This window comes from Pleurodeles waltl, chromosome 2_2, assembly GCF_031143425.1.
Source record: "Pleurodeles waltl isolate 20211129_DDA chromosome 2_2, aPleWal1.hap1.20221129, whole genome shotgun sequence".
NCBI classification, from domain to species: Eukaryota; Metazoa; Chordata; class Amphibia; order Caudata; family Salamandridae; genus Pleurodeles; species Pleurodeles waltl.
In genome coordinates this window covers 1,066,976,249-1,067,048,337 of record NC_090439.1, presented here as the reverse complement: position 1 = coordinate 1,067,048,337, position 72,089 = coordinate 1,066,976,249, and positions in this window count along the sequence as shown.

The following is a 72,089-nucleotide window of genomic DNA, read 5'->3' as shown; positions in this document are numbered from 1 at the left end:
GATTGGGACTGGGTAGAGGAAGTTGGAGGGGGGAGGCTAGACACAGGGACAAGGGCTGCCATCAGTGCTGAGGCCAGAGCCTGAAATACTCTCTGTTGGGCCGCCACGCCAGAGTGAATGCCTCCAGGTATGCATTTGTTTGTTGCAAATGCCTCTCGACATCCTGGATGACATTCAGAATGGTTGACTGCCCAACACTGAGGGCAGCAGGGCTGATTGGGGCAGGGCCTGAGGTGCTTGGGGCAAAGGAGATGCCCACCCTCCTGGGTGAGCGGGCATGGGAAACACGCTGAGGGGCTGCTGGGAGGGTGGTGCTGGTAGGGGGGTGGCGGTTGTACCTGTTGTTGGGGTAGGCACAGAGGTGTCCGCCGCCACCAGGGGTTTCCATCAGAGGAGGAGTCGCTGTCTGTGGTCCCCCCTCCTGTCCCCGTCATGGTGCTCCCCTCTCCCTCCGTCCCACTGGTTCCTTCATCCTCGGTGGGTTCGGCCTCCAGGCCCATGTGGGATGCAGCTCCCTCCGTCGCCGGTGCCTCTGCTCCTCCACCAGATGATGCTAATGCACACAAGGACAGGGTGACAAAACAAAAAGGGGGGAGAGACACTTGGTCAATGCCAGCAACACCACTACCGTTTGCGTACACAACACACAGGGAGCATCCCTATGCACTAGGCCATGCACCACCAGTTACTAAGATAGTCACCAGTCCATGGGGTACAATGCCTAACACCAGCATCTGCACACCATATACCCACAGGACCCTGCCCTGTGGTAGATGGCCATTTACACCATTGGGGTAGGAGTTGTCCAGAGCCTGCCCAACAAAAGACCTACCCTGCCATGACTGGCCTGGCCTAGGGGCACCCACAGCCCATATCCCCCACCCAGGTACCTCCTAACACGCGCAAAGTCAGCTTTCAGAATCTGTACTCACCCCCTTGTGGCTGCTGTGATGCCCTCAAGCGACCATCCAACTCTGGATAGGCCACATCAGGGGGATCATGGTACGATGGTCACCCCTTCGCGTTGGGAGGCCAGCCCCAGCTGGGCCTCCGCCATCTTCTTTGACCCGCGGCGCAGGTCCTCCCATCTCTTGCGGCAATGGGTGCTCCGCCTGTGAAAGACCCCCAGGGTCCGCACCTCCTTGGCAGTGGCACGCCAAATACCCTTCCTCTGTTGGGTGCTGACCTGGAGGGAAAAGACAGCACAAAAGGATATTACTCACCCGTCCGGACCATCAGACTCATTGCCCACCAGTTCCCACCCATGCCCTGATGCACATACACTGACCACGTTACATGCTGCACTCTGACCAGAATGCCTCTGCACCCCCCCCATGTGGCTTACATCCACAGCACTCCAAACATTCATGGCCCACGCATCATGCTCACAGTGTTCTCACCTGCTTGTCGGGAGGACCCCATCCACCAGTTTCTCCAACTCCTACGCAGTGAAGGCAGGGGCCCTTTCCCCAGACACATGAGCCATAGTCGCTTATAGACACAGGTCACAGCAGCACTTGCAGTGTTGGTCCTCTCCTGTTGAAGGTCAGGTAGCAAGTGAGTGAATAGATAGAAAATGGTGGTCACGTCCGCAGCGGTGCATACCATCACCGACGGCGTGCATCGCCATTGTCTCCTGGAACCCATAGGGCCCAATGTTAACCAATGTGAAGTTGCGTGGCGGTCATCCACCGCCTACCGCGACGGGGCACAACGCCAGCGCAATTACCTCATTTCCACCTGTCCCTCCTCACAGGTCAGGCAGCCTCCATTTCAGGGGGGCACAAGGCATGGTACCTAACTGTGTCACATCAGACAATGGCACATCAACTGACTCTCGAGTTCACATACTGCTTCTGTAAAGTAAATAATTCAAATTTAGTGCAATAGATGTTAAAATATGACCGTCTGCTCACCGTTCTCTTCCATAGGCTTCAACCGCTGAGGCAGCATATGAGATGGCGGCATCCTCCGGTGTACAGACCCCTGGTGGACCTTGCGACAATGGAGGACAGACACATTATCATCACATACAGACTTGATCGTGCCACAATCCAAGAACTGTGTGCCCAATTAGAGCCAGACCTGATGTCAGCTATCCGCCAGCCCATGGGAATCCCCCCTCTAGTGCAGGTCCTGTCACTGCTCCATTTCCCGGTAAGTGGTTCCTTCCAAACAACAGTGGCCATGGCATCAGGGATGTCTCAGCCAATGTTCTCAAACGTGTTGAAAAGAGTATTGTCTGCACTGCTGAAACACATGTGCAGCTACATTGTGTTCCCCCAGGTGGAGGTTTTGGCCACAGTGAAGGCTGACTTTTATGCCCTGGGACATATCCCCAACATCATTGGTGCCATTGATGGTACACATGTAGCATTCCCCCCCACCCCGGAGAAATGAACAGGTTTACAGGAATAGAAAAAACTATCACTCGATGAATGTGCAGATGGTGTGTTTGGCGGACCAGTACATCTCCCATGTCAATGCCAAATATCCTGGCTCTGTGCATGATGCCTTTATATTGAGGAATAGCAGCATCCCATATGTGATGGGCCAACTCCAGAGGCACCGGGTGTGGCTAATAGGTTAGCCCAAGGTCCACACCCAGTATATGTTGTAGAATGGGTATGGGTTGTCCCTAAGGGTTAGTGTGTGTCTAACAGGTATCCCTCGAATATTTGCAGGTGACTCTGGTTACCCCAACCTGTCATGACTACTGACCGCAGTGAGAAATCCCAGGACAAGGGCAGAGGAATGTTACAGTGAGGCACATGGGCGTACAAAGAGGATTATAGGCAGGACCTTCGGCCTCCTGAAGGCCAGGTTCTGTTGCCTCCATCTGACAGATGGATCACTGTAATACTCACCAAAGAAGGTGTGACAGATCATTGTGGCATGCTGTATGTTGCACAACCTGGCCTTGAGACGCCAGGTGCCTTTTCTGCAGGAGGATTTGCCTGGAGATGGTCTTGTGGCAGTGGTGGATCCTGTGGACAGTGACAAAGAGGAGGCAGAGGAAGAAGATGTGGACAACAGAACAAACATAATACAGCAGTATTTCCAGTGACCCACAGGTAAGAGACTGTACCTCCACTTAACATTTTAGTAATCTGTTGGACATTGTACAAGGCAGCCTCTTACCCTATGTCTATGGCCACTCATTGTTCCCTTTGGATTCTCTATTTTCAGATCACTGTGCCCCATTCTGGCTCCTGCTATATGTCCTGCTGTCCACTGAAGGTCATCCTGTAGTATATTTCCCTATACATATACGTTGCAATGCTTTGATAATGTTGTACTAATACATTTGTGAATCATTAGACTGACTTCAGATTGTTATTTGTTTCAAGGGTGTTTATTTAGGGGTATGTGCAAGGGGCTGGGGTGATGGTGGAGGAAAGTCCATGGTAGAGTCCAGTCTGTTGGCATCAGAGGGGCATTGTCCAAGGGGACATAGGAAGGGGAGCAATGGCAGTTCAAGGTGGACAGGGTAACAGAGTGGTTCTTGCCATGTCATCCAGCACCCCTGCAATGGTGACCAGGATAGTGTGGATTTTTGTATGGTCATCCCTGATCCCCAGGAACTGTCCCTTCTGCAGCCGCTGGGTCTCCTGCAACTTGGCCAGTATCTGGCCCATCGTCTCCTGGGAATGGTGGTATGCTCCCAGGATGTTGGAGAGTGCCTTGTGGAGAGTGGGTTCCCTGGGCCTGTCCTCTCCCTGTCGCACAGCAGTCCTCCCAGCTTCCCGGTTGTCCTGTGCCTCTGTCCCCTGAACCGTGTGCCCACTGCCACTGACCCCGGGTCACTGATTGTTCTCTGTTTGTGGGGTTGCGTGGGATCCCTGTAGTGGTGGACACTCTGCTGATTGACATTTCCTGGGGACAGTGGCATGGGCCCGCTGGGTGGGTGCTGTGGTGGTGTTTCCTGAGGGGGAGGCGCTGTGGTGGTTTCGGACTGTGGCAGGGGAACCAACTGTCCAGAGGCACCTGATGGGCCAGGTTGGTCATCCTGATCCTGGCGTACAGAGCTGCTGTCGTCACTGTGGGCCTCTTCGGGGGGGACTGGATGTAGCTGGCACCTCCTCTCCGGTGATGTTGAATAGGGGTCCTGTTGAGATGCAAATGCATTGTTAATGTATCTGGGTGGGCCGTATTGTAAATGGGTATGTTTCCATCTCTTATTGTGATTTCCCTGTCGGCTTACCTTTGGTGAGTGGTGATTTGTGGCCTGTGTGAGTCTCTCTACTTGGCATGCTGTAGTGATGGGTGTCCATGCAGGTCTGTGATGGGTGTTCATGCATTGTTGTTGCATGCAGGGCTTGGTATAGTATGGCTGGCTTGTGATGGTGGGGTATATGTGAGGTGGTGGAGTGATGGGGGTGAGGGTAGGGGTAGGAGTTTGTGTTGGCATGCAGGTAAGGTGGAGGGATGAAGTAGTTAAGATTAGACTTACCAGAGTCCAGTCCTCCTGCTACTCCTGCGAGGCCCTCAGGGAGCATGATCGCCAAGACTTGCTCCTCCCATGTTGTTAGTTGTGGGGGAGGAGGTGGGGGTCCACCGCCAGTCCTCTGTACAGCAATCTGGTGTTTTGATACCACAGAATGCACCTTCCCCCGTAGGTCGTTTCACCTCTTCCTGATGTCATCCCTTGTTCTTGGGTGCTGTCCCATGGCGATGACCCTGCCCACGATTCTCTGCCATAGCTCCATCATCCTTGAATGGACATCTGCTACACCTGTGATCCGAATAGCTGTGGCTCTACCCGGATGATTTCCTCCACCATGACCCTTAGCTCCTCCTCAGAAAACCCGGGGTGTCTTTGGGGTGCCATGGATATGGTGTGAGTGATATGTGTTAGGATGTGTGGGGTGATGTGTTGTGGTGTATGCTGTGATGTGCGTGAATGGTGTATGGGAAAAGGTGGTTTGTGCCTCTGATTGAGTGGGTGCTCCATGCTTGTCTCTCTGTGCTTGGTCTCTTTTTTTTCACTGTAAGAGGTTGTGGGTATTGTGGGTGTGTGTTTTATATTGGTGTGTGGGTGTGGTGTGTGTATGTGTGTCAGGTGTGTGTATTTTAAATTGTCCAATGTGGTGCAGTTTCGTAAGTGTGTGTGTATTTTGTGCGCAGTGGTGTGTACCGCCAATGGTTTACCGTGGTTGAAAGACCGCCACGTTGATTCGTGGGTCGTGATACTGTGAGCGTATTCCTGTTGGCGTAACAGTGTGGGTTTTGCTATCACCAGTTTATCACTGGCCTTTGGTCTGTCAGACTTGTGTGAGTGTCTGTAAAGTGGTGGATTTCTATGTGTGGGTCATAATACCCGTGGCGGCTTACCGCCGCGCTCATGGTATGTTGGCGGCCGTCAGCACGGCGGTAGGCGACATTTACCGCCACGGTTGTAATGAGGGCCTTAGTGTAGTCAGGCATTCCCAAAGCTGGAACTTTGCACAAACTCTCTCTATTCAGAGAATGCTTTCATACAAGCCTGGTCTAACACTAGGGGATCAGTGGCTTCTTTGTGAGTTAGCTTCTACAGTGGCTTTGAAATGATCGAAAAACTGGGTACAACTGGTGACAGAAGCCTACCATCACCCAAAACATCCTGATATCTCTCTGTGTGGCTGGGGGATTCATCTGCAATATGGCTGTGACCCTGTCTCTTGATATTTTCCTTATCCCCTTCTCGATCTGGTGACCCAAATATTTCACCTCTTTCTGACGGTATTTAAATTTAAGTGGAGACACTTTATGACAGTTCTTTCCTAAATGGTTCAACAAGACAATCGTGTCATATTTGCATTCTTCCTTCGTTTTGGACGCAATCAACAAATCATCAATGTACTGTACCGATGTCAATTGAAAGGCATTTCCATTAACTCCAGGTTCTTTTTCAAGATCTGGTTTAATATGGAAGGTAATTCTGAAAACCCTTGAGGAATTCTACACCAACAGTAAACTCAATCTAAATTTTGAAACAAAAGAGAAATTGACTATCCTCATGAAGAAGCACAGAAAAGAAGACTTGTGACAAGTTTATGACTGTGAACAATTCAGCATCACATGCAATCTGAAACAATGTCATGGCTGGATTGGGCCACATTTGATCACATTGTTGTTTATTTTCCTCAAATCCTGGACAATCCGAACCTTCCCACAGGGCTTTTTCAATCCCATTGTCAGGGAATTACATGGACAACACTGCTTTCAAGACCCCTTGGTTTACAAATTATGCAATTATGCGAGCAACTTTCTCAGTGATATCCTGTGGCATGTGGTACTGGGGAATCTGGGGAAAAATTGCTTTCAGCTTTATTGGAACTTTAACTGGCTCAACTCACTTTATCAGGCGTATCTCTTTCCCTGTCAAATCCCACATTCTCTCATTAACTGTTCCCTGTAAGTCAGGAGGAAGATACTCTATTGTGAATACTGGAAAGAAACTAATCAGGGGGTACTCCTAATTTATTATTTCACACTCTGGCCCATAATTCTACTTTTTTTAGCGCTGCATTTGCGTCATTTTCTGACGCAAAAGCGCCATAAACTTTCAAAATATAATAGTATTTTGTAATGGGCCTCTGTCTCTGGATCTGGATCTTCTTCATCATCACTGTTCGTCTGTATCTCGATTCCATCACTGGAGCAAGTAATTGAGCATCTTGTTTTACACAGCAAGTCTCTACCCAGTTGGGCTGCTGGACTTGAGTCACAGACTACGAATTTGTGTAATCCTTTAAATTTGCCAATTTTAACCTGAACCGGTTCTGTGATTGGATTGGTCAAATACTGATTCGCTACTTCTACAATCTGGACTGTTTTTCCTGAAGGTGGCAGGTTTGGGACTTCTGCAGTTCTCAATGTAGAGCGAGTAGCTCCTGTGTCAACCAAGAAGGAACCCATTATGACCCATTACGCTTTCCTTCACATACGAACCTTTCTGCTTCAAGGAAGCTGCAAGCACACATTCTTCCTCATCCGAACTGCCGCTCACCCAATCATCGTTTATTCCATTCTCACTGTGTAACGGGAATTGGTGCATTGTGTTATTACTCTGGTTAAACTTCTGACCTGTGACCTATTGAGGAAGCATCACGTGCTGCTGCTCTTTTGGGGCTTGAGGTATTTGGATTTGCTGTCTAGGTACCATTTAGAACTGCTGCTGCACTGGCTGCAGCTGGTTATCTGAACACTTGGCATTTGTATCTGCTGAATGAGTTGAAAGTATTGTATTTGATTCATATTGTTATGAAAATTTGGATTATGAACTCTCATTCTCTGTCCTTTCATATTTTGGAACGAATTGATGTCACTTGTTTGCTGAACAACACCTTCCTGTACCATCACTGGACATTCCAGCTTCCCTTGTCCGACTGCTCCGCAAGCGTGACATGGTAACAAATTCTTCATTCCCTATGCATCATTCTGAACCACTACAGTACCCAAATCGGGATTACGGTTTCCATTTCCAATTTCTCTGCAACCTGTACTTCTCATCTGATTTTGAAATACCACATTTCCCTGCTGTTCTGCTGCTGCTGTTGTGGAAAATATCCCTGCATCCCTGTTTGTGCTGCTTTAATCTGCATCACCATCACCTTTTCTTTCAGCTTCCTCTGCTTCAACTCGATCTCGTCACTACAGTACTTTGCATACTCAACTTCCTCATCAATCAGTTTTGCTTGTCAGCAAATCAAATGACTCTTAATCATCTGGCTAATTTCAGGTCTTAATCCTTCCACAAATCTAAATACAAAATTAATCATGTCTTTCGGCTCAATTGTTTCTGTACCACTGTAATGCTTAAACAACTGCAACAATTTCTCATAATACGCATGTATTGACTCTTTGCTTCCTGAGCTGTGCTGTCTATTCTCTGCCAGTCAATGTTTTGGGGTGAAATTCTTGTTTAAAAAAATGAAATCACTTTGCAGTAATATTTCATTACCTCAGGAGATTGTGCGCCTGTAGTAGGATCTCTCTCTGTCACAGTGTCCTTTCCTCGGGATCTGCACGCTGCTGAACAAAAGGCCCACCTCCCGGCGTCACCAACTCAGAAAGCTATTATAGCACAGAGTTATGATGAAGCCAGGTGGGGGAAGGGAATTAGGGCAGGGAACTGCAGGAAGAGAGATCTGAAAAGAAAAGGTTAGAACAAATATGCATATACTCATTCATAGCAGTATAAATGATCAATAGACTCTTGACTAAAGGCGTCTCCGTGATATCAGATTGAAACCCCTTTTGAATTGAGGGTGAAGCCCCTTCTTTGAGTCATGGAACAAAAAAACTACAACCTCAGAACCAAGAGATGGCAAGAGCTTTGGACTATGGTCATACTCTGAATATCAATCCTGTAACAACTATGCATTCATAACATAAACGTTTGATCACAGCCTAGAAATTCTCAAAGACTTAAATATGCTTTTCACATATTATGCTTTCCAAAAAACCATGAAACTATAATTTGCTTATCTCCAAAAATGCTTTCACATTTAAAACTATTAAGCTGTAAGTTTTTTTCATTGAACTTAAAGCGCTTTATTCATTGGGCATAAGTGCCTTGTCGGTTGTTCATGAAGCGCTTTGATTATTGTTCATGAAGCGCTTTGTTCCTTATACCAGAAAGCACTTTCACTTGTTTTATTTGAAGCGCTAAGCTCGTTAAGCTATGGGGCGCTTTACTCATGTGGCTTGAATCACTTTGATTGTTGTGCCATGGGCGTTTTTACGCATGTGGGCTGAAGCGCTTTGATTGCTGTGCCAAGGGTGATTTCCTCATGTGAACTGAAGCGCTTTGATTGCTGTGCCAAGAGCGTTTTGCTCATGCGGACTGAAGCGCTTTGATTGCTGTGCCAAGGGCGCTTTACTCATGTGGACTGAAGAGCTTTGATTGCTGTGCCAAGGGCGCTCTACTCATGCAGACTGAAGCGCTTTGATTACTGCCCAGGGTGCTTTCCTCATGTGGACTGAAGTGCTTTGCTCTTTGTGCTAAGGGACGCTTTACTTCTGTGCTCTGAAGCGCCAAGACTGCCTTACTCTGAAAACTGAAAACGCTTTGCTCGTTGTGCTAAGGGACGCTTTATCTGCTCTTCTGCTCTTCTTCAGAGGCACCCCCACAAGGTCTGACTGCATCGAAGTCTTCAAAATAGTGAGCAACGTGCTTGGGTGTGGCTTGGCTTTATAGGCCTGCCACACCCCAAGATGGCTGCGGCCTCTAAGAACATGGGAATTGTAGTCCCTTCTTAGAATAGCACTGATAAGTGCATCTTGTCCACCAATGCCCTAACCCTGCAGCTACATGAGCTTTCCCACAGGGCAGATGACGCTGATGGCCACTTTTGGAACAAGAGGGGATAACAAGTGGTGCGCATAAAGCGCCACCAAACTGCGCAGTGGCGTTTTAAGCGGGACCTGGACCGCGCACAGCCTTATTCCTGACACTCTCTAGCTCTTTTGTCGGCCAATCTATACTCCTCTTGCACTCCATCCACAAATCAGCTGGAACTACTTTTTCTAATAGAGGGTTCAAGTCCTCCCACAGGAATTTTGCAAGTTTCACAAACCTGTCTGTCTGCTGGTTCCATTTTACTGGCTTCTCTCTAAACCTGGGATAGTCATTTGTGAAGGACAGAATGTCACTTTTGCTCCAAGGGACATGAACAAAATTCCCTCCTGGAATCTCTCTCATTGGTAAAATTTTCACCAGATCCTTACCCTGCTGTACATTTGCAGTAAGATCCGCAGAATCCCTTTTCCTTTTATCTCTCTTCTTTACCCATCTGCCTTCCCACTTGTCTAATGCTCCCCATGTCTGGACACTTTGGAGTAACTCCCTAAGGCAGGCCTTCATTTCAGCAGATCTCATGTGTTCAAAATCTTTTGTGTCAAAATCTAACCTGTAACTCCTCTTCAAATGTTTTGCTTTCTTTGTCTCTATGATATATTTTTCTGCCAGATCTGCTCATTTTTTATGCACAATGCTCACTTACCTCGTGATTATCGGGCACAGATATCTCAGTTCGTCTTCGGTGTAAGATTTGAGTCTGTTCACTTCCCTAGTTCCTTCAATGAGCTCACCCGCTTCCATCCCTAGTCTTGTTTAGTTCAAGTATTCCTCTCCCATAGGAGCACTCTGCGGGATGTTCAACTTGTCTAGCCATTCAGTCAGTTGTTGGGCAGTCAAACCTTGCAACTAAATGTTGTTAGGCTGAGCATTAGGCAACGGTTGCACAACTACATTTGGAGACTGCGGTGTCAGTAATTTCAGGCTATGACTGATGTTTGACCCTATTACAGTATCAGGAGGAACTCCGAATGGACTAAGGTCAAGCAATGATCTTGTTCCGCCAAAGGTCTGTCCCACAGGAGAGACTATTTGAGTATTCTCATTGAGTCCTCCCCTCATTGAATTCTGACTCATGACTCCCTATCCATTTGTACTGTTATTCTCCTGTGCAAACAAAGGTACAATTGGGCCAATGGTGACAGGTACAGATACGCCATCTGGGCTTGGTCTAACATTCAGGGTTTGTGGGTGCACAATTCCCATATTCTGGCTCATCAGTACAGACATATCTGTCTGTGTCCCTGTTATGGGAGTGTAGTTTGGCGGTACTTGTGGCTGCCCTTGAGGCAGTAAGAGTGGAGTTGGTTCTGTCGGAACCAATGTCAGCTTCAGGAAAACCTGTCCTGTTGACACTATTAGGCCAGTGGCAGCTTTCAAAATGGGTACATCAGAGTAAATTCTCGAAACATTCGGCTGTCACATCTGATTTTGTGCTACCGGTGTAGTAGACAGATTAAGACTGCCCTGCATTGGGCTCTGTGTCATGCAAGGGTTAACCTCTACCGGACTTGTCGTTATGTTAACCTGTGTCGGTGCTGAAGGGTTTACACTATTGTTCAGACCATTCTCTTGTGCTGCATATGGTGGGGGATGATTTCTCAATAACTGTAAAATAAACTCATCATCATCTGACTCTTCCTCAAGTGTTATGGATCTCATAGACTCCTTTGATCTCCGCTCCCTACTCGGAAGGGCTTCTATTTGTCTTTCTGGTGGCTTTTCTTCCTTCTCTCTCGCTGTCCTGTGTAATTGCAGGAAACAATTTAATCCCTTGTAAAGACATATTTCTCCAGAATTTGTGATCACTGTCCCATCTGGCCTAAGCTAGTGTCTTTTCTGCCTTTTTCATCCTCCTCTCAAATTTCTGTTGCTCTTGCTGTCTGGCTACTAATTCCCAGATTGCTAATGCCTCGAACTGCGCTGATCTCGGAGGGGGTTTCAAGTTATACAGCACCCTCCTCAAATTCTGTAAGCTCCTCAAATTAAATGTTCCGTATGCAGGAAATGCTAAGCTCCCATCTTTCTCTGTCACTTTGCACCATTGCTTCAGCCAAAGACTTGGCGCAGCACCCTTTTCTTCGATTACAATTTAAGCTGGTGTACCTTCTGGCGGTGCAATATCCCCTATACTCATTGCAATGTATGTATCTCCCCTTAAAGCACTCTTTAAAGCTTTGAAAAATTAAATTTTTTGCGACCTTTAAGTTATCCAAAATCAAATCAGGAAGTGACTTTTAATCCCAGAATCCTCTTCACCAACCTTCTCAACCAATTGCAGTTTACGGTTGTCCTCCAATCCGTGCGCGACCCTTCTCACTAACCAACCTATCCCAATGACGTCACACTCACACTTACGGTGGCTGACAAAGTCTTGCGACTTGTCCTCCTAAACTCAGATTCACAATAGACTTATGCAAAATGAATGCAAGCACTACACAAAATCAAATCCCAATTTGTCTGTTTAATACAGGTAAGACAACACAATCGCTTCAGAAACTTTATGGATTTTTCACTGATGGCGTTTCGCTGTAACAGCTACTCCTTTCTGAGTTCCCTGATTCGCAAGCAAAATTTGACCCGCAAATTTCAATCTCAACTGATCAGTGGGTCTGTCCTGGTGCACGTAGGACTTGCCAGATCTATTAAACAAGACAAATTACAACAAAACCCAAGTGTCACACACTTTTCAATATACTCCGGAGCCTTAGACCATGCAGGGTCTGTATACCAACAACCACGTGGACACTTTTTTAGCACAAAGTGCCACACACATGTGAAGTTCGACGACTTCCCTACTCTCACACTTCGGAGTACGCAAACTCCTTCTACAACTTCATTTTGAGTACACAAACTCTCTAAACCCTCACAGACCTCACAATTCACCTGCAATTTGCAAAAGCTGTGCCAGCGCGAAACCTTCTTCATTTACACGGTCACTAGAATGCCGAGAACATCCTCAAACAATCATTGGCAAGCTCCAAGGTTCTGGGAAAGTCATTCTAAGCACTTAGGGGCACATTTTCTCTCTACTTTGTGTCATCGAATCTGAAAATACAAACTTTCACCAATTTCTCTCACCAAATCTGTGAATTACTGTACTCTTTGTAGGAAACTAAGACTTACCCCATTACCATCTCTGGGAAAACCTGTTATTCCTCGCTTACTATCTCTGGGGCCAGATACTCTTCTAGTGGGCTCTTAAGGAAACTAATCATGTACCGGGCCTTTATGCTGGACTCTTAAGGAGACAAATCATGTACCAGGCCTTTATGATGGGCTCTTAAGGAGACAAACCATCAAACTCTACTACCATCACTGTTAGCGCATCTGACCCTATTTGGTTAATTTATAAGGGAACGTGTTGTAGGTCGATGGACCTTTTGACTGTGCTTCGAGTAGTTCCCACCATGTAACCCTGTACAAATCCAAATCAATAGCAATAGTGATCAATAACATCAATAATCATAGGAGTCAGTAATTTCCACACATCATGACCATTCAGTCATGTATAATCACATTTTTGGGTAAAAGTTAGAATATTTATTTCCCTATATTAACAATGCTAATATTACATAACTCAGTCTCAAAATCAAATGGTAAGCATAAAGAAACAGTACTGGTTGACCAAATCTCCTAAAGAATCGCAATTTAATCAAGGCTTGGACTACTACACATTCTAAGGCTACAGTACAAATCAATAGCAAGAATAACTGCGCAAACGAAATTACATGCATTTAGCTTCAGCAATGAAAAGACATCAACTGTTATTACAGGTAGCGAGTATCAACAGTGAGGGCTTTAACTGATCTTCAGATTAGAATAGCATGTTTGGGCTTCCTTCAAAAGTAATTCAGTCACCACAAATTTGGAAAAACATCTAACTGTGGCTCTATCAAAATTATAAGTTTGTACTTAGGGACAAAAGCAAATAGACATAACAATCAGTAACATCGTCTTATACCTTGTCTCAGTATGGTTCGGCAAGCTGTGACAGTCTTCGTCAATTGCATAGCAGTCTGGTCAGCACAGCATCGGAATTCAGCATTAAAGTTCAGGAAAGAAATGTATCTAGTATAGACATACAGAATGTAGCTTCTAGGCAACAAAGTTAAGGAAAGTTAAGCATGTCTCCTCTTTGGACGGTCAAGAAAATAATGGCGGAGTGGTGTTCTCCTCTCGGTGGAGTCTGGCTAAGTTAGATTTCCTAAAAGTACTTCCCACATTGCCATTGGTCAAGGAATCATACATTTACTTTTAGTCCAATGGAAATAGAACCCCAAATCTAAGAATTTTACTAGTACACAGTTCATATGTCAATGATTGGCTCCTCTTTTCCTGTTCTCGTCGTTGGGCTTTTCAGGTATCAATATTGTATTAGTTTATACTTCAGTCAGTGCATCCATTGTCTGCTCCTGGGAAGGTCGCATTTACACATACTACGTTATACATTGTAACCCTAGTTAGTACAACATATTCTAGCAGACAGTTCTCATGGGAAGGAATATCAATTACTAGCATTTGGTAAGTACATTTGAAAATCACAAATTAATTCTCTAAGCAGCCATTTCATAAATCGCCTAAGAAATGCAGCTTGACATGAGGCCGTGCAACTAGGCCCAAGACCTCGCTAAATTAAAGCTTACGATTAATAAAGCTAATACATAATACATACCCCTTAATATGACATACTTCTACATTAATCCAAACATGAGCTCAACAATTTATATTAATAAGCTATTAATAAGTGCACTTCGTGAATATTGACAGCCACTCAAGTAGGCACAATTCCAAATGTGTGTATTACTTCTCTATGTTAACTCATTTTCTATGTAAATTCAACACTCAGAATACATGAATATTCATTAGTAAATTCAGCGTTAACATAGCCATAAAAGACGCTGGTGCAGTCTGGACTACACTATATCACAACTGTGCATAGTGGAGTGCTGGTAAAAAAAGTTCCAAGACTTTACATACCTAACATTGGCCAGAAAATCAAAGTCAACCATGTCTACAGCAGTGACACTGGTAATTGCACCTACTTTTCAAATGTCCATGGGGTAAAGTCTACCTGGACAAAAGAGAAAGGTCAGAAACAGAGATCAAGATAAGATTTATGAACATAAAAGTGATATCAGGAACAATCTAGAGATGTCCACTGTTACTCACATCTGAAATTCCAGGTGGTGGAACCAACTGAGAAGAGAGTTGACAGAGAAAACAATAGAACATTTTTACTAAGGGAAATATGTAGAGTCAACAAACTGCAAGGGTTACATCCCAAGGGGTTAAATGATAAAATGGAAATGGCGTGTTTCCTCTGAGTTTGTGCTCCTCTTACTCATATGCCATTTTTTAAAATTTAGCTTGAACTTTTCTTTTACATCTATTTTGTCACACCTGTTCTTTCATCTTCTCCTGCTATTCAGCTCGGTAAAGATGTAGTCTGTTTAGAGTATCTCCCTTGATCGCCATCCTTCACATACTCTTTGACATCTGACCTTTTCTTGTGTTTCATAATATTTATCCTTTGGCAACGCAATGTTTTCAGGATCTTACCTGCATAATTAACTCCCTGAGTCTGTTTTCCATTTCTGAGTCAGGGAGTTTTGGAAGGCTCTTTAAGGTATAATGCATAACACTCTTCCGTATTCGACTTCGGATCCTGTTCACACCCTTTCTTTTGCATTTAAGTTTGTTTTTATTTACTTGTTCACTTTTCTGATTTCGGCATTTAGAGGCCCTGATATTACAGCCAAGAAGGCACTTAGGGGCTGATTATGTGTTTGACAGACGGAAACATCCATTTGCCAAATGCCCGATGGGGAGGTCGCTGCGGTGCTGGTGACCTCAACGCCAGCCCCATTAAGACTTTTTCACCTGGCTGACCGGTGGAAACTGAGGTTTCCACCGGTCAGCCCAGTGGGAACGGTGCAGTAGCATTGGTGCTTGTTGATAATAGAGCCGGCGGGCAATGCTGCCGAATGTAAGGGGCACGAGCACCCTCGAAATGCACACTGTCTGCACAGCAGACCAACTGCATGTGTTCTCCGCCAGCCTTTTCATGGCAGTCAGGCTGCCATGAAAAGGCTAGTATAGAACAAGGGTGTAATCAGCAGGGTGGCACTGAGTTCAGCACAGCCGTGGCTGATTACAACCAGGACCACGTTAGCCCATCAGGATCACTCATCCTGGTGGGGACACCAGTAGGTTGGTGGCCCAACCTGCCAACCTTGGAATGTGGCAGATGGACCACCACAGCAAGGCAAGCGGTCTTCGGACCGACAGCCTTGTAATAAGGCCCTTAGGCCCTTATTTATACTTTTTTCCGCCGCATTAGTGTAATTTTTTATGCAAAAGCGGTGCAATTGTATTTTGTATGTTTGCGCTGCTTTTGCGTAATAAAATTACGTTAATGCGGCACAAAAAAAGTATAAATCAGTGCCTTAGTGTTTCCCATTTTGGTTCTCTACCTTCCTCTTATCTAGACTGCTGACCTTTAAATAATCAGCCTTGAGCTGTCTTGTTCCAAATGAGATGCCATCCATTCTCCAAAATGCATACTTCAGACGCCAATGAGCACTCTGTGAACACTGTCTGACTCTTGTTTCACCAGTGGAGACTGTTTGATTCTTTTTTGCACACGCCGTTTGGGATACTTTTGGGAATCTGATTGTACATGCATCCCACACATGCCACTGAACACTTTTAGATTATCACGCATACGCGCACAACCCCCATTGTTTATTTACAGGTGGAGGCTGTCTCATCCCCTCTCACACAGGCATTTCGAGAAACTTTGGCCACTAGATTGTACTGTTTGAGAGTCCTGGTTCATTTTCTTTCACTTAGGCTCTCTAGCACATCTTCCTTGATATTACATGTTTTTCTTGGCATAAATCTGTTGCATTGACTGGGATCCAAATCTCTAAACCATCGAATTCTTTTTATCTGTTTGCTTTAGCTTTATTTTCATCAATCATTCAACTCGGCCCTTGAAATGTTCGTATAACAGTATGATTCTGGCGTTTCTTCACCGTAATTACTATTTTATTTGTATGTGAATGGAACAAATTACATTTCATTTTTTCAGATAATATTTTTGTTCTCCAATGTAGTATTACAGATTATAAATGATGGAGTTCTGCATGGATTTAATATGACTAATACGTACTGAAACGTTATCATTTTGTTTCTGTGGTTTAGTTTTTAGGGTTTGTTTGCCCCTCTTGTTGAATATTGTCCTCTCATAAAGGGCTTTTCAAAAAGCATTAAGCCTTTACTAACATGTTGGGACAAAATATCCGAAGTGATAGATTAATATAGGAAATATAAGAATGGTTTTTAAGTAGCAATAACGTTCTTGTGTTGAATATGTGAAGATAATAAGATTGTGAAGAAGCTGAATTATTTGATAAGCTTTTGGAGCCTGTTACAGAGACAAATTGGAAATCATTGTGTCAGGAAACGCTCAGTAGCTCACTTTCTCAGTCTTGCCTGATCCAAATTTTTGGCTTGGAGTTTGAGACCACACCAGGGCTGCCCCTCTCTGCAGCTCACCACAAGGAGCCCTCATAGACACAGCCTTGAGGATTGCTGCACTGGAGATACTTATTCTCCAGAAAAGACTATGTGACAAATACTTTGACATGTCCGATTTTGAGTACCCAACCCCAGAAGCCCCTTATGATCCCTTGCAACATTTCCCATTTACTTTTAAAGGAAATTAATCTCTTTCAGGAAAATGTTTTAGTTTTCAACATAATATTTGTTCCTTACATCCAATTTTCTTCATTTCGTGACATTGTTCTTACTAATTAATCAACTTTTTTTTAAACTAATCTCATATGGACTTTTAGCGTTCTTTATTACTTAACTGTATTGCTGTTTGCAGATATCAGCAACCTGGATGGATAAAGGAATAAGGTCAGGCTAATTTGCCTGAATGGGTCCGTAAGTGACAGTGATGGCACATGCTGTGTGTTGGATAGATTGCAGATGCTGCTGAGTTACTTGCTGGTTCATGCTGAGGGGTTTCTTGTGAGTGGGCTCTATCTCCTACTTTTTGGTGACAGAATAATATGAACATAGGGAGAATAAGTGTCCGTATTGTATTCTCTTGTGATTTTGGGTACTCCCTGTGTAAATTTTTCATGCATGTTTCTACCCTAGCCCCTTTCTGCATGTCATTCTTGATGTGATGCATATGGACATCTGTGTTTGTTGTATTATAAGAACAGAAGAAATTTACTTTGTTTTGTCTACCTGTGAATGAACCTCATGTTGACTTGTCTTATCTCTTTGCTTGGGACTTTGTGTGCAAATGTTGGTAGAGTGCCCTGACATGTCTACATCAGTATGTATGTATGCATAAATTACTTTACTTATCTTGTTACTGATGGTAACCAATGGCATACCGTAGGTATGAAAGTAGGTGTGGACGTGAGTATTCTGTTTTCCAAACTCCTATGTGTGCACGGTTGTAGCCTGGGTTCTATGTGTCATGTAGGGTGGTGTGTCTGGTCTGATCTAGATCAGTGCTTTTGTCCATGACCTGTGTTTTCCCTCCATCCCAGTCAGTGTATTCTACACTGGCCTAGAATATCAATCACCTTGCACCCATTTGAACACAGATGGAGTTACTGTGAGAAGTATTTGGTGGAGGATCTAAGTGGGACTTCTGGTTCTGAGGTGTGGCACCTTACCCAACCAATTTTACTGGGGCCAGCTTTGGACCTATGTTTGCCACATTTTATTTCTGTGACCCTTCGTGGGTGAGACAGACATTTAAATTACAAAGCCATGATACCCCTTTAATTAATTCACAAGTAACTGCAGTTTGGCATCTGAAGAGTTTAAATTTGTTTCTGGGATAGTGGCTGTGGAGCTGGGTCTTGCAGTGCTAGTAGTTGACATCTAGCACTATTGACATCATTGCTGATTGTATTGTTCCTTGATATGCTTGTGTCCTATGCTGTGGTGCTGCTTTTGTGTATTGTGCTGCCTTGTGATTATATTCATGCCAGGGCAATGGTCTGTTAAAAAACATAAAATACAACATGTCTGGAATCCCAAAGTCTAACTTGAGATTTATGCAAAATATCAAGCAGCACAGCACAAAATCAAAGGCCAATTGACATTTCAACCATCTATGGGGAGATGATGTCATTCATGAATAGAATATTGAGCTTAATATTTCCAAAAATCCTGCTACTAGTTGCCAGTAGTGGCAACATAGTTACTCTTTGCAGAAATTCACAAATGTACTACTCTAAAGAACATGGCTTATGGAACTGTTAGAGCCATGAAACATAACAAGCGTAATTAAGGCTTCAAATCAATGAAAACAACTTCCATATTTGATTATAATATACATATATATATACATATATATATATATGTATATATATATATATATATAGCAGCCCGGTTGAAGGCATCATGCCGAAAAGCGTCAGCCGTGCTTACTTTTATGTTTGTTGTGTCTAAACATAATAAAATTTCTTCTTTTAAAGGAAAGCCGAATTGATGCAGCTGAATGATATTCTGGTGGTGCCGCTGGTCACTGGTTGCAAGGAAACCGAGTGGTGCCTACCCAACGTGGTCAACTTGTTGCCACTGCACCCTCCTCCCTGCCCTCAATTATCCAAGTGTGTGCTCCTGACCTCAGCCTCCCCGCAGTTTTCTAGTGATCAAGTTGATTGCTAACATTCTATATTTATTACAAAAGAGTGGCAAGCCTGATGTCATTTTAATGTAACCAAAATAGTCATACCTAAAGCATTTCCTTTAGAAATTATAAAAATGAGGGGGTGTTATTCCCATAGAAATTATGGTTAGTGCTGTAAAAAACTAAAATTAGTACTTATTTAGTGAGTTCTCAAATAGCGACAAAACACTTTTAAATGATTTGCTATCTTTATGTTTTTTCATCCAGATGATCACTTGATTATTTGTTACACTTAGGAGAGAGGATGTGGTGTTACAGCCAGAGCTGCAGACTTTGCAACTGAGGAACCAGGTTTGAGTTTCGGCATCAGCTTGACATACTATGATTTTGGGCAAATCACTTAGGCCCTCATTTTGACTTTGACTTTTTCCAAGATCGCCAAAGCTGTGGGCGAGAGAAGACCACGAGTGCTGCGGTCTTCCGCCCACCAGATCACGAGTACTGAAGGATTTCTGCCACAATTTGGGGAGCGTAGTCGTAGTCGTGCTGGCAGTCGGAGGTGCATGAGGGCCTCCACTGGCCCCACCCCGCCGAAAGGACTCCACCAGCTGTATTACAAGCAGTGATACGGCCAGGCGGTGTCCTGATGGCGGGGTGCTACCGGCAGTGGAAGCACCTGTTCCCTGCTGGATGACCTCCTCGCCGGATAAGGTAAGTTGATTGTCTGACAGGGGAGAGGGGTGGGAGGGTGGGGGTGTTGTGTGTATGTGTGTATGTGTGTTAGTGGGTGTTGTCTGCGTGTGTGCATGTTTGTGTGTATGCATGTGTGTATGGGTGTGTGTATTCGTGTGTGAATGTATGTGTGAATGCGTGGTTGAATGCATGTTTGAATATATGTGTGAATGCATGGTTGAATGCATGTATGAATGTTGAAGTGAGTGTGTGTATGCATGTTGAGGTGAGTGCGTGTATGGATGCTTGTAAGTGAATACGTGTATATCAGGTTTGGTGAATGAGTGTTTGCGTGGCGCATGAATGAGTCTACGCGGGGTGTGTGTGGGTGTCTATGTGCGTTTATGCAGGGGGTGGGGAAACGGGGCACTGTACTAGAAGGGGGTTGGGGTGCTGTACTAGAAGAGGGAGGGGGCACTGTACTAGAAGGTGTGGGTGGGGGTGCTGTTCTGGTAGGGGAGTGGGGATTCTGGTATGGAGGCGGTGGGAGGTATTGGGCTTGCTGGGGGATGGGGGAGTCTTCTGCCGGTGACAGGAAAGAAATGTCCTATCACTGGTAGCTTTTTGGCCAGGGTTTTCATGGCGGTGCTACCGCAGCAGACACCCTGGTGGAAAGCCGGCTCCAAATACTGCCGGTTGTCATCATTGGACTGCTGGGTTGGAGATGCTGAAGGTATAGGCTGGAGGTATAGGCAGGGATGTGACAGGGATGTGGCGGGTTGGCAGAGGCCAACCGCCAGACTCATTATGTGGCGGTTTTCACCGCCGGCCTGCCAGCGGTGAAACCGCCACCGGTGGCCGCCAGGGTCAGAATGAGGGGTTTAATCTCCCCATGCCTAAAGCCAAAATTAACATGTTTTGTGTAATGTAACTGATGTGCATGTAAAGCACATCAATACCTTCGGGTCAAGTATGCGTTATATAAAACTGCAAAAAACAAAATAATTAAGTGTTTTGCACATTTATGTCATTGGGCTTTACTTGGACTATATTTGATATTTTGTGCAACATTTGGGCTCTTTTTTTCTGGTGGCCTTCTTGGAAGACTTCTGTGTTATGAAGCGTCCTAATTTCCTCATTTACTATAGTATCCTCATTAGAAAATGCTTTCAATTTTTCACTTCGATTCCATCAAGATGGTGTTCAGACGTGCCACACTTTTGGCATAGCTTCGGAATGTTAGCACTCTAGTTGCACATTAGAACTCTGCATAGAAGCTGTTGATCAAAAGGAAGTTAACTGGCAGTCTGCTGCTGGTGTTGAAAGTGCATGTTACAGTCTGCATGTCAGATGGCCTCATTTAGAGTTGGGCGGATGGGTTTACTTCCTCACAAATGTAACGGATATCCCGTCCACCATGTTTCAATCCCACTATACCCTATGGGGATCGTGACACGTCAGACCGGAAAGCTGTCACGTTTGTGACAGAGTAACCCATCTGTCAAACTCTAAGTCAGGCCCAGAATGTTTTAATGAAATACAAGAGGAAAATATTTGAGAACTCACTTAACACAGATCCTAATTTTTCTTTCTAAAGCACTAACCATAATTTCTCTGACAAAATGAACTCCTTCATTTTGTCCCTTTCTAAATTAAGGGGGTCATTCTGACCTCGGCGGTAAAAGGCTCTTACCGCCGGTCAGAAGACCGCCATTCTACTGCCGCGGCCGCGGTAAACCGCCACGGTCATTCTGACCCACAACTGCCAAACCGCCAAAAACCCGACATCCACGGAAGGCCGCCTCATCAGCGGTCAGCGATAAACTGGAGATGACCAAACCTCCACCGTCACGCCAACACAAACACGCCTATGCCATTACGACCCACGAATCCACGCGGCGGTCTTTCAACCGCGGTATTCCATTGGCGGTACACACCGCTGCGGTCAAAATACACACACCCATACAAAACACAGCCACATTGGACAATTCAAAATACACACACCTGATACACATACACACAACACTCCCACACACCCATCACCATATAAAACACACACCCACATCACCCACAAACCCCCCCAAATCGAAATTCAGAGACAAGGCGCAATACACAGAGAGAGAGCACAGGGAACGCAAACCACAACACACACAGGAACCCAACATCATCACCCACACCACATCTACGCACACATCACCACACACCACCACTCACATCACCACAAACACCACCCCACACCTCATCCACACCACCCCATGGCACCCCAAAGACACCCTAGGTTCTCGGACCAAGAACTCAGGGTCATGGTGGAGGAAATAATTAGGGTAGAGCCCCAGCTCTTCGGCACACAGGTGCAGCACACCACAATAGCCAGGAAGGCGGAGCTATGGCAAAGGATCGTCGACAGGGTCAACGCTGTGGGACAGCATCCCAGAAATCGGGAAGACATTCGAAAGCGCTGGAACGACCTACGGGAGAAGGTGCGGTCGATGGTGTCAAGACACAACATCGCTGTGCAGAAGACTGGCGGCGGACCCCCACCCACTCCACCCAAATTCACAGCATGGGAGCAAGAGGTCTTGAACATCCTGCATCCTGAGGGCCTCGCTGGAGTAGGCGGAGGAATGGACTCTGGTAAGTCTAATCTCAACTACTTCACCCCCCCCAACCACCAGCATGCCAACCCACACCCCCACCCTCACCCCCAAGCCCCCAGCACACATCCTCCCTGCCAATGTCTCACCAGCACAACCCACCCAACACAACACCAATCCCTGAATGTCAACACAAACCCTGGACACCCATCACCTAAGCATGACCACTGCACATACCCATCCCCCCCCACAAACCACCCTCACAACTCCTCCCACAAGGGAATGCCAGCACTGGGGGACAAGGGCACCCACAAATCGCACGCCATGGCACACACAGAAGCAATAACCATACTCTTTTACCCCTGCAGGGCCCGAACGCCAACACACCGGCCAGGAGGGTCCAGATTTGTCCATCCCACCCCCAGAACAGGCCCCCAGTGATGACAGCAGCTCTGTCGACCTAGAACCTGATGACCAGCCCGGACCATCGGGGACCTCTGGACAGTCCCCCTCTGGGAATACCAGCACAGCTCCCACCCAGTGGGCCCATGGCTCTGTCTCCAGGACGCGTCAATCAGCGGTGTGTCCGCCACTACAGGGCACCCAGGCTGACCCACCACCCCAACAACAACAGGGACCTGGGGGCAGTGGTAGTGGGCACACCGTCCACGGGACAGAGGCCCGGGGAAACAGGGGAACTGGGAGGGCTGCTGTGCGAGGGGGGGGGGACCGGCCCAGGGAACCCACTCTCCAAGAGGCCCTCACCACCATCATGGGAGCATACCACCACTCCCAGGAGACGATGGCGACGGTACTGGCCAGGTTCCAGGAAATCCAGGCACAGCAGGAGGAACGGTACATGGGGTTCAGAGACGAACTCAGGAACATCGGTTCCGCAATGGGGACCATCGTCCTGGCCCTCAACCAGATAGTCACCACATTGCGGGACCATGTGGCACCCCAAAGGGCCCCTGTCACTAGCCCGGACCACGAACAGCCTACCACCTCCGCCGGCGCTAGTGGACAGGAGGCCCCCACACAACGACAGGCCACCAGAACCCCACCTCCTGCTGAAGATTAACCACCCCGCAAGCGGAACCTGAGATCACACAAGAAGACAGAGTAGGATGCCAAGACCCCCGCCAGCATAAGATACCCCCTGATGTCATCCCACTGTCCCACATTGTCACCCTGTCAAACCTTAAACAGCCCCTGCTCCATCCTTCCACAGGCATATGGACAATGCACCAGCGAGACTGAGAACTGGACTCTGCCATGGACATTACTCCACCCCCACCCATCACCGTTTAACTATCATGGACCTATATGCAGCACTTAAAATAAATCACCAATTGCACTTCAAAAATCAGGAGTCTGCTTGTATTCTTAACAAATGTATTACACATAACGGTGCAATAATGTTCAGTTACATTGTGATGACAACATACCAATGTCAATAAGCATTAGTCCATGGGCAAACAAAGCAGAAGTCACGCTGTGGGTCATACAGCTCTCAAAAGGGAAGGGAAAGACAAAAATCAGTTAAAAGGAACTGGGGGGAAACACAGAAAGTAGAGATGCAGGAGGCCAGAAGTAAATGTAAAATGGCATGGGTGATTCTTACCTGTTTGCTACTGAAAATACTGTTGTATAACTGAGTCCCTGTTGTCCGTGTCGTCCCCGTCGTCTTCCTCCTCTTCACTCTCCACAGGCTCCACAGCTGCTACAACACCACCATCTGGTCCATCCTCCTGCAGGAAAGGCACCTGGCGTCGCAATGCAAGATTGTGAAGCATACAGCAGGCCACGATGATATGACACACCTTCTTTGGTGAGTACATTAGGGATCCACCTGTCATATGCAGGCACCTAAACCTGGCCTTCAGGACCCCGAAGGTCCGTTCTATAATCCTCCTAGTTCGCCCATGGGCCTCATTGTACCGTTCCTCTGCCCTGGTCCGGGGATTCCTCACTGGGGTCAATAGCCAAGGCAGGTTAGGGTAACCAGAGTCACCCATTAGCCACACACGGTGTCTCTGTAGCTGTTCCATCAAATAAGGGATGCTGCTATTTCGCATGACATACGCGTCATGCACTGACCCAGGGAACTTGGCATTTAGATGGGAGATGTACTGGTCAGCCAAACAGACCACCTGGACATTCATCGAATGGTAATTTTTTCTATTTCTGTACACCTGCTCATTGTCTTTTGGGGGTACTAAAGCCACATGGGTCCCATCAATGGCACCAATGATGTTGGGGATATGTCCAAGGGCATAGAAATCACCCTTCACAGTGGCCAAATCACCCTCCTCAGGGAAAACAATGTAGCTCCGCATGTATTTCATCAGGGCAGACAACACTCTGGACAAAACCTTTGAAAACATAGGCTGAGACATCCCTGATGACATGGCCACTGTTGTCTGAAAAGACCCACTTGCCAAAAAATGGAGTACTGACAGAACCTGCACCAGAGGGGGAATTCCTGTGGGTTGGCGGATGGGGGACATCAGGTCTGGCTCCAGATGGGCACACAGTTCATGTATAGTGGCTCGGTCAAGTCGGTATCGAAGAATAATATGTCGTTCTTCCATTGTCGACAGGTCCACCAGCAGTCGGTACACGGGAGGATTCATCCTTCTCCTCGCAAGTCCCAGCGGACGGTGCCTAGGAAGGACAACATGGAGTACAGAGTCAAGCAACCCACAGGTACGTTCACACAGCTTGCACAGTACACGAATCGCTATACATTGAAAGGCTTGTATGAGTGGCAATGCAACGCCTAGGCCTGTGTGACGCAGTAGTAATTAAGCCATGTGGTCCCTTGTAATGGCGGCTGCCTGACCTGAGAAGTGTGACAGTGGGATGTGAGGTCAACGCGCTGGCATGGCACACCGTGGCGGTAGGCGGTCGAAGACCGCAGTGCGAAGGCGCATTGGTTAACATTGCACCCTATGGGTCTCAGGAGCCAATGACGATGTGCGCCGGTGGTCGCGGCACGCACCGCGGCGGGGCGTGACCGCCATTTTCTATCTGCTTAATCACTCAAGACCTGATCATCCACAGGAGAGGACCTATACTGCAAGTGCTGCTGTGACCTCGGTCTGGAAGAGACAATGGCTGCTGCGACTGGGGAAAGGGCCCCTGCCTTCACTTCAGAAGAGTTGGAGAAACTTGTGGATGGGGTCCTGCCCCAGTATGCGCTACTCTAAGGTCCTCCAGACCAACAGGTAAGTACACTGGGTGCACGTTGAATGGGCTATGCCTGGGTTGTGTATGGTGGATGTAAGATGGTGGGGTGGGGAGCGAATGAGGAGTGCAAGGCACGACAGATGAGAGCATGTGCCACATGGCAAGGTTGGGGGGGGGGGCAATCACATCTAACATGCAGAAAAATGTTGAAATTTCCTTTCCCACCCTGTACATGTCAAATAGGTCAGCGCCCATCAGAAAGTCGACATTTGGCGTGCCATCGCCAAGGAAGTCCAGGCCCTGGGGGTCCACAACAGACGGGGCACCCACTGCCGAAAGAGGTGGGAGGACATCCGCCGCGGGACCAGGAAGACCGCCGAGTCACTGCTGGGGATGGCCTCCCAACGTAGGAGGGGTGCCAGTCGTACCTTGACCCCCCTGATGTCCCGGATCCTGGCGGTGGCCTAACCCGATTTGGATGGGCGCGTGAGGACATCACAGCAGACACAAGGGGGTGAGTACCAGCACATTCTGCTATCTTTACGCGCAGTGGAGGTGTCTGGGTGGGGGAGGAGGGCTGTAGGTGACATTAGGCCAGGGCGCTTTCTGTAGTGTAGTCCCCTCCTTTAGGCATGGCCCTGTGCCCCCGCCCCCCACCTCTGTAGGGTGCCAAGTACAGCAATCCATGGTCCAGCATCACCCATGTGTGCATTTGTTGTCCATAGACCTGTAGGCCTAGTCACAAGTACTGAGTAGTGTACCCCGATTGCGCGGCGTAGTGCTGGAGGCTCCTGTGTCTGTCCTTTCCGACAACGGTGTTGACAATGCATGCACTCAACCTGTCTTTATTTCTCCCCCCACCCTTTTTCTTTATCTTCTTGTGCATGTGTGCATTAGCATCATCAGGCGGAGGAGAATTGGCATCGGAGCACGAGGGAGCTGCAACTCACAAGGCCCCGGTGGGCCATGCTACAGACACCGAGGTCACCAGTGATACGGAGGGCGAGGGGAGCTCCACAACGGGGACGCGTGGTGACACCAGCGACACTGACACGCCCTCGGAAGGGAGATCCCTAGCGGTGGCGGCAACATCCGTGCCCCCCGCCACAACAGGTACAGCCGCCACCCAGCGCACCAGCTCCGCCCTCCCAGCAGCCCCTCAGCCTTCGCTCCGTGCCCGCTCGCCCAAGAAGGCGGGCATCTCCTTCGCCCCAGGCACCTCAGGCCCTGCCCCAGTTACCCCTGCTGCCCTCAGTGAGGAGGTCATTGACCTCCTCCAGACCATCATTGTTGGGCAGTCTACCCTTTTGAATGCCATCCAGGGGGTAGAGAGGGAGGTGCATCGGAGCAATGCATACCTGGAGGGCATTCATTCGGGTCAGGCTGCCCATCAACGATCGTTCAATGCTCTGGCCTCAGCACTGACGGCAGCCATTGTCCCTGTTTCCAGCCTCCCTCTTCTAACTGCCTCCACCGTCTCCCAGTCTCCTGTTCCTCAGCCTATCCCATCCACACCATCAGACCAGCCTGCACACACCTCAACACCCAAGGGCAGCTCATCCAGACATAAGCACCACAGATCCCACAAGCATTCACCCAAGCAACATCCAGATGCAGACATGGCAACAGTCACTACCACCTCTGTGTCCCCCTCCTCCTCGTCTCCCTCCTCCCTCCCTGTGACGTCTCCACTCACACGTGCAGTCACCACCCCCACTGCCATTTACACGTCCCCTGTGTCCTCTCCCACTGTGTCTGTCACACCCTCTTCCAAAACACAGAAACGCAGGCAGCCACCCACACAACAGCCAACCACCACACGACAGCCTACGTCACAAGCACCTGCAAAGTTAGACAGCAAACCTGACTCTCCTACAACCACATCCTCTCCCTCCACTCCCATACCCACTGCACCTACCCTTCCCATTGCTCCTAAAAAACTTTTCCTCTCCAAAGTTGACCTCTTTGCACCACCTGACCCACCCCCTCCATCTGGTAAGAGTCCGAAGAGCACCTCAGCCACCACCAGCCCTGCATCAAGTCTGACCATTGTGCACAGGTTTTGGAGTCCACCCTTTCCCAGCACAGATACATCGGCCAGCAGCAAGGGGACAGCCAGCCCCCCCCCCCCTGGAAAGAGAACCCGTAAAACCAAGGCCCGCCGTGAGAAGGCTGACACGGCTGCCCCCAAGGAGCAAAGTCGTGGCCCGTCACCTGCCACAACATCAAGGGGAGGCAAAGGCAAGAGAGCCTCATCGAAGGAGGGCAAGGGCAGCAGGGCGGAGAAGTCAGCCAGCAGGGGCGCAGACCAGGAGGGCCCCACAAGCCCCATCCCGGGTGTGACGGAGGACACCCACGGGCCCAGGACTCCGTCACAGGAGGGTCCAGCAACTGCACGGTCAGAGGGCGACTAAGCAGGGAGTCCTGGCCAGGTCTGGCTCCCTTGATAGACAAGAAAGGCCCCGCTGAACAGGGCCCCGCCGTGAAGAAAGGCACCGCTGAACAGGGCCCCGCCGTGAAGACAGGCACCGCTGAACAGGGCCCCGCCGTGAAGAAAGGCTCCGCTGAACAGGGCCCCGCCGTGAAGACAGGCACCGCTGAACAGGGCCCCGCCGTGAAGACAGGCACCGCTGAACAGGGCCCCGCCGAGAAGACAGGCACCGCTGAACAGGGCCCCGCCGTGAAGAAAGGCACCGCTGAACAGGGCCCCGCTGTGAAGAAAGGCACCGCTGAACAGGACCCCGCCGTGAAGAAAGGCACCGCTGAACAGGGCCCCGCCATGAAGAAAGGCACCGCTGAACAGGGCCCCGCCAAGAAGACAGGCACCGCTGAACAGGGCCCCGCCGTGTCAAGCACCGCTCTGCTGGGCCCTTCCTGTCAAGCACCGCTCCGCTGGGCCCTTCCTGTCAAGCACCGCTCCGCTGGGCCCCGCTGTGTCAAGCACCGCTCTGCTGGGCCCCGCCGTGTCAAGCACCGCTCCGCTGGGCCCTTCCTGTCAAGCACCGCTCCGCTGGGCCCCGCCGTGTCAAGCACCGCTCCGCTGGGCCCTTCCTGTCAAGCACCGCTGAACAGGGCCCCGCCGTCTCAAGCACCGCTCCGCTGGGCCCTTCCTGTCAAGCACCGCTCCGCTGGGCCCCGCCGTGTCAAGCACCGCTCCGCTGGGCCCTTCCTGTCAAGCACCGCTCCGCTGGGCCCTTCCTGTCAAGCACCGCTGAACAGGGCCCCGCCGTGTCAAGCACTGCTCCGCTGGGCCCTTCCTGTCAAGCACCACTCCGCTGGGCCCTTCCTGTCAAGCACGCTCCGCTGGGCCCCGCCGTCTCAAGCACCGCTCCGCTGGGCCCTTCCTGTCAAGCACCGCTCCGCTGGGCCCCGCCGTGTCAAGCACCACTCCGCTGGGCCCTTCCTGTCAAGCACAGCTGAACAGGGCCCGCCGTCTCAAGCATCGCTCCGCTGGGCCCTTCCTGTCAAGCTCCGCTGGCCCATTGACAGTGCCGGTTCTGTGTCGAGCTAGTGTTCACGCTGCACTCTGGGCACCCTGCCTCCTCCATGACCAGTGGAGTCTGTAATCCACTTGATGGACTGTGGCTTTGCACTCCCCAGGATGGCACAGTGGGCAAGCCACCCACTGTAGAGACTTGAGAGACTGTAGCTTTGCACTCCCCAGGATGGTACAGTGGGCAACCCACCCACTGTAGAGACTTGAGAGACTGTGGCTTTGCACTCCCCAGGATGGCACAGTGGGCAACCCACCCACTGTAGAGACTTGAGAGACTGTGGCTTTGCACTCCCCAGGATGGCACAGTGGGCATGGTGGCCCCTTCGTGGATCTGGCATCGTAGACTCCTGTGGCTGAGGTGCCCCCCCTTCCCTTCCCCCTGAGGTGCCTGTAGTTTTGTCATCTGATGCCCCAGCAGTGTTCTCTCCAACGGACTCAGGTCTCCTGTGTGGGCTGTGCCCATGTGTTTGGTAGACATTGGCCCACGGACTGTGGATATTTGACACACTGAGCAGGACTTATTGACTATGTACATAGCTTTCACACTGTTCATTATTTTTGCTTTGATATTTCATAACGATAATTTTCCATGACTTCAATGAACCTAATTTATACATAAATTTAAATTAACATTTTTATTATGTCTTTGCATTTTTCAGGGGGGTTTGGGGGTGTCACTCAGTTGTTGCTCTGCATTGGTATGTTGATAGTTGGGGGGGGGCGTATGTGTGTGCCCGTAACCTTTCGTCCTCCCCCCTCCCCTGTGTCGTAGGTGCAGTACTCACCGTTGTCTTCTGCGCTGGAGTTCGTACTCGTGGTAGATGAGCAGGTAGACAAGAGCTGGTAGGATGTTTAATTCGGGTTCCATGCTGTCCTCCGTCCTCGTTGAGTGTATAGAGGTGAGCGTCTTCCCGTTCGTAGTCTGTTTCCGCCGTGTTTTTATCGGCGGGGCTCCCGCCCCGGAAAAGGTGGCGGATTGGTGAGTTGTGATACTGTGGGCGGTACATTGTCTGCCGCCTGCCTGTTGGCGGTGACCGCCGCGCTGTTTGTCTGTCCCGCCGTGGCGGTCGGAGTGTTAAAGTGGCGGGCTGCGTTGGCGGTTCCCGCCAGGGTCAGAATTCCATTTTTTTGACCGCCTGCCTGTTGGCGGGTTGGCCGCCGCTTTATCACCGACCGCCAGGGTTGGAATGACCCCCTAAATGTTTCAGGTTTTACCAGTTTGACTCAATGAAGATGGCTTCAGGTGTGCCACACTTTTGTCTTAAGGAAGACTGTTAGCGCTCTAGTTGTTCTTTAGAGAACACAAGGGAATCAACTGACACTGCTCCTGTTGGAAGTACATGCTTTACTGAGAATCTCAGACTTCAGTCTCATATGTCTGAGAAAGATAGTGTGCATTGATAGAAAATATGCTCTCATTTCAACTTCTGGAGCACCTTCCATCACCTCTATGTGGAAAATCATGAGAAAACAGTTTTCTATAAAACATGATTCATGAAACCCCAATAGAAGGCTTTTTCACAGGGCGAAATCACCTTAGAACACACCACAATTCCTAAAATTAGTATGGTACCATCAACAAATGATTTGTATTGTAACTAAAATCTGTTATCACCCTTTATACATTCTCCTTTTTGTAACCTTCAAAACCTGCCCTTCACTACAGTGCATGTCAATGGGGTGCTATCATGTATATTTATCCCAAGATGGCTGCCAGCACTTTCTGGATGAAGTGCTGACAGCTAACCATCCAGATCTCACCCTGAGATCTGTGCTTGGGCTCCGCCCAGATATCTATATTTGTTTTTCCTTTTATAACTCCAAAACTACTAAACCGATCTATACCAAATAACAAAAAGTACTATTAGCGCACCAAGATCTAGCTTTCTGCCAAATTTGGTGTCATTCCGTTCAGCGGCTCAGGCTGTAGTCATGTCTAAAGACCCTATGGGAAAATGCATGAGTCAAACATGTTTTGGGACCCCCCTTTTTCATGGCCCCGCTTGACGTATCACCCCAATTCTTTCAACAGAGCAGCTGAACAGACTGTCATACTAGTTTTGAACATTTTTTGAAGATTCATCAAAACAAAAAAAGCTTTTCCTATGAAAACTAGACACTAACTATAACTACCTACATACATATATATATATATATTTATATAGATACATGTATATATATATATATATATATATATATATATATATATATATATATATATATATATATATATATACCTTATAGTGTTTCTTCATTGCTGAGCCAGTCACACCAATGTCACAAACAGTCAATATATGACGCTACACAGGACTGGATGCAAACTTTTCCCTTCTTTATTAGTGTAATGACACCAAACTGGACGCCAACAGGTTTTGGCTTGCACCTTCTATTGGGCAACCTGTTACTCCCACCACCAGTGATTTAAAAGTAGTCCCTCGTCCATTGCAGCACGTACTTCACTTGTTTATGACTCAGCATTGCCGTCAATAAAGGTATGTTGAACACAATAAAATTACAATTGCACAAGTTAGAAATATGTGTACTGTTCTCGTTTCTTTTTTACCACTTTATAAACATTTGGGCACCCTTTGAATAAATGTGATCAAATCGAGGTATTAGCTAGAAAAACAACAGCAACACAAATCATAGTTCTCAATTGTCAAAATGTGTGAGTGATGCTTAGTACATCTAAGAGCCTAAGGGACCCAATTTCTATTACTTTTGAATAAAAAACAATACATATTTTTCACAATGTTTACCCAAATAATTCTTAAAACTCTCGATAAGACCTAAGGCACATTCAAAATCAATAATGTGCGCTTCATAAACAATTTTTTAACACAAACTTTATTGCTTTTATAAATCACAGTGCATATATTTTTACGTCGGGAAAATAACATAATGATATTTCAAACCGTTTAGCTCTCTTAGCTGTGCATTTGATTGCTTATATATCCTATGTTTGAGTCATTAATGCAATATTCAACATCCTAAAAGATGAAACAAAGTAGAAATAAACAAGCTCGTTCACCCCCCCCCCCCAAGTTGTCTTCTGTTACCCGGTGCTCACACATGCAAGTGTTTGTTCTTGTGAAAGAGCCTATATACAGTAAATGATTTTATAACCACTAAACGTCTGGACGGTGGGGGGGATTAGGGAGGTAGGGAGGTGGTTTAGAAGGAGCTAGTTAGTGGGGCTATTCCGAGTGCCATCGTTAAATAGGTCTCCCAGTGTTCGTGGCCCGTCCTGTTCCTAAGGGTGCAACATGCAGGTAAATAGGGTGCCTATGGGTGTTGGGAGTCCGCTCAATGGTGCATAATGGTACGTCTGGAAAGTAGGGGTTCGAGGAGTTTGTGTATCATAGTGCCATCTTTCAATATGTAAGGGCTGTGCGCATCAGGAGGTTAGAGTTTGTATTGGTTCCAGTGGGGCCAGGACATAGCCACAGGTGCAGCCGTCCACATTGGAGCCTGTCGTCCGTGTACTCAGTCTCCTCCAAATTGTGGCCAGCTAGCCAATATGAAAGCCATTGTAATTGTCCAGCTATAAAAATCTGTGGCTCCAAGACCTCCCTCATCCAAGGGTCCCTGCAGCGCCTTAAGGCTCATACTCAGGTCAATTAATACAGACTCAATTACCTTAAATGTTTGGGCCGGTACTACAATTGGTAGATTTGTAAAATAATACAGTAAATGTGGCAGCAGTACCATTCTCGCCAGTAATGATCGGCCAGCCATGGACAGTGGAAGTGTGGACCACAAGGCTACCTGCGATCGGGCCACTGCTATCGTTTCAACTAGGTTGCTTGCTAATATGTCTGGTTGCTCTCTATATATGTGGATACTAGGGTATCGAAAGCAGGTTGGGGATACGTTAATGTGAAAGGCTCCAATGCGCACCATCGGATCTGTGACTCAAAAGGACTTCTGAGCTGCTCTGCAAGAAGGACTGCTACTCTATTGCCCTGCTGCCTCAGTGAAGGACTGGACCTGTATCTTGAACCCAGCACCACCAAAGTGACTCCAAGGGCCGACTGGCTGGTCTCCTGATCAAAAGCCTCAGGGACAGAACAGGCTCCAACCACCTTCAACCCAGCACTGGACGACTCAGTCTGCTGTAAGGCGTGTCCTCTAAGTAGTGCCACCCCAAGCCTGGACCCTTGGAAGTTGTCCTGAAGGTGCTTTGCCAACCCAGCTGTGCTCCTTTGGGCACAACTGATGAAGTAAGATGCATCTCATCACAGCTCTACTTCAGAACCACCGCTGCTAATGGGGAAGCTGTGGGTGGAAATACAGACTGCATCTATGGACATGTCCAAGAGAGGTAAAAAAGGGAATTTGGAGGTTTTTAGAGCCAAGTGACTAGCAGCCATGTCAGTAAGACAAGTAGCATGTTTACTATCAATGGCGCAATTCACATAAGGGCCCTTCTGATCTACTAGGGTATACATAACACAGTTAGAACCTCGCAAGCGGTCCTATAATTCAGGATAAGAGTTTTGGGCAACATGATGGAACCCACACTGATCATGGAGACCTAGGCCCTCATTACAACATTGGCGGTAAAAGCCGCTTACCGCCGTGCAGAAGACCGCCAACATGCGGCCGCGGAATTCCGCCACAGCTATTATGACCCACATTTCGGAATCCGCCAAAATTCAGACACCCACACAAGTCCACCACACCAAAGGTCAGTGATAAACTGGCGAAAACAAAACCTCCACCGTCACGCCAACAGAAAAACGCCCACACTATCACAACACACGAATCCACGCGGCGGTCTTTCAACTGCGGTATTCCATTGGTGGTACACACCGCCGCGTTCAAAATACACACACTCTTACAAAACACAGCCACATTGGACAATTCGAAATACACACAACTTATACACATACACACACCACTCCCACGCACCCTATACAATATAAAACACACACCCACATCACCCACAAACCCCTACGACAAAAATTCAGAAAGAAGGCCAGAGAGAGACAGCACCAGCAAGAACAACAGCATCCACAGGCACACAACACCATCACCCACAGAACTTCCGCGCACCTCACACAGCACACCACTACATATCAGCACACTTATCACCACACACTCCACCCCACACATCACCTACACCACCCCATGGCACGGCAAAGACACCCCATGTTCTCTGAGGAGGAGCTCAGGGTCATGGTGGAGGAAATCGTCCGGGTAGAGCCACGGCTTTTCGGATCACAGGTGCAGCATACCTCCATTGCAAGGAAGATGGAGCTATGGCGAAGAATAGTGGACAGGGTTAACGCAGTGGGACAGCACCCAAGAAATCGGGAGGACATCAGGAAGAGGTGGAACGACCTACGGGGGAAGGTGCGTTCAGTGGTCTCAAGACACCACCAGGCGGTTCAGCGGACTGGCGGCGGACCCCCACCTCCTCCCCCACAACTAACAACATGAGAGGAGCAGGTCTTGGCGATTCTGCATCCTGAGGGCCTCGCAGGAATAGGTGGAGGAATGGACTCTGGTAAGACAAATCTTAATTATTACATCCTCCACCCTACCTGCATGCCAGCACATACCCCCAACTCCTCACATAAGTCCCAACATCACAAACCACCCATCCCAACACCAAGCCCTGCATGCAACTACAAAGCATGGACACCCATCACTAAAGCATGCCCACTGCACATACCCATACAACCCCCTAAACCATCATCACACAAGGTCCCACACAGGAATGCAAGCACTGGGGTACACGGTCACCCACCCATTTCACACCATGACACACACAGATGTAATAACCATCCATTTATACCCCTGCAGGACCCCTACCCAATGTCACCAGACAGGAGGGTCCACACATGTCCACACCACCAACAGAAGAGGCCCACAGTGATGACAGCAGCTCTGTCCAACTGGATCTAGATGACCAGCCCAGCTCATCGGGGACCTCGGGACAGTCGGTTCCCCTCACCCAGTCACAGGCCACCACAGACCTTCCCCCCTCTGAAAACACCAGCACAGCACCCACCCAGCGGGCCCATACCTCCGTCCCCAGGACACGTCAATCAGAAGTGTGTCCACCACTACAGGGAACCCAGGATAACCCACCACCCCAACAACAACAGGGACCTGGGGGCAGTGGTAGTGGGCACACGGTCCAGGGGAAGGAGGCCCAGGAACACAGGAGAACTGGGAGGGCTGCTGTGCGACAGGGGGCGGACAGGCCAAGGGAACCCACTCTCCACGAGGCCCTCTCCTCCATCATGGGAGCCTACCACCACTCCCAGGAGACGATGGCAACGGTACTGGCCAAGTTTCAGGAGACCCAGCGCCTGCAGGAGGAACAGTATATGGGTTTCAGGGAGGAACTCAGAACCATCAGCTCCACCCTGGGCACCATCGTAGGGGTGCTGAAGGAAGTACTCAACACTAGGAGAGACACTGTGGCACTACAAGGGGCCCCTGACACTAGCATGAACGATGAACTGCCCACCACCTCCGCCGGCGCTAGTGGACAGGACGCCCCGCCACAGGACCACCACAGCAGCAGCCCACCCCCTGCAGAGGGAGAACCACCCCGCAAACGGTCCCTGAGATCCAGGACACAGACAGAGCACGATGCCAAGATCCCCGCCAAGAAATGAGACCACCCTGATTGTCATCCTACTGTCCCACTTTGTCACCCTGTCCATACTTAAACTGCCCCAGCTCCACTTCCTATGCCCATTTGGGCAATGCATCTGTGAGACTAATAGACTGGACTCTGCCATGGACATTCCTCCGCCATCACCCCTCACCATTTCACTACCCCCTCCAATATTGAGCACTTAAATAAACACACTTAAAGCACAAAACAATCTGGAGTCTGTCTGTGATTTCTAAATAGTGTATTAGCAATTACATTGACAAAATGCTCTTTCAATTGTAATGTCAACATACCTATGTCACACAGCTCTAGTCCATGAGGAATCTAAGCAGATGTCACACAGTGGGACCCACATCTGTGAAATCGTAAGGGAAAGTGACAACCCAGTGACCATACACTGGGTGAAAATGGCAGACAGTAGAGAGGTAGTAGTGTTAAAGGACATGTAGTAGGCAGGTCTGTACTCTTACCTGTGTCTCACTGGAAATATTGCTGGATCACTGAGTCCCTAGTGTTCATGTGTTCTTCCTCTGCTTCCTCGTCTTCACTGTCCACAGGCTCCACAGCTGCAACAACACCGCCATCTGGACCGTCCTCCTGCAGAAAAGGCACCTGTCGTCGCAATGCCAAGTTATGAAGCATACAGCAGGCCACGATGATCTGGCACACCTTCTTTGGTGAGTAGAATAGGGATCCACCTGTCATATGGAGGCACCGGAACCTGGCCTTCAGGAGGCCGAAGGTCCGCTCGATCACCCTCCTAGTTCGCCCATGAACCTCATTGTAGCGTTCCTCTGCCCTTGTCCTGGGGTTCCTCACTGGGGTCAGTAGCCATGACAGGTTGGGGTAACCAGAGTCACCTGCAAATGGTGAGGGACAACTGTTAGACACGCACTAACCTGGAGGGATATCCCCAGACCCAGACAACCATTCCCACTGACTTGCCTCCAGGTGCTCACCTAATAGCCACACACGGTGCCTCTGGAGTTGACCCATCACATAAGGGATGCTGCTATTCCGCAGGATGTAGGCGTCATGCACTGAGCCAGGGAACATGGCATTCACATGGGAGATGTACTGGTCTGCCAAACATACCATCTGTACATTCATAGAGTGATAACTCTTCCGGTTTCTGTACACCTGTTCACTCCTGTGGGGGGGGGGACCGAAGCCACATGGGCCCCATCAATGGCACCTATGATGTTGGGGATATGTCCCAGGGCATAGAAATCCCCTTTCACTGTAGGCAAATCCTCCACCTGAGGGAAAACGATGTAGCTCCGCATGTGTTTCAGAAGGGCAGACAGCACTCTGGACAATACGTTGGAAAACATAGGCTGGGACATCCCTGATGCTATGGCCACTGTTGTTTGAAAAGACCCACTTGCAAGGAAATGGAGCACTGACAGTACATGCACTTGAGGGGGGATTCCTGTGGGATGGCGGATTGCTGACATCAGGTCTGGCTCCAACTGGGTACACAGTTCCTGTATTGTGGCACGGTCAAGCCTGTATGTGATAATCACATGTCGCTCCTCCATTGTCGACAGGTCCACCAACGGTCGGTACACCGGAAAATGCCGCCATCTCCTCACATGTCCCAGCGGACGGTGCCTATGAAGGACAACAGCGAGCACAGAGTCAAACAACTCAGAGGTACGTACCCACAGTTTACCCAGAACACCAATCATACACAAAAGGTGGCCTGTATGTGTGTTGAGTCTAGGCCTAGGTATGTGTGACGCAGTTGGAAATGAAGCCATGTGGGCCCCTGAAATGGCGGCTGCCTGACTTCTAAAGTGGGACAATGGGATGTGAGGTAACTGCGCTGGCGTTGTACACCGTCGCGGTAGGCGGTCGAAGACCGCGGCGCAATGCTGCATTGGTTAACATTGGACCCTATGGGTCCCAGGAGCCAATGACGATGTACGCCGGCGGTGACGGGACGTGACCGCCATTTTCTATCTATTCAATCACTCGATACCTGATCTTCGACAGGAGAGGACCTACACTGCAAGTGCTGCTGTGACCTCGGTCTGGAAGAGACAATGGCTCGAGTGTCTGGGGAAAGGGCCCCTGCCTTCACATCGGAGGAGTTGGAGAAGCTCGTGGATGGGGTCCTCCCCCAGTACACGCTACTCTACGGTCCTCCAGACAAACAGCTAAGTACACAGGGAGCATGTTGTATGGGCTATGCCTGTGTGGAGAGGGCTGGATGGAAGAAGGAAGGGGGAGAGTGCTGTGTGCATGAAAGACGGTGAATGCATGTGCCACATGGCAAGGGTAGGGATGGGGGCCAATCACTTTGACAGTGCAGTTGGTAATAACTTCTATTTTTCCCCTGTACATTTCATGTAGGTCAGCGCCCACCAGAAAAAATATATTTGGTGTGCCATCGCCAAGGACGTCCGGACCCTGGGGGTCTACCACAGACGGAGCACCCACTGCCATAAAAGATGGGAGGACATTCGCCGCTGGAGCAAGAAGACGGCGGAGGCTCAGCTGGGGATGGCCTCCCAACGTGGGAGTGGTGCCCGTCGCACCATGACTCCCCTGATGTTCAGGATCCTGGCGGTGGCCTACCCGGAGTTGGATGGGCGCTTGAGGGCATCACAGCTGCCACAAGGGGGTGAGTACACTCTCATTCTGCTGACTTTGCGCGCAGTGGAGGGGTCTGGGTGGGGGAGGTGGGCTGTGGGTTTCCCTAGGCCAGGGCGAGTTCCGTAGGCAAGGCCCCTCCGTAAGGCAGGCCATGTGGCACCCCACCCCACCTCTGTAGAGTGCCAAGTACACCTAGTCATGCCCCTGTGTCATCTATGTGTGCAGATGTCGTCCATAGCCTTGTAGGCCATTTCCCAGGAATTGAACAGTGGAGCCCAAGAGCGCAGCGTAGTGCAGGGGGCTTCTGTGTCTGTCGTGTCCGCCAACGGTAGCGGTAATGCATGCACTCAACATGTATTTCTTCTGTCCCCCCCCCCCTTTTTGTGCATCCTGCATCCCACATGGCCCTGGAGGGCGACACTACGGATTCTGAATTCACCAGTGGGACGGAGGGCGAGGGGAGCTCCACGGCGGGGACAGGAGCTGACACCAGCGACACGGACTCGTCCTCTGATGGGAGCTCCCTTGTGGTGGCGGCAACATCTGTGCCCCCCGCATCTACAGGTACAGCCACCACCCCCCCTACCAGCACCGCCCTCCCAGCAGCCCCTCAGCCTTTGCCCCGTGCTCGCTCACCGTGCTCCAGGGTGTAGAGAGGCAGTTGCAACAAACCAATGCATTCCTGGAGGGCATTCATTCTGGTCAGGCGGCCCTTCAGCGAGCTTTTCAGACTCTGGCCTCAGCACTGATGGCAGCCATTGTCCCTGTCTCTAGCCTCCCCCCCTCCAACTTCCTCCACCCCGACCCAATCCCCTGTACCTCAGCCTATCCCAAGCACACCTACAGACCAACATGCACACACGTCAACACCCAAGGGAAGCTCAGGCAAACATAAGCACCACACATCCCACAGGCATTCACGCAAGCATCACACACATGCAGACACACCAACATCCACTGCCTCCACTGTGTCCCCCTCCTCCTCGTCTCCTTCCTCCCTCCCAGTCTCATCTACACTCACACCTGCATGCACTACCTCTACAGCCACTACGTCCCTCTCCAGCACACCCACCACCACACCCGCTCATGTGCAGTCACCACCCCCACTACCATTCACACGTCCCCTGTGTCCTCTCCCAGTGTGTCTGTGACGCCCCCTCCCAAGATACACAAACGCAGGCACACACCCACCCAACAGCCATCCACCTCACGACAGCCTCCAGCGCATGCACCTTCACCCAAAGTCACCAAACGTACACCTCCTACAACCACCACCTCTTCCTCCACTCCCATACTCCCTCCAGCTACCTGTCCCAGTGTGTCCAAAAAACTTTTCCTGTCCAACCTTGACCTCTTTCCCACACCTCCCCCACCCCGTCCATCTCATAGGTCCTGAACTAGCACCTCAGCCACAACATCTCCGGGACCAGTGGTGCCTGTAGTCACCGGAATCTGGAGTACACCGGCCACAAGGGCAGCCAGTGTGGCACGGAGCCACAGCACAGACAGTCCCCCACCTGTGAAGCATCAGAAGTTGGCCAGTGCCCGGCGGGAGAGGGGGAAGACTCCAGCCACCAAAGCCGCTCCCAGGGGTACAGGAGTCAGCTGTGGCACCTTCCAAGGTGGGGAAGGGTCACAAGAAACCCGGCAAGTCTGGGAGGAGCAGCACGGCGGAGAAGACCGCCATCATCCCGATGCCCAGGAGGCCACCGCCAGCACCAGCCCAGCTGCCCAGGAGGCCACCGCCAGCACCAGCCTAGCTGCCCAGGAGGCCACCGCCAGCACCAGCCCACCTGGCCAGGAGGCCACCGCCAGCACTAGCCCACCTGCCCAGGAGGCCACCGCCAGCACTAGCCCACCTGCCCAGGAGGCCACCGCCAGCACTAGCCCACCTGGCCAGGAGGCCACCGCCAACACTAGCCCACCTGGCCAGGAGGCCACCACCAGCACTAGCCCCGCTGGGCCATGAAGGATCGCCAGCAAAAGCCCCGCTGGGCCATGAAGGACCGCCAGCAAAAGCCCCGCTGGGCCATGAAGGACCACCAGCAAAAGCCCCGCTGGGTCATGAAGGACCGCCAGCAAAAGCCCCGCTGGGCCATGAAGGACCAACAGCAGCTGAGACCCTGCAATGGAGACCGCCATCTCAAGCACCGCTGAACAGGGCACCGCCGCCTCAAGCACCGCTGAACAGGCACCGCCATCTTAAGCACCGCTGAACAGGGCACCGCTGAACAGGGCACCGCCATCTCAAGCACCGCTGAACAGGGCACCGCCATCTCAAGCACCGCTGAACAGGGCACCGCCATCTCAAGCACCGCTGGCCCATGAGCGGCAAGGGCACTGACGCAACTGAGTCCGTCACGGGGTGAATGATGCACTCTGGGCACCATGCCCCCTCCAGAACCAGTGGAGAGATACATCCACTACCTCAGTCCTTGGCAGGATGAAGCACTCTGGGCACAAAGCCCCCTCCAGAACCAGTGGAGATAGGCATCCACTTCCTCTGTCCTTAGCAGGATGAAGCACTCTGGCACAAAGCCCCCTCCAGAACCAGTGGAGACTGTTATCCACTTGAGAGACTGTGGCTTTGCACTCCCTAGGATTGAACAGTGGGCAAACCACCCACTGTAGAGACTTGAGAGATTGTGGCTTTGCACTCCCCGGATTGAACATTGGGCAACCCACCCACTGTAGAGACTTGAGAGACTGTGGCTTTACACTCCCCAGGATTGAACAGTGGGCAAACCACCCACTGTAGAGACTTGAGAGACTGTGGCTTTGCACTCCCCAGGATTGAACAGTGGGCAAACCACCCACTGTAGAGACTTGAGAGACTGTGGCTTAGCACTCCCCAGGATGGAACAGTGGGCATGTGGCCCCCTCTTGGATTTGGCGTTGTGCACTCAAGCGGCTGAGGTGCCCCCCCTTTCCCTCCCCCTGAGGTGCCTGTTTAGTTGCTGTCTGAAGCCCCTGCAGTATTCTCTCCGTCATGGTCGGGGATCTTGTGTGGGCCTCGCCCATACCGTGTGGTCCCAGTGTTCCACGGACTTTCTTAGAGCACTACCTTGACTACTATGCTTGGTATATAAAATGTACATGGTGTATATATATATTTCTGCCTACTTGCTTTTAATATATTACAATGGTTACACTCATTTTCTATTGTCTTTGCATTCTTCCAGGGGTTTTGGGGGGTGTAACTGTGATGTATTGATATGCATTAGTGTGTGTGTTGTAGTGGGTGAGGGTGGGGGTGGGGGTGTTGCGTGTGTGTGTCCCTGTTTTTTGCCTCCTCCCTCCCCTGTGTCATAGGTGCAGTACTCACCGTGCTCTTCGCCGCCGGCGTTGGTGCTCCTGGTAGAGGAGCAGGAAGACTATTGCAGGGAGAATTTGGAGTTCCGGGTCCATGGCGTCCTTGTTCCTCGTGGAGTGTGTAGAGGTGAGCGTTTTTCCTTCGGGATTCCCGTTTCCGCCGTGTTTTTATCCGAGGTGAATCTGCCCCGGAAAAGGTGGCGGATTGGCCTGTCATAATAGTGTGGGCGGTACATTGTCTCCCGCCTGTCTGTTGTCGGTGACCGCCAAGCTGTTTGTTTGTACCGCCGTGGCGGTCGGAGTGTTAAAGTGGCTGTCTTTGTTGGCGGTTTCCGCCACGGTTGTAATTGCAAATTTTTTACCGCCGGCCTGTTGGCGGTCTTACCTCCGCTTTAACACCGACCGCCAGGGTTGTAATGACCACCATAGTGCTTTAAACTCAATATAGGTTCATTGTCATTTCCAATGCCCCACCTGACCAGAGGTGAAACAAGAACCTCCAACTTCTGGGGCCTTTCCCGGCCTTGTCCTTTCCCTCTCCAAACTCATCCGCACCCCTGTTCTCTTCTTCTGTCATCCTTTTGTGGGGCACCATGTCCCGTTCCTTTTTCTGTTCTCTGCATAGTTTGCAGTTTTAACAACATTAATTTCAAGTCAAAATATCATTTCTTTCTTAGTCTGCCATGCAATGCAGATTGTTGTTAACTGATTCCTAATGTTTGGTAATAACACCTCCATAAAAGCAGCACCTACAGCTTCTCTGTCCTACATGGTCTTTTGCGGCTGAAGCACCAGGAGGTAATGCCAAAACAAAAGCTGTGATGTGATTGACTGGCAGTAAAGTGACCAGGTCAGAGGAAGATTCCACTACTGTTGGTCAGTCAAAAGTATGCAAATGTTTTGTCCTGGGACATAGAGATCAGTGAGAGAAGTCACACTAATACAATAGAAAGCTTGAGACAGACTGCAGAATGACTCTCTCCATCAAAGGGATGCCAACAGTGAGGGCACTTCCTTTTCTACCCTTCTTTCCCTGAGTACCCAGGGGTAGAATTATGGCTCACCTCCCAGGGACCCCCTTGGACTTAATGAGCATTATGAAACTATTCCCCAATATTCAGGAAAATCCCACACTTTCCAAAAGAACAACAAAGTGTATATCTGACCCAACTGGCCAGATGTGAATCAGTTATTGCAATCGTTGCTGTTGAGCAAGGTGAGGGAAAGATTAGTGAAGAAATCGCCATGAAATTATGGAGAATCAAATAAAGCGTAGGAAGCTTTGTTGAATGCGATTGAAGATGTGTGCTTAGTGAAAACTATTTTGACTAAGATCTTGAATTGTACACAGATTAAGGGTGAGGCACCAGCTCATTATTTGAAGAGACTTAAGGATGTCTTTGAATGAGCTAAAGTATAGTGTAGCTATGGATGAAAAAATAAGAAGTGTACAGGTATATAAATGGTCAAAAATTGGGGAAGCAGATAAAATAATTTCTGAGATTTTTAAGTTATCGCTTATAATGGAGAGGGTATTTCTGCATCCTATTGTATCCATATAAGTGAATTCCCTTGAAGATGGGGGTGGTACCCCTAAACACTAGCACAGAGTAAGTAAACATTGTACTAAATGTAGGCTCAAACAACTTTTTTTATTGAAGTAATACAAATACTTCACTCATGTGATATGATAATTAATATTCATAAATTAAATCAACTTCTGATGAGTTTTCTTTGATGAATCCACCCTAATGTAAATCCAGTTGAATATTTTTCAAGTCTTCTGTTTCATATCCTTCCTGATGAATTTCACCAAATATGTATTGAAAAGCAATATAGGTGTCCTAGTGTTAAACCTGTTCCTAACAACAGGCAAGCCCTTATTTGTTTGGATGAAAGTCCTGTCCATGACTTTAGAGAGCTGTGCTTGGCTTGCCCTGTAGTTTATCTCTTATAAGCTCTACAGTCATGCACAACCACTGGAGGCATTGCATGTAATTTCTGTTTTTTTTTACGTCAGAGTTGTGCTTTGATGTCAGTGGAAACATACATCCATTACAGGTGTACCCCATTTCTGATGGAGAGAGCGAGAGGGGCCCTATTGCCCTATCAACACAGTATATGTGGGATTGCCCCATAACTGGGTCACTTTCATCATCATTCCTGGGACATGTGTGAAGGATGTATGTTCAAAGTGTGTGCAGGATGCATCATTCACTGGTGGACTGGTGAATTGCATGCTGATATTTTGTGTTGACTTCACAGCTGACCTGCACACACTTACTATCCCCCTGTGTATCTGATGGTTTTCCTTGTCAATGTAGGTTCCCTTTGCCCTTGGTGACAGTCTCTTATTCCCCAAATCACTATGTTATGCTCACCTTCTTGTCAGCAGGAACAGTTAAAGGCTATCCTGTGAGGCCAATATATATAAAGTCTGGACCAGTTAGAACTGATCTGATTGGAGCCTTTGGCTAAGAAGCTTACACACTCTCACCAGCACCAGGCACAGGATGCTGCCCCAGCATTAGAAGAAAACACAAACCTAAATGTTAAATGCCTTTTGGTTGGTTCTGACATTCTGCCTTCACCACCATGATTATTGGCTTTCTCAGTCAGAAGTGTGTTTTTCTTTCATTATCACTGACACTTAGGAGGTTTGGGCCCCATTGCAGGAACACCAGCCAAGAAGTAGAACCTCTGTTTGGTTGCCATTATCTTTCTATTCTTCTTCCAGACTAGGTCTAAGCCTGGAAAGCCTCCGAAGTCACCTTGCTTCTGTGAGACGTGTAGACATAGGAAGACTGCCTACATGATGAGCAGCTAGACTGCATCTTCAAAAAGGAGCCAACCTGGCCCAACACAAGGCCTATACAAGCCCCAACAGTGATCAGGCACTGCCACTGACCCTTCCCATGCCTGAACCATTCTCTGCCCCTGGATACATGTATTTTTCTGTCTCTGGACCCAGAAGACAAGGAAGCAGTTGGCCCTCATAACTCCTGTATTAGGTCCAGTTGTGCTTGTTGGAGTAGTTAGCCTTTATTCCTGAATTGTTTTAATGATATTTCTCGCCTTTATGATTCCTGATGTATCGCAGGTTAATGCATCAGTGAATCCTATGGTTACAATGTCACTAGAGAACTTGACTTGAACTGATAGTTTCCAAGACGTAGGCCGCTACAAGAAAATGGTTCACATGAGCCATTCTAGTGAGTACTGACTCACTATCTCAAATGGCCCCTACAAAACACGAATTACTAGTTAGGTCCTTAAATTATATTTTGCGTGCTGTGGCTAAATTGTGTGGGCCATGTCCTTAAATTGACACTGGTGACCTGGTCATCAGGATATCAGAACTACTTGGGACATCACGTTACCGGGGGCTGGTCTTAGTTATTGAACGATGTTTAATTTATTTTTTAAAAGTGATGACTGGTCTGCACCTAATTTAGGGATTTCACCTTTAACCCCCCTCCCTTGGAACACAATTGTCAGAATGAAACACAAGATAACCCCAAATTAACCTGTGCTCAACCCTCTGGAGGCTTGACACAAAGCAGTCAGGCTTAACTTAGAGGCCAGTATTTGTGCAGCACTTCAAACAGTAATAAAGTCAAAACATAACACTAGAAAGATCCCACACAATTTAGAAAAACAGAGCAAATGTTAACACATTCTTTTTACACCAAAACGACAAAGATCCACTCAGTAGAACTGGAGATGTGCAATTTTAAAGATGTAGTTAAAAATAGTGGCAACAGCGCAAATCATCTACTGTAGTTATTTGATCGCACTGGAGTGGACAAGTCACAAGTTCAGGCCGACCAAGATGGAATGCAGGACGGTAACAGAGACTAAGTCAGGCCTGCTGAACAAAGTATCTTAAATCCTGGTTGCAGAGCGTTGCGAGATCCCGCGTCAAGGATGCATTGATGATGCATTGTATGGTGGCGTTTCTGATGAGCTGCAGGCTGTGATGGGAGGTCCTGTGTCGAGGAGGTGTCACGCAGCGGCAGTGCAGAGGAACTGCGGGTCTGTGATTCAAGGTCCTGCATCAAGGAGGTGTTGTGCAGCAGCAGTTCTCAGGAGCTGTGGGATCCTGCGTCAGGGATGTGTCGCTCAGCGGCAGGCCAAATGCAAAGCTGCGAGGCGATGTATCACGCTGCATTAGTTGTGCCAAAAAGACCACATATGGGCTGGCAGAACACCTTCACGCCCTCTTTCAGGGTGCCAGCACTGGGGTTGCACCACTTGGGGGGCAAGACTCACAGCAGGCAGAGTTCAGGTGCAGGGTTCAAGGTGGTTGGAGCCTTTTCTATCTGTCAGGTTCAGATTAGGAGGTCTGCCAGCTAGCCCTTGGAGTCACCTGGTGGTCCTGGGTTCATGATGCAGGCTCAGTCCTTCCCACTTAGACAGCAGAGCAGCAGAGTAGCCGTCCTTTTTGCAACAGAGCAGAACGGTGGTCCTTCTGAGTCTTCACACAGGTCCGGAGGTGTACTGAAGATTTGGGCTTGAGAGTTCAATATTTATACCTGGTGCTCACTTTGAAGTAGGAGAAGCTTCTAGAGTGCTTCCCCGCCAGAGGTGTATATAATTTCCTGCTTCGCAGCCCTGGCCCCAGCTTGTCAGGGGGCACAAAAGACTAGCGTCAAACCCTTTGTCAGTGTACTGCAGCAGAGCCTTTGTGGTGTGCAAAAGTGGTAGGAGACAGCTCCACCCCCCTATCAAGTCACAGATTGCCCATCCTGCTAACACCTATTCCCCTTTTGCCTCACTGTCTTAGAGTAATATGTGAAGACCAACTGCTAGCTACACTAAGTCATGTGACTCAGGATACAGGCTATAGGCACCAAATGGTTAGCAGAAGAAAATGCCAACTTTCTAAAAGTGGAATTTTCAGAATTGTGACTTAAAAACAACTTTGCCATTAATGAGTGTTTTAAAGTACAATTCTTTAGGGGCCAAACTCAACATTCTTGCCTGCTCTCAATTGAAAGTTTTCACTTATTAAATGTAATAGGGGAGGGCTAGGCCTTGTAGTAGTGAAAAACTAGTTTAAGAATTTTTCACTAGCAGGACATGTAAAAAATAAATACTTGTCCAATTTTTTAAATACACTGCATCATGCCCTATGGGCTGTTTGGGCCTACTGTTTGGGTGACTTATATGTATTAAAAAGGCCTTGTAAAAGGTTTATTTTTCCAGGCCGAAATGGCAGTTGAAAACTGCACACACAGGCTGCAATGGCAGGCCTGAGATATGTTTAAAGGGCCACTTAAGTAAGTGCACAATGAGTGCTGCAGGCACACTGGTAGCATGCCCCGGTAGCAGGCCGCGGGTACCTGTAGTACCAATTTACTAGGGACTTACATGTAAATTAAACATGCTAATTGGGTGTAACCCAATTTCAACATGTTTAAAAGAGTGAGCACAAGCACTTTAGCGCTAGTTAGCAGCGGTAAAGCAAGCATAGTCCTAATGCCAACAAAAACAAATTTGGCAAAAACAGGAGGCATAAGGCAAAAATGTTGGGGGGAAGACCACCCTAAGCCTGAAAGGTCTAACAGCACCCAACTTTGGTCCAGGATTTGGGTTTACACCGGAGACCCCACATCGACGTTGCATGCCTCCTTTTCTACCCTTTCGTGATAGATTAGTGTCTGCTAAGGTCTACAAACTCAGGCACTTCAGAAGATTCCCGAGTGAACCTAAACCAGGCCTTATTGGATATCCGTAGCCATAAGACCAGCTCAGTCAGAAAGCTAGTGCCTAGTTCTAAGGCGCTTTACAGACAGTTGGGGTCATAACTTAGTACCAGATAGCGCTAGAACCTTGTTATTTTGCATGCATCTTCTTTTTAGCTGAAATGTTTACTTTTCGTTTTCTAGTGTAAAACATTAACGGTATTCGGAGTTAACACGTTTTAACGAAAATGTGCTCCTAACCCCCCTCTATCTCCTAGAGCAATTTTGCTTATTTGTCATCGCTACCATGAGAGAGTCAAGTGCTCAAAAGGAGTAACTTGGTAGTCCAATTAAACAACGGTACCCCCAAAGGATAATGCTCAGTAACCATTCACTGGCCCAAGACACAAATATGGACCCTTGCAGCGTGGCCACTTCCTTTCCCCCCCCATTTCTTCTGTTACTTTGGGCCTCCATTTTCAGCCTTACTTTTCTTCCTCTATCTTCCACGGTCTCTACCCACATCTTCTGGTTTGTTTTCAGTTTAAAAACGGGTTTCCTCTACGTCTCACACCGATCCTCCCTCTTGCCAAGTTCCTTGTTACCTTTTCTTCTCGTCTACTCGGCCCTTCGTCTTCCGGTTGCCTCGTGGAACGCTGTCCCACATGGTGCAAGAAATGCAAACCAACTACTACAGCCTTATTTACTTCTCAATTTTGACTTCCGCCCTTTTCAATTATTTATAATTATTTCATGCCCCTTCCCTTTTATGTGGTGATTGTGCAGATATCTCGTGGGACTGTTGCCACTTCGTTCTTTGCACCTGAACTGTAATTCCAGACTGAGTCTGTTGGTATTCTTTTCTCAGTTCATAACTTTGGTTAAGGGAAACTTTTTCCACACATAAGATTCCTCATAACAGGATTTCTCCAGAAAACCTTCTTCAGAAGGCTGTTCCTTAATGGCGTTTTTTTGTCAGCACAGCACACTCCAGCTATGAGTTATATGATAAATACAGTAGTTTTTCAATTAACTACTGGCTTTCCCAGTCGCCCTTGTTTGGGGTGATTGATTGCAGCTGCTCAGCTAGTCTCTTCATCAATGTGTTATTGTTTCTTGCACTCGAGAGATATCGTTTGCATTGTTCACTTGCCTTGGACATTGCTGCCGTGTGGATGAGTGAGCGGGTTGTGCCAAGGTCTCCCAGGTGTCCACTTAACTGGAGCAGGTATTGATATGTGGTTGTTTGAGGGGCCGTGTCCACGCAGGCGGTTTGCTTGCCGCTGTAGAACAAACGTGTAAATATACGCTTCTATTGGCTGAACCAAGACAAGGACTCTGCTTGCAAATCGGCAGGGACATGATGTGATAAAATGCTGGTGCGATTGGTGAATCCAGCATAACATGACTATGCTAAATATTTCAAAGAATGGCTCGGCTTTTTTAAACTTAGGGCCCAAAATCTCAGGTGCAACATTTAAGAAGTTAAATGCAAATAAAAAAATAGCAAGCACAAACAAAAACGTTTATTTCAACTTGTATTTCAATAACCTGACACAGTGGCGTAACCCAACATGATGGGGCCCCCTGGAGAATGCCATGAGGGGCCCAGGCATCTCACAGTTTGGGGGGGGGGATTACAGAATGCGCCAGCACTGTAGCCCCCCTCAGAAAACCTGCCGGACACCAGCACAGGAGGAAACCAAACTGGTTCACAACATAACTCCAAGAATCCAAGAATCCAAAAGCACCTACAGACAACTGGAATGAAAATTGAGGAACAGCAAAGAAACTGCAGATCGCACAGCCTACAAAGACACAGTCACCAGGCACCACCAGCGCATCAGAGTCTCCAAGAAAGCAGCCATTCAAGAATGTATCAGCACCAATGCACACAACAGCAAAGAGCTATTCACCATAGTCAAGAACTTCACGAACCCTGGATCAGACACCTCAGACATCCCCCCTCAAGACCTCTGCGACAACCACGCCACCTTTTTCTACCAGAAAATCCAGGACATATACGAAGGATTCAAGAACCAAAACCCACCCCCAGTGCCCACTGCCCACCAGCATCATCAAGGACCCCACGCTGCAAACCCTGAACCACTGGACCCCTATCTCCACGGAAGACACCCGGAAACTCATGAACTCCATCCATTCAGGGGCACCCTTGGACCCGTGCCCATACCACATCTTCAACCTGGCCAGCACCACCATCGCACCAGAGATCTGCCAGACTATTAACCGCTCCATCAAAACTGCCACCTTCCCATCCAACTGGAAACACGCAGAGATCAACCGGCTCCTGAACAAACCCTCCACTGACTCAAGGGAGATGAAAAACTACAGACTCACCTTGCTGCTCTCCTTTCCAGCCAAGGTAACAGAAAAGGCCATCAACATGCAACTGACGGAGTTTCTCAAATTAAACTACATTCTGGACCCCTCACAGTCTGGATTCAGGAACAACCAGAGCACGAGACAGCCCTCCTCGCAGTCATCCGCGCCATACTGGACCGCGGAGACATGGCCACCCTCATCCTCCTCGACCTCTCCTTCGTGTTCGACACAGTCTCCCACTCCACCCTCTGCACTAGACCCCACAATGCCCACATCCCTTGCAAAGCACTGGAATGGATACAATCCTTCCTGACCGGAAGAATCCAGAGTGGTAGACTTCCACCATACACTTCAGCGTCCAAAGAAACATGCCGCAGAGTACCCTTGGGATCCTCACTAAGCCCGACCCTCTTCAACATCTACATGGCCGTATCGATAAGATCATCAGATTGCACAGACTAAACATCGTCTCCTATGCTGATGACACCCAGCTGATTCTCTCCCTGACCAACGACCCATCAACAGCCAAGAGAAATTTCCACAACAGCATTAGAGCAGTCACCGCCTGAATGGAAGCCAGTTGCCTCAGGCTCTATTCGGACAAGACAGAAATCCTCATACTCAGCTCCACCTCCTCCACCTGAGACGACTCCTGGTGGCCAGCCACCCTGGAAAACACCACCACCGACCATGCACGCAACATGGGCATCATCCTGGACTCAACGCTTTCCATGACCCATCAATGGCGTCTCTCAACCTGCTTCCACACTTTGTGGCTCCTTTCAAAGATCTTCAAGTGGATCCCCATTGAGAGTAGGATGATGGTCACCCATGCCCTGGTCAGCAGCAAAGTAATGATCATGGGTGACTTTAAGGCATTGGTTGATAAGCTTGAGAATATGCACGTCCTGAGCTTCCAACAGACAGCTATTGATTGGACACACACACATGATTTTATCTCTGTGTGCAACCTCAAAATCTAAACTCTAACTGTGCAGTCACAAATCTTGTCAGACTGCTCCCAGTCTCCATTCTTCTGGTTACCCTACCAATCCACCAACCACAATTCTGAAAATATATATGTTTTACATCTTTGTATATTTTTTTGTACACAATGCAGTAGTATAAAACCTACATTTCAAAGGAAACCATGAACTATTGAAAATATATCATGGTTCCCTGGGAAATATGGATTTTGTTGTTGCGGGAAAAGCCCTCTTTTCTCGTGGTCAACCCCATTAAAAAAAAAACTATTATTATGGTTTTCAGGGACTGCATACTGAGGCACTGCTATCAAGTGACCAGTGCATGTAGAAACTGTCCAATCCCAGATTGGCCTATATAACTTTTCTATATGGCCGTAGTATATAGAGGAGAATTACACCCATTGCATGAAAAGTTAAATCCCACCTGTCCACTGTAGCACTTATTGTGCCATCGACCAAAGTGACAAAAGAAATCATGGCTTAAAGCCTACCATTGTAGCCTGGCTACTTCAGTCTAAAAAAAGCAGTACAACTTGCTAAAATAACCCTTTTTAACAGGTAAAAAACTCCCTTGTAAGTCACTCCTATGTAAGCCTTGTAGTCCACAAGGTAGTGTACATGATAGTTACAAGTGGGACATCTCGAAAATTTATGTTACAGACAGAAATGGAGTAATTTAGTTATTACGTGTTACTCATGTAATTCGGAATTACTAATTAATTCTGCCATTCCGCTGGTGGAGTCAAATCAGCACTGCAATAGTACTTAAAAAGGGCTGAGAGGGAGCAGTTCTTCTATTTTTAAACACCACTGCAATTTAAACTGTAATCTGTAGTGATTTTTAAACTTAGAGAAACTGCTCCCTCTCCAGCACTGTTTAAGTACCACAGCAGGGCACATATCCCTTGGTGCCCTTACACAAGTATGTAAATCACTGAGGGGTATGTACTGGAGTGCACAGCATACTCCTTGGTGCACTTACATAAGTAGGTAAAGGCACTGAGGGGTATGCACTGCACTGTGTGAAGATTACAAAAATAATACTGCTAACTCGGGAAAGGGACCAGCTAGAAAAATATTTAAAAGAGTATGTTTAATAGTAATTAAAAATCCAATTCAATGGTGGTGTCAGATTTTTGATAGGTATTAAGAAAAGTAACTTTTAGAAAGTTACTCTTTACCCACTTGAGCTTTCAGGAGGTGTGAGAAGGTGAATTATTATTTGGGATGGATGGTAACCTATGTAATAATGTCAATATTCTTGTTAAGTTATAAAATGGCGGATGATTTCATGAACACAATGACACCAAAGTGACAAAAACCCATCAACGAGAACTTTTAAAGTTTTGAATAAATATAGACTGAAAAGGCGTTAAGTGCCAACCACGGTCATATGGTTGCGCTTAAGGTGCGATTGAGGGTCAACTGCAATGGAGCATGGATCGGGTACAGAAACCAGCTTTGACCCAGTTGAAAGTTTTTGGGGCAAGGCAGCAGGATGTGGGCGTATAGTGGTCAGATGAGGTCCCAGTATAACCACTGACTTTTACTGAGAAAGCTTAGAGTGGGAGAAATTCAAAATTCATGCCCCAGGAAGGTCCCTTGCTGGCCAGATACCTTTGGCACCTTCTCTGGGTGAAGTTTTCTATGTTGAGACTTAGGGCCTGATTTAGATCTTGAGGGTGTTACCGCCAAGCCACATTGGCAGCAGACCACAAAAGACCGTCAAATCAGCGGTGTTCTGCCCCGTATTTAAATGTTACAGCTCTGCAAGTGGTGGACTGGTGATGGATTGCTAACAGAGGGAGACTGCAGCGGACCCCAATGGATAATCACGCTGTACCTTAGCCTAAGGTGTCCCCCCTGCACTACACAACACACCACATATACACCATCATCCATTACAAGTCCAACACAACCTGTACATGCTGAAAACACACATTGACATACATCCATGACACAACACACACCTCCTGTTGACACTGCGCCCACACAAAACACAACCACAACAACCAACTCAACTACACACTCACCTACACAAATTCACTCACACAAAGGCACAACTTCACACATTACAATAACATCCACGACACAACAACACTCACCTGAATGTTTCACACAGCAACACAACATACACAACAACATCGGTCCCACATGCAAGTGACACACATAAAGACACAATCACATCACCCACTCCAGCTCCCTTCACCTCACCCAGCGAATCCATGCACACACACACACACATAGACGTACTGACACACATCCACAACAGACAGCACAAACCTACCAGTACAGGTCTCCTTGCAATGTGCACATTTGGACACCATTGTCAATTGTGAGTTTACTGTCATTGTAGTGCCAGCATTTATTTTGCAATGAATGATGACACCACAATGACAGACATTTTTTTTTTTGCCAGTGTGTCCCCAGCCATCTGTGACACAATTGTCTCCACATCATATGGACGTCACAATGATTTAAAAAAATCACTGTGACGTATGTGTCTGCAGTGGTCCTGACATCCCATGCAGTGCCCACCCAACATACCCTGGCAATGTGTCATTCCTACCTTCGAGTCTGGGGAACGGGGGGTCGTGTTTTTTCTATGGGCCGGTGGCAGCAGCGACGGCAGGTGTTGTACAGCCATATCCAGTTGAAAATGGAGGTCGAATTGGGAAAAAAGGTGAGTTTTCCCTCCTCCCCCCCAATCCACCAAGTCAGAAGTGTAGGTCAGACCACCACTTTTTGCTTGGCGGTAAGGCAGATCCAAATCTGCATGGTGGGAAGGGAGGCTGGGGTCCCACCGGCATCCACTTTTCCCTATCCCGCCGTTGATGTGGGTAATGTTTCTTAGCGGAGAAGGCAGTTCTAATGGGGGCTTTTGCATATGGGACCGCCAAAATCTAAATACGATGGGTGGACCGTCACGGTGACGGACAGGTTTTCAGTTGAAAACTCAACAGCGGGACCGTTACTGCAAAGATCTAAATCAGGCCACTTTTTTAAAGCTCAGATTCCTCCAGTGGGCCAAGGCTGCAAGCTGTGACTGAATAGTGCTCCACGAAGCTGAATACCCTCTACGACATCCCACTGAAACAGATTTGATTCTGTGTCAAAGCTCCGAGCAGGAGCAACCTGAATCTTTGGGCTAAAAGGTTTCTCACTCTCAGTTTTCTCAGGATGTTGGGCGGAGTACATTTTGACACAGCCAAGGGACCTAAGACCGCAGGGACAGAACTTGGGGGTCAAGACTCACCACAACGGAAGCCACCAAATCTAAGATGGTGAACCTCTTTTTTCCCTTGCACAGAGTCTATGTGCCTACCCCCAGAGGTGTGGCCAGGAAAATGAGCATCCCTTCTTCTGTTGTCATTTCAAATCAGTCCTGGGGGCAGCACCTCTCCCACTAGGATTGTTACCTGCCTGATGGAAGGAACAAAGAATGGCCATGTTGATGTGTCAGCTCACATTTGTCTCTGACATTTGTCTCTGACAGAGCAGGCCTCCTTGAAGGTAATCAAATTCTTGGACACAGCCCAGGTTGGCATATTGCCAGAGGGACAGAAAACCTTCATATATTCAAGGACTTTTTTTCTGCTCTGGGAGGTGTTCTCACACCTCTTCAAGGGGACTATCCTGATACCAGGAACTCAACTAAATGGGCCTCCAGAGGCTTTAGGCAAAAAGGTAACTTTATAAAAGTACTTTTTCCAAAATATTTATCACAAGTTCAACTCCACCAGTGAATTGGTCTTGTAATACATATTGAAAAAGAATGATATTTGTAGGTGTTTCCTAGCTGGAGATATCATTATTAAATTCAATATTGTATCCCAGTCCTTTCATGTAAAACAGCCAAACACAAGGCAGTGAAAATATTTTTGGGCGCTTTTTAACTGTAAGAACTTTCAACTCTTACATGTCCTACTTTTAAATACCATGCAGTCTGCATTATGGGCAGTAAGGCCTACTTAGAGGCGAGTTATTAATATTTAAAAAGAAGGTTTAGGCCTTTCAAAAGGGATTATTTTGACAGGCCAAATCTGCAGTTTTGAAAATGCACAGCCAGGCTACAATGGTAGGCCTGCTGTCATGTTTGCACTGTAAGTGGTGGACTTATAGGTACATTAAATTTGACAATTAGCAGTATAACCAATTTCACCATGTTTTAGGGGTTAGAACACACGCACTGGGACCTGGTTAGCAGAGTCCTAGTACATAAAGCCAGCAGAATCAGTCCAAAAACGCATGGGGGTCATCATGCAAAAAGAGGCATTTTCCTGCAGGAGGCTAATTTGTATTAGTCCTCTAGCTACTCCCGGCAAGTGCTCAGCCTTGCACAAGGTGTGAATTTCTCCCAGAAGCACATGGGCAGAGGTGACTCGTTTGGGCCTAATAGAATATGCAGCGTGGGGCTGTGGCCCACCTGTTGACACCCCAGCGCCAGCTCCTGTGTGACCAGTCTGTCAAGCACATGTAGAGTTTTTGCACCCTTCAGTGGGAGCAGAGAGGATGTTAAGACAATTCTTCTGTATCACCTGTCTGGTTCTTGGAGGACTTTACTTTTGTCCTTCCAGACGTTTATCTCTGGGTTACAGTGCTTGCTTTAAACTAGAGTTTAGTGTTGTTGTTAGAGAACACTAGTATCAACATAGTACACTTTCCAAATATTCCCCTAGCATTTAGATCCCAAGTTTATTGTGACTGAAGAATTTTCCCTTCTTGAAAGTGCCCTGATACATGGGAGTTTGGGCCTGCTTGCAGTAAAACAAACATGAACTAATGTATATGTTGATAGATAAACAACTAGGAACCTTTACTCCATTGGTTAGAGAGGAATTAGGGTGTCCCACATTCACATGCTGGTTAACCCTACAAAGCTTTACTCTCACCCAGACTTCATCAGAATAGTGCTGTCATTTGAAAGGCTTTTGAAAGGATACCAGCGGAATGAATCTGCTGCACTTGGCCTCTTTCGCTAATGAGAGGTTGGATCACCTTCCACTTATAATCCAAGGACAGTAAGATCTAAAATGATCAAAAGGGTGATTCCCAGTGTGGATCCAGGGACATAGAAAAGCTTAAATTGACATTCTTGTGAAGAATCCATCTTTCTTGAGAAGAATCCCACTGACCGGTGGCAACTGGATCTGAACTGGACTTTGCTGTTGCCCTCTTCCTGACATCATGAGAGTCTCTAAATGTACTCATTTGGTTGTTTGGACACTAAAAGAACTTCTTCAAATCTTGTGCTCCAGAGCTTCTAGGTAACCAGCCACCAAAAGTATCTGTCTGGCAGTTCCATCATGTTGGACTGAATTTCAGGTTTGTTACGCGTGGAGAAGATTTTCTTCAGAAAAGCTACAAAGACCCAATTCAATTGGACAAACCTACATGGTGTATTCAACCTGCAGTCCATCTCGGTAAGCCTCAAATTGTGTTAGGTCCCGGTCTACAGCGATGATTGGCTCTGACAGGCGCTTTGCGCTTTTTGTTGCTATTTTTCCTTAAATCGTTAAAAATTGTTATCTCTGGTTCACCTGAACTAAACCTAAACATTCTATTTCCAATCAGTGGCCATTGTTAGCTGCACTATGAAGAAAGCTTCTAACTATCCCAAAATATATCATATTGGACCGTAAGGTTTATGATGTCACCAGAAACCTTGATGGCAAAATATGAACATATTATACGGCTACCTGTTAAACAAAAAAACAAAAAAATTATATATATATATACATATATATATATATTCACTGAGAAAAAGCAAAGTACAGGGACATTATAGTTAGGTTCAGATTTTACACACACAAAACCACAGAAATTCAGCAGTTTTAGTTATAGTTATCTTAAGTAACTATAACTTGTGCCCTAAGATAACTATAACTCGTGCCCCGCACACAGGGGACCCCAACCCCCAGGGCCGCTAATTTAAATTAAGGGGAGAAGGGAATGCAGGCCCCCTCCCAAGGCCACTATTGGCCCCCGGGACCCTATCCTTTGGGGCCAGTGGCATAATTTAGGAGGATGGGACCACGGGCCCCCCTCCCAGGGCTTATTTTGGCACCTGGGGTCCAACAACATATTTGAAGGGGCATGGGCCCCACCCCCTATCTCTGGGCCAATTTGGGGCCCGGGGACCCCATTCCCTGGGGCCCGGCAAACAAAGGTTGGGTGCCCTGGTGCCCACCTGGGGTACTCACCACACTATCATGTAGCTGTAGGGAGAGTACCATGACCCTCGTGGCCTCAGTAAAACTCCCTGCATCCAGCCAGAGTCAGCATTCCTCCCACTCACAGGGAGCAGCTTGTAATGCTGTGGGCAAGGAAACTACTATGTCCTGGTGGTGGGCTCCCCAGGACATAGCCTGAGCGGGCCCTGTGGTGCCCAGGGCTGAAATCGGCCCAGGGAGTGGGACAGGCATCCTCCTCCCCCTTTCAAATGAGGCCGGGCTCCAGGAAATGTGGTCCCCAGGACCGAAATCTGTCCGGGGAGGGGGAGCAAGTGCCTCTCCTTCTTTATAAATATGGCCATGCCCTGGGGGGATGGGGACTCTGGGGCTGAAATAGACCCAGAAAGAGGGGGGACATGTGCCCCGCTCCAACTTTACAACATGACGGGGGCCTCGAGAATGGTTCCCTGGGGCTGAAAATGGCCTGGAGAGGGGGCTGTGTGCCCCCCAAAATGTAAAAATTATTTGTTCCCTCAGGACCTAGACCCTGGGGGTGGGGTTTAAAGAAAGACAAGAGCGGAAGACCGCACTTGTTTTGTTTTTTGAATGTTGCCACAGATTTGTGGATCCTCCATGAATTTGTGATTTTTTTTAAAAAAAAGAAACATTTTTGGTTCAGACAGGGTCCCTCTGGGACTCCACCACCAGGCCTAAGTGGTTGGGGTAAGCCTACCATGTCCCCTTGTGCTGAGAAAAAAGGGGATAGACTACAGCAAAAACTGCTGAATGGAATACACCAAATTTGGCAGGGAGCTAGATCTTGGTCCGCAGATTGTGTTTTTTATGATATGGTGTAAATCCATTCAGTAATTTTTTTAGAAATAAGGTTGAAAAATAATTGTATGTCCGAACAGTTTGGTCTCCAGAGACTTTTGCAGGAGTGTCAATTTGAGCATTTTGATTGGCCCAGGGAGCTTTATTTCCCTTCGGACATCTTGTTCCTGCAGGAGTCAGAATCCTGAGTGATTTAGAGCTCTGATTGGCTGCCAGCTACATGAGAAAAATGTTGCTGGAAGCCATTACATGACTCAGGGGCCTTGTCCTCTTTCCTGAAGAGTTTAAAAAAAATAGAAGGGGTAGGTTAGGGATACCCAGACCCCTTTAAGCCCCATGGGGGAGACCCAGAGGTTGACAAACAAAATTATGAGATCCCACTGAACTCCCTCAGGATTTCAATGGGATAGAAAAAAATGGTAGTTGGGTTGCAATTACTGTGTTTCTGAGTATTTATGTATAGAGGGGCTGAGCCCCCCCTGTGGGGACAAAATTTATTTATATGGAAAGGGGGTAGCGCAGCCCCTTCCCCAAGCCTCCAAGAGCCCCGTGAAGCCCACCCCTGGGACGGCAATTTGTTAACTTGGGGAGGGGGGCCCCCTCCACTTAAAAAACCATAAGGCCCTGTGGCCAAACCCTGCAGTGAGTTGTTGGCTTTAGGTATGGCAATAAAATATTACTTTATGTTAAATATTACTTTAGGTTAAAAAAAACTAAAAATTCACAGAAAAAAATAAGCACTCCCCCTTGGTCCCAGACGCCTCCCCCCTCCTGCGTGAGCCGGCATTGCTCCAGCAACCAGGGAGCTGCTTTTAATAGCAGCTCCCTGCTGGCTGCATAGAAAAAGCATTTTCTGCCTTGCCTATATCTTGGGCACCATTTGACGAATCTTCACTACATTTTTTTTTAAGTGTTGCAGTGATTCTTGTGCATGAATAGTTTCAGGGTGATCCATCAAGCGGGGCCGAGAAAAAAGAGTCTAAAAACCGTTGCATTTCTGTGGTTAATTCCCATAGGATTCTTTAGACACAACTACAGACCGAACCACTGGACGGAATTACACCAAATTTGGCAGAAAGCTAGCTGTCAGTACGAAGATCATGCTTTTGCTTCTTTGGTGTGAGTCCGTTCAGTAGTTTTTGAGATATTAAAGGGAAAATAAATTTGTATATCTCTGACAACGAATAATTTGTGATATTTGTGAATTTTTCACAAATACGCATGCGAAAAGAAGCATTGCAATTGCCTGACTGCAACCTGACTACAAAGTTGCAGCCGCCATTTTCTTTCACGGGACATGGTCACCGGGATGAATATCCAAATTGAACGTGGCATAGGGGGTAAGGGTGAAGGTACCCTGACCCCATGGGTGTGATATATGTGTGTTTTAGGTGCAAATTATGGGTTTAAAATAGTTTTGTGACACCATGCGCAATATTTGCGAACATTTTGCGAATTATTCTAGAATATATGTAAAATTTTGAAAGAAAAACCACACTCATTCATGCACTAATTCATTCATTCATACATGCACTGTGAGACTCATGAGTCCACTCACTCACCTACTCAGACACATATGCACCCCCTCAGACCCTTTCAGACTCACACGTCCACTTTCAGACCCACTCAAACACTCATGCACCCACTAACAGATCCACTGACAGAGGACCAACCTGCACTGCCCACAGTCAAAGGACGTGCATGGCGTGGGGTCAAGTGGCTATAAGGGCTTGGTTGAAACGAACCCCTGCCGTACACAGCCGAAGGTCATGCGCGGGTAGGGTTGGAAAAACGTATAGTAATTAAAATTGCCTTAGGTTAAAAAACAATTGAAGTTCACTGAAAAAAACAAAGGTCACAGGAAGTTATAGTTAGGTTCTGAATTTACTGGTACAAAACCATAGCAATTCAGCAGTTATAGTTAGAGTTCTTTTAAGTAACTATAACTTGCGCCCTAAGGTAACTATAACTCACGCCTTCCCCATGCACAACTAATTACTCCACATATTATGTCATTGATGAGATTTTTTATGGCATCTTTGATATTATCACTGCAACATTTGCAATAAAATTGTTGATAAGAAAATTGTGCATGGTGATGGCGCGAGTTATAGCACAAGTCACTGCCTTGCTTTACTCTAAGACAGGAAGATGTTACATGAGTGGGGAGTGGGTGTTCCTATGAACCCACCCATGCTTTTTGGTGCATTCCCAGATTTACTGGCCTTTAAGGATTGTTTTTGTGCAGGCAGGTGTTATTTGAGATGTCATCAGTGATATCATTAATAAAGTCATTGAACATGTCATGAGCAATGTACTAAGAAAGGTCATAAGAAGTGCATGGCTGGGGCACAAAGATATAGTCAGGTCAGCAAACTATAACACGTGAATTCTAGTGTTTTTTTAATTTTAAAATGGTAGGTTTTATACTATTACAATATCTAACTATAATGTCATTTGAACTTTTGTTTTTTTTAGTAAATTCCTATGGCTTTTTAACATGAAGGTAGATATTATTACCAAACTTAACTATAATGTACCTTAAACCTTCGTTTTTTGTTGCATTTCTGTTTTTTTTTAAGCGTAAACTAAGATCTTATTACCGTACCTAAGTATAGCGTCACTTTATCTTTTTTTTTGTTTTTTAGTAAATTTCTACAGTTTTTAAACATAAATCAAGATCCTAATACCACATCTAACTATAAGGTCACTTTAACCTTTCTTTTTGTCAGTGAATTTATGTTTCTTTAATCATATTTACATAACTACCTCACTAAACGTAACACATGACTGAAGAATGTGGGGGGTGTTGGTGTGGCCAGGCCCTGCACCAAACACTGTGGGCGCCCGATTCCCACCATAGACGCCCATCCCACATTTTTCATTTGTTTTAAAAAAAAACGTTTTCAGGGTCGTGCAGAACAACGCTGGGGTCCATGCTGCATCCTGTCGGACTACCATGGAATCACAGGGAAGGCCACCCTGCACGACAATATTGTTTTTTGTTTTTGCCCTAGGGTCCCTTTGGGCTCAGGCGTAAGTTATATTTAGCTTAATAAACTATAACTAGTGAATTTCATTTTTTTGTGTTAAAATGATAGTTTTTATACTTGTACAAGGTCTAACTATAGTGTCATTCTAACCTTTTTTTGTTTTTCAATACATTTCTAGGGCTTTTTAACATAAAGTTAGATATTCTTACCATACCTTACTATAATGTACGTTTAACCTTTGTTTTTTTTCATTGAACTGCTGGGACATTTTTACATAAAGTAAGGTTTTGTTACCATACCTAACTTTAATGTCACTGAAACCTTTGTTTTTTTGACTGAATCCCTAAGGTTTTTTTAAACATAAATTAAGACCTTATTACCATATCTAATTGTCATTTCGTTTTAACCTTTATTATTATTATTTTTTTAAGTCATATTTTTGATTACATTCACCCAACTGCCTCACTGAGCATAACTTCTCACCTTGCACAGAAGAGGGTTCAATTCAGATCTTGACCAGCGACCTGGCCCTTCACCCCCCTTGAGAGAGTCCAATTCCTTAAATGACTGAAGGGTATGCACAGCATGGGTTTGGATGCAGGGCCTGACCAGGCCAGGCCCTACACTGAATCCCACCGGAGGCCAATCCCCCCCATGGCGGTCGAAACCCACCCCACATTTTCAATTTATTTGTCTTATTTTTCTTTTAAAAAAACACTTTCGGGGTCACTTGGTACTCCTGCAGAACCACACAGGAGTCCCACAGGACCATAGGGGAGACCTTGCTGCACAAAAATATATTTTGTTGGTTTTAACCCAGGGGGTTGGGTCAGGCCACCACTTCTCTGCCCTCTTGAACCTTATTTTTTTTTACACAGGACACAGAAACTGAATCACCTACTCCTTAAAATGGTGGCTGTAATATTTCTGTTGAAGTTGCGACCATCCAATTAGATTGCTCGGTCCCACAAGACCTTACTGGCCCCCTAGCACTGAAATGGCCGGCAGGAAAAGCCCTGTTGACCAAATCAGAATGCTCTATTTTTTCAATGTGTGGTGCCGTGGAAGTACTGTGGCACTCCCGTGGGACCAACTGTCAAGATGTAGCTAACTTTTGAATCTTAATTTCTTTTTTGAATCTTAATTTCTCAAAACATGTTGAACGGATTTACACCAAATCACAAAAGACATAGGGCCATATTTATACTTTTCGACGCACAACTGCGCCAACGCAGTTGTGCGTCAAAAAATCTAACGCCGGCTAACGCCATTCTGAAGCGCCATGCGGGCGCCGTATTTATTCAATGACGTTAGCCGGCGTTAGCCGGCGGAGCTGCCTGGTGTGCGTGAAAAAAAATGACTTACACCAGGCAGCGCCGGCGTAGGGGAATATGGAGCTTGGGCGCCAAAAAATGTGGCAAGTCAGGCTGAGGCAAAATTTTCTCCTCAACCCGATTTGCGCCATGTTTTTTTACTCCCAACCCCCATTGAAATGACTCCTGTCTTAGCAAAGACAGGAGTCATGCCCCCTTGCCCAATGGCCTGGGCATGGTCATTGGGCATAGTGGCATGTAGGGGGGCACAAATCAGGCCCCCCTATGCCACAAAAAAAAAGAAAAAATTACTTACCTGAACTTACCTTATGTTCCCTGGGATGGGTCCCTCCATCCTTAGGCGTCCTCCTGGGGTGGGCAAGGGTGACAGGGGGGTCCATGGGGGCATGGGAGGGCACCTCTGGGCTCCTTCCGAGCCCACAGGTCCCTTAACGCCTGTCCTGACCAGGCGCTAAAAAACGATGCAAAAGCGGCTGGACGTCAATTTTTTTTACCCGCCCACTCCCGGGCGTGATTTTTGCCCGGGAGTGTAAATACAGTGCACATGCCTCGGAGTCAATTTTTTAGACGGTAACGCCTACCTTGCATATCATTAACGCAAGGTAGGTGTCCACGCTAAAAAGTGACGCAAACTCCATGGACTTTGGCGCTAGACGCGTCTAACGCCAGAGTATAAATATGGAGTTAGTTTTGCGTCGAATTTGCATTAAAAAAAAAAACGCAAATCCGGCGCAAACAGAGTATAAATATGCCCCATACTTTCTAAAGATCTAACCAAATTTGGTGTAATCCGAGTCTGCTGTTTTTTTTCATAACACTTTCTAAAATTCCTCTGGGAAAACTGCCTGAGGAAAATGTGTATTGGGAGAACTTTTTTCTCAGCCCCAGCTTGACTGATCACCCCAAAACTTTCCACGAAGGAGCAAAGTAGGATGAACGTTTTTTGGACCAGTTTGCAATGATTCATCAAATGGCACCAAAGTTATTAGCAATACAAAAAATGCTCTTCCTTTTGAAACATTGACCTAACTATAACCGCCACAGTGTAATGTATATATATCTATATTCCTACACACTCATTTGCACATTTCGATGTGCCTCTTGTTACCGCTGACTGCCTTGCAAGTTAATTGCAAGGTTCATGTGCTTTCTGCACAGATCTGCTTCTGAGCTGAAAATCATAGGTTAAAATACCTGAAAGATATCTTAGTGAATCTGTGCATTTTTTAATTATTCCTTGCATGCCACAAGTTCCAATTATGAGAATTAGTTCAGTGGACCATGCAGCTGCTCCTAACATCTGCATGCGATATGTTTGAATACTTAGAGCAGGCACAGAATCAACTGAACTATTGAACTATTTCACGGCTTCATTCTTTGTACATTAATATGATGGGTGACATTAAATTGGGTAGAGAAAATCCCTCTTTTCACATGGTTTCTCCCATTTTTTTCTGATAGGTATTGTTGTTTTTTAAACTCTGCACACTGGAGTACTTCTATTCAGTCCCTGGTGTTTGTGCTTCAACCCTTAAAACATGGTAAATTAGCAATTTGCCAATTAGAATATTTAACTTTCCAGTATTACCGCAGCACATCGTGTGGGAAAACACACCAATAGCATGGAAAGTTAAATGACACCTATGGACTGCAACACATATTAAGCCAGCCACTAGACTGGCATGGAAAAACATACAGGGAGTGCAGAATTATTAGGCAAGTTGTATTTTTGAGGATTAATTTTATTATTGAACAACAACCATGTTCTCAATGAACCCAAAAAACTCATTAATATCAAAACTGAATATTTTTGGAAGTAGTTTTTAGTTTGTTTTTAGTTTTAGCTATGTTAGGGGGCTATCTGTGTGTGCAGGTGACTATCACTGTGCATAATTATTAGGCAACTTAACAAAAAAATATATATACCCATTTCAATTATTTATCATTACCAGTGAAACCAATATAACATCTCAACATTCACAAATATACATTTCTGACATTCAAAAACAAAACAAAAACAAATCAGTGACCAATATAGCCACCTTTCTTTGCAAGGACACTCAAAAGCCTGCCATCCATGGATTCTGTCAGTGTTTTGATCTGTTCACCATCAACATTGCGTGCAGCAGCAACCACAGCCTCCCAGACACTGTTCAGAGAGGTGTACTGTTTTCCCTCCTTGTAAATCTCACATTTGATGATGGACCACAGGTTCTCAATGGGGTTCAGATCAGGTGAACAAGGAGGCCATGTCATTAGATTTCCTTCTTTTATACCCTTTCTTGCCAGCCACGCTGTGGAGTACTTGGACGCGTGTGATGGAGCATTGTCCTGCATGAAAATCATGTTTTTCTTGAAGGATGCAGACTTCTTCCTGTACCACTGCTTGAAGAAGGTGTCTTCCAGGAACTGGCAGTAGGACTGGGAGTTGAGCTTGACTCCATCCTCAACCCGAAAAGGCCCCACAAGCTCATCTTTGATGATACCAGCCCAAACCAGTACTCCACCTCCACCTTGCTGGCGTCTGAGTCGGACTGGAGCTCTCTGCCCTTTACCAATCCAGCCACGGGCCCATCCATCTGGCCCATCAAGACTCACTCTCATTTCATCAGTCCATAAAACCTTAGAAAAATCAGTCTTGAGATATTTCTTGGCCCAGTCTTGACGTTTCAGCTTGTGTGTCTTGTTCAGTGGTGGTCGTCTTTCAGCCTTTCTTACCTTGGCCATGTCTCTGAGTATTGCACACCTTGTGCTTTTGGGCACTCCAGTGATGTTGCAGCTCTGAAATATGGCCAAACTGGTGGCAAGTGGCATCGTGGCAGCTGCACGCTTGACTTTTCTCAGTTCATGGGCAGTTATTTTGCGCCTTGGTTTTCCCACACGCTTCTTGCGACCCTGTTGACTATTTTGAATGAAACGCTTGATTGTTCGATGATCACGCTTCAGAAGCTTTGCAATTTTAAGAGTGCTGCATCCCTCTGCAAGATATCTCACTATTTTTGACTTTTCTGAGCCTGTCAAGTCCTTCTTTTGACCCATTTTGCCAAAGGAAAGGAAGTTGCCTAATAATTATGCACACCTGATATAGGGTGTTGATGTCATTAGACCACACCCCTTCTCATTACAGAGATGCACATCACCTAATATGCTTAATTGGTAGTAGGCTTTCGAGCCTATACAGCTTGGAGTAAGACAACATGCATAAAGAGGATGATGTGGTCAAAATACTAATTTGCCTAATAATTCTGCACTCCCTGTAGTTTAATGACTACATGTACAGACTGACTGCTGCAACCTTTAAACCTGTGGGCAAACCAGTTAAAAGAACACAGGGAAGAACTTTCCTCTTTTTAAATACTAAATAAAATACTTTGAGGTAAGCCTTGTAACCAACACAGTATGATGCCTAGTACTTAAAAGGGGTCCAAGCAAGAATGTAGCGATGGCATGTTCCTACAGCGATAAGTAAAGCAAGGGACTGTAACTGTTCCCATGAGAAAGCTAAGCTTCAGATAAAGTACTATTTCTGCTAACTCTGGTTTTGCCAACCTCCAGAATTGATTTAAATACTGTTTTAAATATTTATTAGAACTCCAATTCAATGAGGAAGTTGTATTTTGGATAACTATGTAGCAAAGATGTAGGAAAGATACCTTTTCGGCCTGATTTTGAGTTATGTGGACAAGGTTCTCTTTCGCAAACATGACATAGTGCCCTGCCTTCCAAACTCTGGGTCCATTGGCCTCATTTAGTAACAAACGGAATTTACGTATTCTATCAATAAAGTCACGTTGGCTCCGTCGGTGGAATACTTCCTCCAACAGTTGAATGGAGAATGGAGAAGGGGCCATCAGAGGAAGGATGTTACACCGCCCACACTGCTAAGGATTGTGGTGTAATGTATTTTTTTCCTCTGCCTGCCACCAACAGGTAAATCCTGGTGGTGTGGCAAAAAAGGCCACACAGGGCAAAAAAGGGCAAAAAAGACTCTCACATCCTAGGGGAGGGTGGGAAAACCCCAAGGTATGGAGGGGCTTCATCTTTTGTGTTTTTTCAGACAGAAACTATTGCTTTGGGAATTTGTTTCTGAGAACAAAAACTTTCTGAGAACAAAAACTTTGTTAAAGTTTGGTTAAAGGCCATCAAAACTTATGGCGGCTATCTACCAAACGTTTTGCATGTTGAAAAGGAACCACAGTGATGACTGCTCCTTACAATGCACAGAAAGGACATTCACCTCTCGATGTGGCGGACCTGAGTCTGTTATGGTGATGGAGGTAATGTGCTCTGTGGGCCTAACTATAAATCAGGCCCTTAGACTTTCTCTGTGTTATGCTTAAATAGGCTAATTAGCATTAGCCTACCAGCAGCTGGCCCTAGTCAGTGCGTCCCCTTAAATGAGGTGTGAAAACCGCTCCCAGAGCAGAAATATGGTTTAAGTCTTTTGTCAGAAAGACCTGGGTACGAGGAGGGTAACTTCTCTCAGTTCAGGAATGGCAGCTTGGGAAGGTTCAGCAAATGTATTAACTTGAAAGGGACCAGAGTTAGGTGTGCTGATTCATAGTTAAGTGCAAGGGGAGACCTTGGGAAGAGAAGCCTATGTTCCCTGTGCCAACTATAGCCAGTTTGGCACTAGCCTAATCAGAAGAGGAGCTGGTCCCAGAACCAGGTGGGTGTGGCAAGGAGACAGATCAGTTGCTTAGACACACCATTGGCTGGGACACCTCCATGAGTTGAAAGGTGCTGCTGTTTTGGATTTTACTCAGAATATTGCACTATGGAATAGTTTGCAGAAAGGCAAACTGAATGTGCTGCAAATGTGTGAAGAGTTGCCACTGGGAATGTTTGTATCACTGGGCTTTGAGTGTCCAGGGGTCACTCTCAACCAGTGGCTAGTGAATCGTTCAAAAGTGGCATCTAGCCCCAGCACATCAGAACACATCTGGGTCCTGTGAAAGATCAGAAGCAAACCAGACCTGCTGTCTGTGATCTTTGTGGAGACCTGAGGGACAGGACCTGCCCTAATTTTGTACCAAAGACTGAACAGTGGATCGGTTGGCCGATTGCCTATTTGGCTGCAGAGACACAACAAACTACAAGAAGCATTTTCCTGGGTTACCAGTTGATCAGTGACAATCAACCTGGACTGGACCGTACAGGTGGCTTCAGCTTACAGGAGTCCTGGCCCCTATGTGCTGTCCCTGAGGTCCTTGGAGCCTAAGAAGTGACCAAAAGGAACTGCACCAGAAAGTCTGAAATGCTTGGACTTAGAAAATTTGAACTTCCAAGATTTCGAGAGAGAGCTTCAGTAGGACTTCACAGCAAAGGTATGCGATTCTGAGAGAACTTCATCTGAAATAGCTTTAGTCTTGCCTGCTGGAAGAGTTTAAGGAAAAAGAGAATAAGTATAAAAGTTCAGACGAAAGAAATTTCCTGGATGCAAAATTTAAATTTTCCTGCTCTGAGCTGTTCCAACAAAGCCAGCTTCTGCAACAGGACCTCGACCAACCAGGAGAGCTTTGCTGGATAAAACCTTCAAACTTGACCTGCTGGAATATTTTTACTTCCTTTTTAGAGATTAAGGGCTTGATTTATGAAAAGTTAGCGCCACCTTTGCGTCATTTTTTTACGCAAATGCGACATAAACATAACTTATAAAATATAATTATATTTTGTGAGTTTACACCGCTTTTGCATTAAAAAATGACGCAAAGGCGGTGCTAACTTTCCATAAATCAGGCCCTAAGGGCCTGATTTAGAGTGCGGCTGACAAGTTACTCTATAACAAATGTCATGTATATCCAGTCCACCGTATTTCAACTGCATTATATCCGATGGCACTTGCACTATGGTGGATGGGATATCCGTCAGTAGCCTACCCTCCGAACTTTAAATCAACCCTTAAGTCGGAAGGTAAAATCTTCGACCTGATTGACATGCTTGGTCCATCGGCCTGAAATTGTGCCTATTTCCCAGTCCATTGCAAACAGTGACTTATGTTGGCTGCTTTGCTTTTTCTTGGTGCTTTTTTCCTGAATGTTTTTGAAAATCATATTATAATATCATGAAGTACCAAGCCATTTTGGTACGTATTATTCTCTATATGAGTAACGACTATTAATTAGTTCATGTCACATAATTAAGCTAATAATCTTTCTTAATAGAGCACACACTACCTTCAGAAATGTTTTAGTGCTCATTTTATGCACATATTTGTAGTATGTTGCATATTATTGGAAGGGCAAGGGCAATATATCAGCTCTGGCTTTTATCTTGGTATCACTCTCTTCAATCCTACAACATAGCCTTTAAGGGAACAGTCAGCCATCTGCAGCATGCATGGAAAGTCTCTGTTTTATGTTTTGTTCCGTCACCCCCAAAAACAACTTAGGCCACATATAGGTACACGGACCACAGTTTGAAGACCATTGCTTAAAAAAAACAGACTTAATATTCTAGAGAAGTGTGGAAATCCTACATATGTATGAGATCCGGAGGAAAGAAGACTTCACAGGGCATACTTTTGATGGAAAGAGAAAAAAAAGCTTTTACTTAAATTTTACATCTTCCCTCAACCCACGTATGAAGATGTATGTTCCTCTATTTGGTTAGTCTCCATTGGTGCCTGACAACAAAATTCCAAAACGTATGGTAAATTCAGACACTGAAGTTCATGTTTTGAACATGGAGAACCTACATGTTCCTTGTGCACGTCTTCTAGCTGTGTGCAGGAGAAGGAAGAAATGTGTACTTGAACATGTATGCTTGTTTTGCAGGAATTAGAATGAACAAAACCTCAATTGTGATTTTCCTCAGGCAGTATGAATTTCTGCTGTGGTGAAAGATAATTGCTAAAGGCATGCAGATTATATATCTGAGTCCCATAGGATGAAGGACCTACATCGATATGACAAAGATATGACTTTGCCATCGTCCTCCACTTTACATTGGGAATGCTTTGATTTCGTAAAACAAGTAGAAAGTTGCACAGGTGCACTATGCATAAGCTTAGTCTATGCATTCAAAGTTTTATATATTTTTTGTCAGTAAGACCCTACACTTCCAGTAAAAGACCCTACACTTCCGGCAAAAGAAACAAAGAAAGTTCTGCTAGTTAAAAGATTATGAATATAAACCATCATTAGGCTCTGATAACCAGTTGCATGTTGAATCAGCTATACATCAGTTCATTAAATAGTTAAATATATGTAAAATAAAATTGGAAAGATTGATCTAGAATCATTTAATATCTTTCAGCTATGTACTTTCAGCCAAGGTAGACCTTGAAGGGTGCCACATACAGGTAGGGGCAGGAGCCAATCATGCCATTTGGCTACACCTATGGCAACAGAGAGTCAAGGTGCGTGGCTGATAAATCATTATAAGTGCAGCATGATAGTTTCCAAAAATACAACGATTTTGATGTCAGAAGAAAGGGGATCTCTGAATACATAGGCCCATATTTATACTTGGTTTGCGCTGAATTACTGTTGGTTTTTTTACGCTAATTCAGTGCAAACCTAACCCCATATTTATACTTTGGCGCTAGACACGTCTAGCAACAAATTTATGGAGTTAACGTTGTTTTCTGGATGGGAAAACCTACCTTGTGTCAATGAGATGCAAGGTAGGCGTTCCCGTCCAGAAAAGGACAATATGGCCTTTGTGCCATATTTATCCCCCTGTGCTAAAATCCAGCATGGGGATGGGGGCCTTAAATAATGGCGCTAAGCAAGTTATTTAAAGCCTGGATCTGGGCAGGCGTAAGGGGACCTGTAGGCATATTTCCATGGTTGGAGACCATGGAAATTGCCCACAGGTGCCCTTCCCTGGCCCCAGGGACACCCCCACCCACACCAGGAGGACACGTAAGAATGGGGGACCCATCCTAGCCATGTCCGGGTAAGTATTTTTTTTTTTCACCGACACCGCTTGGGGCCCCCTGCATGGCTCTAGCCCCAAAGGCCATGCCCAGGGGACATTTGTCCCCTGGGCATGGCCATTGGGGTGGTGGGCATGGCTCCTGTCTTTACTAAGACAGGATCCATATCCATGGGGGTTGTGCGCCAGAAAATAGCGCTACACTGCTTAGGGGCATTTTTTTTGCCTCTGAAAAGTGTAACACCATAATTCGGCTCACAAGACCCGGTTCCTCCTATGCCTCCCCAGCTCTGTTAGCGTCCTTTCCAAGGACGCTGACAGGGCATTAGCGCTGGCTAGCGCCATTCCATAAATATGGTGCCCGGCTGGTGTCTTGGAATGACGCTAGCTGGTGCTATACTTTTTCATGCAAAACTGCGCTAACGCAGTTTCACGTGAAAAAGTATAAATCTGCCCTATAGTTTGTGGTCCACCGTATATATGTATTGAAAATTATTTTATTGAGGTTTTTCCTTGTGACAGTTTTGGTTAGAACATGCCAAGTGTAGAAAATATCTGATGGTCATGTTGCAACATCAAAATAGAGAATAAGGGGAGAATGTATACAGGGGGTGGATAGAGTGGTGTTCCTATGAGTTCTTATGGGTTGCCCGGACACCACCTCCTGATATTGCTGGAGGGGGTGGGAGACATCAACCCAGTTCAGGGGAGTTTGTGAAGCTGACAGTGGTGGGGGTTGGCAGTGACAGTGGCATGACTAAATCACAGGGGTTCCAGGGAAAGGGGGTTCTTCTTTAACCAGCTGTTTGAATTGGGTGAGCATAGTCTAACAGGCTACTGCAATGGGGGTCTCCAGAGGTGTTGGATGTCCTCCAAGTGTAGGGCAGTGCTCTCCGCCTCACCCCAATGGACAAGCGCCCTATGCCGCTGGGAGGTCACAAGGGGTTGTTGGGCTCGTCAATGTATGGTGAGGAGCCGTTTAGCCAGTAGGAGGGCCCATGTGTCCATAATTTTTGGTTCTTCCTCTTAGGAAAAATACCTAGAACGGTGGCTTCCCAGGAGTTTAGTGTTATGAGTTCTGTGACCGTGGCCAGGGTGGTGTGTATTGCATGCCAGTAATTGCTGAGGACAGTATATATTATAATAATTTCCGGTATGATACCAAGGAATTAAGGAAATTAAGGAAATCAGTGGTGCGTGGATCTTAAGACATGCATTTAGCTTACAAGCAAAAGCAATATGGCCTTATGTTTGTGCCAGGAAGGTAAAGCAATTTCCCTCCAATAGTGTGTGTCAAGTGGCAGAGTTGAGAACTCGGTACCAAGATAACTTTCTTCTCCATTAAAATCCAAAATTCACTATAGTGAGAAGAACTAAGTACAAAGATATGATTTTAGCAATTCTTCGAATACTTAAAGCAAGGCCTGGAGAGGAGTGAGAAGAAACCCAGGAAGGAAAATAATGAGACAGTATGGCCAAGGATATCTTATGGAAAGCAGACAGATGGGACAGCAAAATTGAGGCCCAGATGTAAACAAAACAATGTGCCTTACATCAAAACTGCCTCAAGAAAAGCCCCTCTGATGGACAGGGGTGTAAGGGAAAAGAGTCATCACAAACACATAGTGCCAAAAAAAGATTGCGGTTCATAAAATCATGGACATTGGGTTGTATTCAGGTCAGACATATAAAAGAGTGTTGGAGTGGAAGATGAAATGTTTGGGAAGCTGATAGCCGGGAGGTTCTTGAGTTGTCCGTTGCTCCTTGCATGGGGATCTAGATGGCTGTTTATTTGACAAAATATATATTTTCTTTAAAACTCGAACTTTGTTTAATTTCCCTTTGTGTAATTGTAGTGCCTGCGGCTGTTACTTTGCTGGTGTTAGCCATGTTACCAGATTGCCCTGCTTCTGACATGTTTAGCTTCACTCTCATGTCTGGCATTGTTAGTGAGAAATTCTGAAGTAACTTGCTCAGCTCTGAAAGTTTATATTTTTGTATCTTTTCGAAGTTCTACATTGTGTCTGCACTTGCAAACGCCTTCTTTGTTTCATTTTCGATCACTCAATGTCATTTTTTCTTTTTGCTAATTAACAGTTTCGAGCATAGCGAAGGAGCAATGAGGGCCACTGACAACATTCCATGCATGAGAACACTCATCCAAGACAAAGGACACACACAATACTACACACCTCCCTTTCATAATAAGGAAAACAAGGACATACAGAGATAAACTACAGATATATAAAAAAACATAAAGCCACCAATACAGGCAAATCAAACAAATTATACTCAAACACCACCCAACAATAATTCTTTACGTTCTTCATCTCAACCA